Source organism: Myodes glareolus, chromosome 6 (assembly GCF_982192425.1).
Source record: "Myodes glareolus chromosome 6, mMyoGla1.1, whole genome shotgun sequence".
In the NCBI taxonomy this organism is placed as follows: Eukaryota; Metazoa; Chordata; class Mammalia; order Rodentia; family Cricetidae; genus Myodes; species Myodes glareolus.
In genome coordinates this window covers 41042311-41095566 of record NC_142031.1, presented here as the reverse complement: position 1 = coordinate 41095566, position 53256 = coordinate 41042311, and the positions used below count along the sequence as shown (strand labels likewise).

Genomic DNA, 53256 nt, shown 5'->3' with positions numbered 1-53256 from the left:
CCTCTGTGACTTCAAGGTGTGGTAGCACACACCTTTAATCCCAATGCCTAGGAGGCAGAGACAGAAGCATCTCTGAGTTCAAGGTGTGGTAGCACACGCCTTTAATCCCAGCACTTGGGAGGCAGAGACAAGTGGATCTCTGTGAGTTCAAGGACAGCCTGGTCTACAGTGTTATTCCAGGACAAAGATATACAGAGAACCTGTCTCAAAAAGTAAAAGTAAAAATAAAAAAATAGAGGTTAAAGTAAAGCCACACAAAGATGGAAAATACAATGAGAATCTTGATACTGTATGTTATTATGCTCTCTTTGAATTGTTTGATTGTTGAGGAAGGAGAAACAGCTGCTAAAAGACTTTTGTTTATAAATGCTGCTGAACTAACCTAAGATAGGTATTTTGAAAATACCTTGGCTTCAAAATTGAAGTCAAAAGGTATGGTACTTTGGAGAAGAGATTTTGCTTTTGTTTCCACAGAAAATGAGAAGCTGTGGATTCATTCTGAGTTAAGAAAAATCAGGTTCCATCAAGGGAGGCCACCTGAGAAATCTCCAACAGGAACAGATGGCCAAGATGTCTGAGTTCTACATCCAGAACAGATTCAAGACTGCTGCCTGAGATGATCGAGACTCACAGGATACTCCAGTCATGACTTGATTATAACTCTAAATTTTCTTTAGGTCCCCATAAGATTGTCATCGCCCCCAACCAGCAGGAAGTAGCCTGAAATACTACGCCCACATTCCCAACAAATGGACTATGGGTATTTTCCTTTGTTTAAAAAAAAAAGAGGGAAATGGTGCGGGAGAATTGTCTGTATTCTGTCAATCATATTTTAATAAAACGCTGATTGGTCAGGCAGGCAGTATAGGCGGGAAAGCCAGACAGGACGTAGGGGTGGAGCAAAGAGACTGGGAGTATTCTGGGACACAGGAAGCCCTCAGCCACTCCTGCGCAGACCACTGAAGAGGCAGCATGTAACTTGCCCAGCTGAGAAAAGTACGGAGCCATTATGGCTAACATAGATGAGAATAATGGGTTAATATAAGTTATAAGAGTTAATAAGAAGCCTGACCAAATGGGCCAATCAGTTTTATAGCTTATAGAGATCTCTGTGTGATTGATTTTCCTTGGGGCTTGCTGGCTTGTTGGGGTACCGGGCAGGACAGAAACCCCAACAAGCCGGCCCCCTCATGTTACATTGTCTTTCTGTGTCTGGGACACCCTTCAATATAATATTTTCAATGTCATGCATTTATCTTCAAATTTCATGGTTTCATTTTTCTGTGACATTGAATAGAATCCCACTTTGTATATGTAGCACACTTTCTTCATCCATTGATCAGTTAAAGGACATTTGGTGTCTACACATATGTATATATGTGTGTATGTGTATGACAAGAACAAATAAAAACAGTATCATGATACAGGAGTAGTAAGAATGAGAAAATGGAGAGATGGAAATGATATAAATATAATACCATGTGTGAAATTTTCAAAACCTAACAAAAAAGTAATTTAAAAATAAAACAATAAAATGATGTGGCCAAAGAAAACTAAAAAGAACTTCAGTGGCATAATGGGAGCAAAGGCACAAAGTCCATCTTCAACCAATGAAGGACAAGGAAGGGGAAATAGCAGAGATGAAGGGGCCATGAATTCATGGATCCGTATGAGTCACACATATTTTCTAACTCCTATAATATAACTCCTATAATAGGATATAACACACATATATCTAACTCCTATAATAAAAAAGCAATAGAGTGTTTCATAAGAATGATATTACCAGAAATTGTTTTATAAAATGTCTCTTAAAATTTATAAGAAACCAAACTTAATGTAATGCTATATCATATCTGAAAAATTCTAAATGGGGACATTATCATAAAATGAATAAAATTGCAAGTTAAATAAATATAAATTCTGGTCTGTATACATGAACCTATAAGAAATGAGAAAAGGAGCTGGAGAGATGTCTCAATTTTTAAAACCACGTGTGCTCTTTCAGAGCATCCACGTTTAATTCCTAGCACCCACGTGACAGCTCAAACCATCCAGTTCCAGGTGATCCAAAGTTCTGCTCTGACCTTCTTGGGTACCAGACACGTACTCGGTACACATAAATATATTCAGGCAAAACACTCACACACACATGAAATATATCTATTGTTTTCAAATGAAGTAAGAGAATGCATGATTGGACTGTTTTACTATATTTGTGAGTAAGGACATGGTAATATTAGTTGAAATATAAGAGTTGCTTTGGCTAAGACATATAGAAAGAAAAAGATATACATCAGACAATTCGACTTTGCATGTATAAATGTGTGCAGAATGTATAGGTTAAAATGTATCCATTGGAACTTATTAACATATCATTTGAGGCCATCACAATACATACAAGGGAGAGGCCATGACTTGCTCCAATGTAGGTGAGTATCAGACAGTACTCTAAAAATAAAGTGGTAAAGGGGGGCTACAAACTGTGGATAAAGGGGGTATCAATGGATTTTAAATGATTGTAAGGAAACAGAAAGAATAAAGGGAATCCTGACTAAACGAAACGGACTGAACTATTAATGAAAGCAGGCAATGTTGATCAAATGTCATTTGATGTGAGGGATGAGGAGGCTGACTGTATAATGAGAGTGATGTTTTTAGGAAGGAGTGATCAGAAGTCCTTGCCGAACTGACTTTGTAGGGTTCTTTTCTAAAGCTGAGTATTATAAACACATATGGGCCCAGAAAGAAGCTTGATATCCTAGGTAAAATTTGGTCAAATAAATAGCCTGAACCTATCTTTTATTTATCTTTAAAAATTTATCTTTCTATCCTTCAATCTATCTATCTACTTAAACAACACAATATTCATGATTTTTTTACTACAGACAATATAAGTATATACAAGTTACTACAGTTACAAGTTGTTATAGTTACTAAAGGGATTATGTGCCTAATTACCATTGAATAAATATAGGCATATAATTTAATATATACAAAATATGTGTGTATAGTAGTGACTAATTCCTTCAGTCTTGCATGTAGTCAAATTATTTACATAATTTGATTCTTTATTTTCTTATCTGAAATATTAGAAAATTAAACCAAAATTATGTAGTACTTGTGAGTATCAATGGCACAATGTATAGATATATTTCTTATAACTTACTTGTGACATATCATAGACACTCTTAGTGTTTAGATAGACATTAAATAGTCCTGTTGTAAATAGTATTTTAATTGTATAATTGAGATTTGGACTTTATGATCTTCCCATGTGTGCCCAGGTAAATTGTAAAGGTTCTGGGCACAAACTGAGTGAAAGCAAGCTCAAAATTTTTCCAACTAAAATGTTTTGTTTCCCAAAGGAAAGTGCTTCGATGTAGAAAAAGGAGCTGGCCCTGGGGAGTCGTAATTATCTCAATATATTCAAACTAAATTCATTAATCTTAATGAAAAAGTTGAAACTTTGTGTTTGCTGAGAGTGCATTTGGATAATATGTCCCCACGAAAAAGCTATAGAATCTTTCACTCTAATAAGGCCCCTGGAAACTGATTAGCAAGTAAACTGAAGTTATAGTATAGGGAATTCTCTTGGCAACGCGGAGTTTTATAATAGGACCCAAAGAGACAGTTTCATCATCAACACTAAAGCAAACTCTGGTTTCAGTTTCTTTTCCCCGAATGATCAGGAGTTGTTTAATTAGAACCAAGAAATGAAAAACTGCACTTAAAGAAAATGGCACTTTGCTTGCTATCGTAGCTCCTCTGAAGTTTTGAGATCTGACAAGAATTAGAATGACTGAGCTCTCTGTTTTCAGATTTTACAGGATGGCCAACAGCAAGGACCTCCTAAACTCTGTGTTGAGATATTACAGTGCACAGCATAATTAGAGAACATGATCACTCATTAAAACTTTTAAGATTGATAGGGAAACTGCAACTAGTAACCTAATTAAAATGCTTGACATTCACTAAGTATAGAAGTCACTGCTAGACAAAATACATTAAGGAAACTAAGAGTTGCCTGGCCTCTCTTTACTCAACAGAGAAATCCAGGAGTCAATTAATACAGACGCAATTCACTCAAAAGATATTAAATAAAACTCAAATATGCCCATGTACATCTGAACAATGAGCAATGAGATATTCTGTGTGAGCAACTTGAATAACTGTGATAGTCTGCAAGTTGCAATGATTAGATTATTGATTCCTACTTATGCATAATAGCATTTTGAGCTGAGCTTAAATAAGATGCTTGACTATACCTTGATCATTTTCTGAGAACACAACCAGCCAAAACATAACCAGCCTCAAACACCTGTTTTCATAAGTCACCCTGGTTTAGCCCTAGTGACATATACTTGTTTAAATGAGGAGTTTGAAATTTTTTATGTAAGTAAATAGAAATAATTTTATACATGCTTGTTTACAAGGAAAAGCATCACAGAGGATATCTACACGTAGCCACTGAACCTCCTTGAATCTCACAAGAAACATTGAAAGCAGGCATGTTAAAAGTAAGGGAAACCTATGTGCAGTGGGATTTGGATTGAAATGAAACGGAAAATGAAAACACAGAATTAAGTATTGTCTACACAGATGCAATTGATAATATTGTTCAATGTCTGGATAAGACAGAAATACCCTATTGATACTATTGATCAATGATTAGATAAGAGAGAAACACTATATTGGTTTTTAAATTTATTCTATTACACAAATTTGCAAATGTATAACTGAAATTGAAGTTGCATTTTCTTAATATAAACGTGAAGTCAGGAGTCATTTTGAGTTCATTGAATCAACTTGTGAAAAGGCCCCAGAAAAGAGTACCACAGTGTTGTGTACACTGTAGCAGGCGTTCAAATGAGAAATTGTGATTCCATGTCCAACAACGTTCAGGGGTTATCAACAGAAAAGTTATGGTCACAGAGAAAATGGGTATTAAAAATGCAATTGATAGAATTAGATAGTGAAAAATTTAAGTAGACTAATGTGTGTATTTCTTCTATATTCATGTTATAAAGATTATTCTTATAAACTTAGTCTGTTTGAGTTTGTCGGTAAGAGTCAGTAAGTGCATTAAGAACAAAGGAAAAGAGAGGAGATCTGAAGAGATGGCTGAGCACTTTCTGCCCTTGCAGACCTGAATTAGGTTTCCAGCATTCACATAAGGTTGCTCACATAAGGAGATCTTACTCCCACTTCTGACCTCTGTCAATACCTGCACACATATATGTATATGTGTAAACATACACACAGACACAAGCACATACACATACATGAAAATAAAAAATAAAAGTATAAAGAGGAAGAACATTATTCAATGAATTTCTTAAATTTATTTGAGTGTTTATTAGTAATAAACATATATATAGAATTAGGAAGGCAACAATAAGAAAAGAGCATAATTAAGCTTCTGTGTTGTGAATCAATTTTGATTATCATAAAATTATTATCATAAGTGAATGAAATTGAGAAGTAGAAGTTGCTTCTATCATCACAATTTTCTCCATAATCCCTAGTGAAGGTCTTTGGGAGGGCGGCAGGTAACTGGAGGCATAGAGAAGATGCAGAAAGCTAGCAATGATATGAAAGTGAAAAGACTAAATTATTAGCAAAGGGTAGCCACATTCCTATTATTTCTGAAGTTTGTACAAGAAGGGCCAATGAAAACTGCTTAAATAATGATATGATATTATGAAGCCAATTACAAATATGTACATATAGGAACAAATACACCCAGGATTAATTGTTTAGTCATACATCACTATCAACCACAAAATCCTAACTGACTATAACACAGGAAAGAAAGAGCAGGTGCTGGGATGACAGCTGAGTACTTAAAGAGATTGTTGTATAGCTTGAAGACCTAAGTTCAAATCCCAACCTTCACGCTAATGCCAAGTGAGCATGGGGACCCTGAGCTCTCAGACCTGAGTAGACAGAGACAACAGGTACCTGAAGTGTGCTGGCTAGCAAATATACACGAATTTTTGAGTTTGGGGTTTATAGAAAGACTTTACCTTAGTAAATAAAGTGAGGAAAGATCAATGAGGACACTGGGTATCAGCATCTGCCCTTTATACACAAGTGCATAAAATGCTTATGACCGTGAATGGAGCATGTCCACACCATGTGCATATATACATATATAAAAGAATTGCTATAAAGTATAAATACTTGAGGAAGTTCAAGGTGTGACAGTTGAATATTCTTAAATAATAATTTAGCACAGTATGTTTCCTAGAAGGGTACTTCTACTGTTTCAAAGAAGTCAATTCTTCCTTCAAACTAAACTACAAATATGCAATTCAAATCAAATGATCAGTGGCTTTTTGTTTTAAATATATATTCTAACCTTATGTGCACACATATAAATTTATGTACATATGTAATAGTTTCATGGTAAGAGATGGTAGTTCTATAATAATCTTAACAATATGGCCTACTATATTTAATAAGAGTTTTATTAATGGACCAATGCAGAAACTACAGAAATTCACAAAATGTATGCTAGTAATCCAAATTATTTTGACAGCATTCTTTTAATCCTTCCTTATATTTAATTTCAATAAAATGACAAATTCTATTTTAGAGTAGGTTCCTATGCTATCCCTTCTCATACAGTCATAGATTTTCTTCACTATGGAGTATAATTTTGGAAAAGATGCTTCACTGTGCATTTATATCACACTCCTCTATTAGCACATACTGCTTAAAATTGTGGATTTTATCTGCATTTAATCACTACTGTTTCTCAGGACATTGCATACTATTTGGAACTTGTAGTTTCTTGATATTTTAAGCAAATGACATAAGTAAGTTATCATTAAGGAAGGATCCAATAATTAACCAATTGTATGAAGAAAATAAGAATAAAATTTGGAATGTTTGGTTAAACCCACATATTGATGTAAAATTCAGATTTATTAAAGACTACAATGAGCCCTGAAAAAACATTTAGGAAATGTCAATATAAAAATGATTAAAGTAAAGAGTGTCTGAGAAAACACAAATTCATGAGGCTGAGTGAACCTGGTGAGTTTGAGGTTAGGGTAGAGAGAAGAAGGGAAGATTTAGTGCAGGCATCAAGAAACCCAGAAAATCAAGAGGGGAAAGCTGTGTTGTTTATCACGAGCAATGGTGAGAAGTTTGTCTTCTACTCTGCATCAACAAAACAAACATCAGCAATGCGCATTGAGGAAAGTCGTCACTTAATTGTATACTAAAATAATATAAAATACAAATGACTACCAAGGATATTGTGGTTAAAATAAAAATAAAAAAAATCCATTGAAACAGACATCCTAAGTAGAAAATGTTTCTATTAGAAAAGTTGCGGGCTTCAGTAGCGAAGCTGCCAACGCATAGGTGAATGGAGCATACAGAGTGTTTATCATAAGCCAGAAATCCAAAAGAATAGGTGTAAAGGACATCAGAGTTTAGAGAAAGGATTTCTGCCTAACATGGTTTCCTTGCACTATGCATCAGAAAAGAACAAATAGCAACAGTATGTGGAACCTGATAGTCTAGCTTCAGAGGAGGACACTGTGTGAGGAGATGTATCAAAATATTTGTGTATAATACCTACTTGACAAGTAACGAAAATTAAATAAATTTAACAAAAATTATTTTAATAAATTAATTAAGAAATACATAAAATATAGCAAAATAAAATATAATAAGACAAACTAACAGAAAGGAAAGAGACAATGAGAAGGAACAAGAATCAAAGTCCCCTTGTTCACAAACTCAGAAATCCCATAAAAGCACTTAAACTAAATGATTTTTGTCTGCCCTTTGTTTACCAGACGAGAATTATCACTCATTTAAAAGACTAAGAGAGAATCTTATATAAATAAATGTTATATTTATTGCTATTTAAAAGTCAAAATTATTAGTAACCAAAACAAAGTTATCTTCAACTTAATGTACATTTACTATGGGGGGTTAGTGAGCACATATTTTACTCTGTATTATGACTATACACTTACATATACTTTATGCCATGAAATATTTTTTCTTTTACAAAAATAAAAGAAATAGTAAAATATAGTATATCTACTAGTGTTTTTTAAATTCCAAGATTTTTTTTAAACCTCATGTAGAAAATAGTTGATTTTAATTGCTTTTGGAGATCATAATTAAATTCTATAATTTCTCACTTCCCTTTCCTCCCTCCAAACTCTCCCATATACCCTTGCTTGACTTTTGAAAATTCAGGTATTCTCTTATTAATCATTGTTATTTGTATATAAGTATATTATTGATTTTATTAAAATATTTTAATGAAAAAATATTGTTTAAATTCCTATTGTGGATGAATAGTGCAGGTACCTTAAGCTTGCTGACAATACTGCAAATATGGAGAATCCATTTTTTTAAAAAAATAAGTGCTTAAATATATGTACATATTTGCTTTTTTTTGAAAGTAATTTTATTAAATTATAAAAGTTTCCATTTCCGCCCCTCTTCCCAACACCCTCCCACTCCCCCCACTCCCTCTCCTCCTCCTTCTTCGTCCCTTAGGGTAGTCAGGGTTTCCTGCCCTGTGGGAAGTTCAAGTTCCTCCCCTCTCCCTCCAGGTCCAGGAAGGTGAGTATCCAAACAGACTGGATCCCCAAAATCCAGTATATGCAGAGGAAACAAGTCCCAGTGTCATAGTCAATGGCTTTTCAGAAAGACTTCGGGCCAGCCACATTCAGAGAATCCGGCCAAATTCTGAGAATCTGGTTAGATCACGTCCTCGTTCAGTCCCAGTCCAACTGGCCTTGGTAAACTCTCATTAGATCCGTCCCCTTGTATCAGTGGGTGATAGCATCCCTCGCAGTCCTTATTTCCTTTTTCATTTTCTTCGTCCTTCTGCTCCTCATTTGGACTTGGGGGGCTCAGGAGGTAGGAAATAGACAAGAGTCCCAGGTAACCTCGGGTGCATGGGGGGGGGGTTGTTGGAAGGGGAGAGGGTTAGAGAGAAGGGAGTAGGGGAGGAATGGGGAAAGCTCGGTGGACCGGTATGGGGGGGAGGGAGGAAGGATGAATATGGGATCAGGGAAGAATATATTTCAACTAAGGGAGTCATTTTAGGGTTTACAGGAGACTTGATTATATATGGGATCCCAGGTCCAAGGAGAGATCCCCAGATTGTTCTCTGGACAGAGGAGAGGGTGCCTGAACCGGCCTTGGCACATATTTGCATATATATGTATATAGATATAAAAAATTTTAAAATATAAAAATATAAAGTGTAGATTTAGGAGGCAGAGGACACAGGAGAGTTTGATGAGTTTGATGTGGATGAGATAGGTGGACTGATAAATACAGAGTTAATATATGAAGCTCTCAAACACCAATTTTTAGATATTTAAAAATAGGAGTTATGCTTACTTTAAATAAAGATAATTTTTATCATTTTTACTTTTACACTTGCAAAAGAAAAAATGAGATAAACTGTCTAATTAAAACTCTCTAACTCACAGATATAAAACAGAGAATTGGGAGCTGTTAAAACATTCTTCAGACGAAACCCTCTAAGCTGGAAACACAGCAAGAGAGAGAGGAAGGTCAAAAAAGAAAGTAACTATGTTAAAAAGAGATGTGCTGTTTGCATGTAAGCAAATTTTGTTACTTCATTGTAGGTGAGATGATTCTGATTCAAATATGACCTCATGACACCTTTGCCTTCAGAGGCCAGTCATTTTCTCCTTAGAATTTCCAAATGCCAGTTAGACCCAGGAGAGCCAGTGACCTTGGAGACTACCATGTAAGAATACTAGGAACAAACACTGAAAAAGAAACATCACAGAGACATATATACACCAGTGTCACTCTCTAACCTAGAGAAGAGCCTTAAAGATAATGGCAACACTCAGGCCACGACTTCTTCCATAACCAGGTAAGGAGTGACATTCTGCTGATTGTTTGCAGTAGCTCCCTCCCTCAAGTCTTCCATTAATTTTCCTACTCAGAACTTGTCCAGTTGTGCTGAAGATACACAAACACATACAATACTTCAACAATCCCATGCACAAAGTAAATATTCCCTCAAACACTCCTTGTTTCCTGCAAATGCTAGAGAAAATTTAATGAAAAAAATAAACAATTCTTGTGAAAAATGAACATTTGTTTGACTGAGAATTGTCTTTCTCCTAAGAGACATTTTGAATGGTTTGAAAGAAAGTATATGTCAAATACAGATCCATGGTTGGAGGCAATACACTAAAATGAGGACGATCTTTTCAAGAAAATGAGATTTATAAATGTGTTTTGATGGGACTTCATGTGTTTTATAACTTTCCATTTTATTATGGATATATCTGGAAGGAAAATAAGCTTTATCTCGGTGAACTTTTAAAGGAAAGTGTCCTGTGCCGACCAAGTTCCTATTGTTTCCTTCACAGCATCCGAAGAGAGATTTGCCACAGAGGTCTGGAAATGGAAGTGCAATCTCTACATTCCCACATCTGAAATTTGGGCAATACGAACCAGTATTAAACTTTGTCCAATTTTCTATTCCATTTGTTTCCTAAAATGCTGATATGAGAAATTAAAATTATTTTAATTATTCAGGTGAGTTCATCAGTTTTATTCTAACAACCTTCTTTCAAAATGGGCTTTTACTCTACCAATTAGAAACTAGATGGTTGGGACAGAAAATGTCTTATGTCATTCATAGATGGATAGATAGATAGATAGATAGATAGATAGATAGATAGATAGATAGATGATAGATATTTATATTTGTATGTATATAGCAAAATAGTAGTAAATATATATAGTTGATGTCTAGGTTTTAACAAACACATTGGGCAAAACATATAGTTTTAATCTTATACTAAAAAAGAGGAAGTTAAAATAATAAATTTTCAGATCACCCACAACAATCTATTAGAAAAGTTTTCTTATCATCAAATGATTGTGGATGAGAGAGCAGTGTTTTTTCTGTTTAGATGTGATATGCTAGGGAAACAATCAACCATTGAACAATAGCCACAGCCCAGTTGGTTTACTTTATTTTTCTAAAATTTGCATATTTGCTTTGAAAATTAGAAGCCATTGGGAGAGTGTAAAATTGATATATTTGCTGTGCTGCTGTATTGAACAGCATTGTCTCACAAACCATATCACAGAAGAGTGGAATTTGATAGCAATGTCTTTGTCCCCCCCAGCAATTTGTCTTTTTAGTCTTGTTTTGGTTTTGCTTTTCAGCTGTTAACACTTGAAGAAATGCCTAAAAAGAACCACACTGGTGTGACAGAATTCATTCTGTTAGGGTTTGCAGTCCATAGAGAGATAGAAATCATTCTCTTTCTGATCATTCTAGTGGTCTACAGTCTGACTTTGGTGGGAAATGTAGGAATGATTTCATTAATCAGGTTGGATTCTCGACTTCACACCCCCATGTACTTCTTCCTCAGTAATCTGGCATTTGTGGACCTTTGCTATTCCTCTTCAGTAGCCCCTAAGTTCCTGGAGACTTTACTCGCCAATAAAAGGTCTATATCTTTCTATGCTTGTGCAACGCAGCTTGGGTTTTTCTTGAACTTCTTGATTTCAGAGATGTTCCTCCTTGCTGTCATGGCTTACGATCGCTATGTGGCCATTTGTAACCCTCTTCTGTATATGGTGGTTATGTCCCAGAAGGTATGTCTACGGCTTGTAATGGGTCCCTACTTTTACAGCTTTGTGGTTGCTTTGCTCCACACAGTAGTTACTTTCCAACTGATTTATTGTGGTCCTAATGTAATCAATCATTTTTATTGTGATGATGTCCCTTTGATGGCTCTTGCCTGCTCTGACACCAGCCTCAAGGAGATTCTGATATTCATCTTTGCTGGATTCAACATGATCAGTTCTTTGGCTACTGTCCTGATTTCTTACTTATACATTGTGGCTGCCATCTTGAGAATCCAGTCCACAGAAGGCAGGTGCAAAGCCTTCTCGACATGTGCTTCCCATCTCACGGCTGTGACAATATTCTATGGAACACTCATCTTCATGTACCTGCAACCAAAATCAAGCCATTCACTCGACACAGACAAAATGGCCTCAGTGTTTTACACAATTGTCATCCCCATGCTCAATCCCATGATCTACAGCTTAAGGAACCAAGAGGTAAAGAATGCTCTGAGGAAAGTCCTTGAAAAATGCTATGTAGTACCTCTAAGACACCTCAAGAAAGGAATTTCCTGATCAGGACCAATGTAATATACAGACATGTCCTATGTAGCTCTGAAATAAATTCATTTTTATCATACTTCTGAGGAATAAAGTCCTTCCATTTGCTATGTACATGTTAGAGTTCTCAAACATTACAAACACAATAGAAGATCATCAGAAGTAGACAGATTAATGATAGAAGATATACAGATAGAAGATAGATAGATAGATAGATAGATAGATAGATAGATAGATAGATAGATAGTTTTCTCGGATATTATTGAGACAATAAAATACTTTCCATACAAGCATGAGGTCCTGACTTTGAATCTAAAATTCCCACCTAAATTTTAACATGATAATGGACATCTATAGTCTCAGTACTCCTATGGGAAGATTGGAGTCTGGGACAGAAGATCCAAGAAGTTTATAAGCCAACTAACATGATGTGGACAATGATGAAAAGTAGGAAATGTTGTCTCAAACAAGATAGGAGGTGACAGCCAACAACAAAGATTGTTCTCCGACGTCCACAGAGACATAATGGCACAGGTGTGCCTCTGCTAACACAAGAACACACACACACATTAGATTTTTTTTTCAAAAGACACTAATTTAGCTCTGATGTCACTGAAAAGAAAGTTCCTACACAGTTGGTATATCTAGCTTTGGCTTTCTACTTTCTTTTCTGTTCAATACATTTAGTAAAAGATTAGCAGTTAAACCAAAGATGTGATATTTTAGGAAAAACTTTTAAAATTTACTTGTTTTTGCTAGTAAGTATTTTTTCTACTCTTATTTAAGTTTGTCATGTGCATATCTGGTATGTTTAAAAGCTAGAAGACGGTGTCAGATTCCCTAAATCACTAGTTGGCGCTGAGTCTCTAACCAAGTTCCTATGTAAGGGAAGCAAGTATTCCTAACTATTTGAGCTATCTCTCCAAGCCTGTGGATATCTCATGATCCCATGTAACTCCTTGCACTTTATCTGGACCATGTATGCTAGTCACCACTTTTCACTGTATCTTTTACAAACACAATAGTTGTGACTTTCTGAAATTACTTTCTGTCACAGTTAAGGCTATGTGTCAAGAGGACTACACAATGTTGCCAATTCCTTATCTCAAGATGTATCCATGAGGGTGTTTCTAGAAGAGGTTAGCACTTAAAATCAACAGAGAAAGCCATCTCACTAATGTGGCCAGGCATAACCTGATCTGTCTAAGACACAAACAAAACAGAAAATGTAGTGATTGGGTGATTTTCTTCCTTGCTTCTTTGAGCTGAAGTGCCTGTCTCCCCTCAGACACCAGATAATGGTTTTCAAACCTTTAGATCCTGAGACTTATGTCAGCTCATCCTCATCGGGGTCAATTTGCAAGCCTTCAGCCTAAGGCTGGAAGACTTTTGAGTTCACAGGATATTCAGCACATTTTGAATTAAATCATCTACCAATGCATATTTTTCTTTGCAAGTATTTTGGAATATTTAAGCCAACAGTCACATGTGGGAATGCTTACAATCTAGCTGCCTGTCTGTCTGTCTGTCTATCTATCTATCTATCTATCTATCTATCTATCTGTCTGTCTGTCTGTCTGTCTGTCTATCTATCTATCTATCTATCTATCTGTCTGTCTGTCTGTCTATCATCATGTATCATCTTTCATTTTATGCAATCCCTTTAGGTTTATCAGTCTAGCAAAACATTCATGGAACCAGTTGACAAGCTGACATTTTCATTGTGGAAATCAAAAAACCAGTTTCTGGAGACTATTTCTTTCTCTTACCTATCTCAAGAAATACTGAAGACTTATGTCTCAATTACCCAAGCAAAGAGTGATTTCAAAATATTTTTTCAGTTCTTGAAAAAGTGAAGATATTGGAATAGAGTAGATGTAAAATGGAGTCTCTTAAATCTTAGTAGCCAAAATTGTCACTATCAAGAATCTAAGGGTAGAGATCTGTCTGGGAGGAGTCAAAGGAAAGTAGTCCAACACTTCATTAAACACATGATGAGGTAGCTCACATTTGTGAAAATTGAATAATCCCTGCCTTCTAGGAATAATATTATCCACCAAGAAGGGGATCTGTGTAGAAATGATATGTTTAAAATTATACTTTTAATTACTTTTAAAACTAGTAGGTCTTAATAGGCTTGCCCTGCCCATATATATATTAAGTTTTGCTTAATCCACCACTTATCTTCTCCTGTTCCTCACCTCCCTGTCTCCCTTCCCCATAAACATTTAAACACAATATCTCCCTGACCTCTTTCTTTCGTATCTCAAGGACTCTACTATCTCCTCCAAATATATTAAAATTGTGTTTCAAGAGAACAAGCTTTCATAATATATTTTATGTATGTCCTTCATTTTGATTAGCCATCTTTAATTCTGCCTCTTCATTTTCCCATACACTATGCCTGCTTCCATGGTTATCTACTCCCAAAAGTCCCTTTTTTTATTTTCATTTTACCTCTTTTTTATAAGCAGGTATTCTAATGAGTACTGTTTATAGTTTCTTAGTTTTCAAATACGCTCATGTTAAACACACAAAGCAGTAGATTTGAAATTAGAATCCACCCACACGTGAAAGAAAACATGCAGTATTTGCCTTAGTGCATCTGGATTGTGTCTCTCAGTGTCTTAGGTTATGTTTCAAAAGGCATTATGTTAGGTATTCATCGTTGAAAAATGTATGGGCTTAAGTCATTCTAACCATTTGAAAACTTCATTCATTCAAGGAAATAAGTGGTAACTCAAAAGGGACATAAAGCATAACCTGTTTCTCTCCCCCTTGATCCTGCCTCCAACCCTCCTTCTGTACCCACTCCAGCCAACAGGCTCCTTCTAGTTCCCATCCCGCCCTTCCCCCAAACCCTGCCCCAGTTTACCTAGGAGATCTTTTCTACTTTCCATTCCCAAGGAAATCTGTGCATTTCTCTTTAGGCCCTCCTAGTTATCTATCCTGTTTCGGGTCTAGGGAGAAACCTGGTGCCAGGGAAACCTCAGGAACCCAAAAGGATGATTCCCAACTAAGACTCTAGCAATAGTGGAGAAGGTGCCTGAATTGGTCATCAACTGTAAGCACATTGGTGATTTTCCTAATTGCTATCAGATATACTCTATTAGTAACTGATAGAAGCAGAGGCAGAGATCCACAGATAAGCACTGCATTGAGCTCCAAGCATCTTACTGAAGAAATTGTAAAGGAATTATACCAGTTAATTCAGGGTTTGGAATGCAACATATTACTAGCATGAAGGGTTGGAAACAACAACGCAAGGTGTGACATCATCATACTCTACATCTAAAAGTCAGAGGAACATATAACAGAATGTTTCCTTTATTGCCCTTTGGTTTGGTGAAGATAAGAAAGTCTTTTGTACAAGACATTTTGTCATTTAACCGAGAATTCAAACACATGAAAAAGCAAATTACAGAAATACAAACAGCATTAGCTAGGCAAAGTAGATATTGAAGGAGAACCTTAGATTATACTATGATAGTTACAAATTCTCAATGCAGTTTCACTGGTAAAATTTCACTTGTATATGAAAGTTTTGTGATAAACTTTTTGTATCAAGATCATCAGACTTATACACTCCTTGGAAATAAATGAGTTCTGATATTTCTGTTGGAACTATAGGTTTTATAGTGAAGATAAATGAGGTTAACAAAAGCCTTAAGAGGTAACCTTCAACTCCAGTACGGATCCCTCAATCAAAATATCTCTTTCCTTGCTCTCATCTCTGTCCTTCCTCCATCTCAACTATCCTGTTCCATCAAGTTCTCCTCCCTCCTCCCCTTCTCCCTTCTCTTTCCCTTCCCACCCTCTCCTCTCCACCCACCCCAAGAAGGACTTATCCCTACTTCTTGTACTGGTTTCTAGGGAACGTTTTCTCTTTGGACGGATGCTTTGCTCAGCCTAGACATAGTAGGGAGGGACTTTGACCTTCCCCAAAGTAGTGTGCCTTACCCTCTCTGGGGAATGGGGGGGGGGCAATAGTTGGAGGGAATGTGAGAAGGGGAGGAAGAGTGAACTAGGACTCCTGTGTAAAATGAAAAAAAAAGATAGTTTGTTTTCTTTTTAAAAAGAAAAATAAAACAAAAACAACTTGAGTATGGGACTTCCACATTAACATTTCTTAGCAAAACCTATTGGTGATTACCTCCAATAATTGAATTAATACAAGTTCTTAAATAATATATGTTTTCATAACATGGTTGAGTATGTAAGAGAAAACATGCTTATTAAGAGACAATCATGTTGCAAAGTGATATACAGACTCTGGATCTTAGAGTCTATGTAAGGGTTGTTCATTGAAAAGTTTCAACCTAAGGATTTTGTGCTTGATCATACACATTTGTATTACGAAGCCTATAAAATATCTGCTTCTCTGTCATTTTCTCAAGTTTGCCTTGGCGATTGCCTTGCTGACGGCTTCTTTCACATCTTTGTTCCTGAGACTGTATATCATCGGGTTCAGCATGGGAATCACAGTAGTATAAAACACAGCCACCATCTTTCCCTGCTCCACAGACTCCTCTGTGGGTCTTCTGAGATACATGAATATAAGGGTTCCATAAAACATGGAAACAGCTGTCAAGTGTGATCCACAGGTGGAGAACGCCTTTTTCCTGCCGTCAGCAGAGCGCATGCGCAACACCGCGACCACAATGAGCGAATATGATATGAGAACTACTGACAGGGAATACGTGAAGTTAATCCCGGCAATAACAATCATCGTGTACTCTTTAATATACACTCCTCCGCAGGCAATCTTGATAAGAGGAGGATCCGCACAATAGAAGTGGTTGATTTCGAAGTTTTCACAGAAGTATAAACCGTAAGTCCACAGAGTACAAATAAGACTCACTGAGAATCCGTAGACATAAGGCACAGAAATGAGGCGGACACAGACAACCCTGGACATCTTGCTGCTATACAGCAAAGGGTTGCAGATAGCCATGTAGCGATCGAAGGCCATCACAGCCAGGATGTAGACCTCCACGTGGACCAGGGCAATGAAAAAGTAGCACTGGATCAGGCACCCCACGTAAGAAATTGTTTTTCTTTCTGATAATAAGTTTTCCAGCATTTTGGGGGTAACATTGGAAGAGAACAACACATCCACAAAGGACAAATGACTTAGAAAAAAGTACATAGGACTCTGAAGCGGAGGGCTGATGCTGATCAAAATTATCATACCAACGTTGCCCAGCAGCGTGACCATGTAAACCACCAAGAACACCGCAAAAAAGAGTACCTGTAACTCCTGGCGCCTTGTTAAGCCCACAAGAAGGAATTCTGTTACATCTGTAAAATTTGGCATTGCCTTAATATAGAGTCTGTGCTTCCTGCAAAGAAAAACATTTATAAATACATTTTTTATTCTTAAAAGTTTTATTTAAATTTTTCTTATCCTTAGTATACACTTTAAAAAACAGGCAGTTTTTTTCCCCATGTGTCTACTGTTAGAATTAAATAGACTATATGTAAAATGGTTTGCTTGATTGTGTAACAGAAAAGGTTCTAAATTTTCAAATCTGATACGGGGTAGTCTGGTACAAACATCAAGGATTTTATTTAATCTATAGTTAGGAAATTTTATAGGTTATAAATTGTTAAAATAATGGAAGATGCAGAAACTCCAAGATCAAGTTTTCCATAGTGATGATTTATTATGTGATTAGTCCCTAGTTTGCATGTCATCATAAATAATCATTCTTATAATGAAAATTGACGTGTGGTCACTGAAAGTGTAATGAATTTCTGCTAATAAAGTAAATTGTAGTAATTTGAAAATCAGTTTTAATTAATACTGTTCATGTGAAAATCTTTTACAATAGGAGGGAGGGGAAACAAGTCAGGATGTATTTAGTGTGAGATGAATAAATAAAATTAAAAAGAGTTGAATATTACCTCTTAGGATAATTATTATCCAAATCTTTCCTCATTGTAGAATTTGTAAAATCTATAGCTTCAACATAAATAACAAAATCAGAATTTATTTATTTCTACACTCATTTTTAGGAGCATAGAAATTTGATGATTTTGATATTCAAAACATATGGTGGAATGTTCATATACAATTTGTATCGGTGAAAGTGCATTGAGAATATACAAGCATCTTTATAGCCTGAAGTTTTCTCAGTTTATAAAATACAGCTGAAGTCATGGACACTTCTATGTAAAAAACTTGACTTCTTAAAGTAAATAATGCATATTTTCTTATTATACTTTAATTTGCAGTTCTTACAAATGGTATGTCAGTTTTACATATAAAAACATAAACTACAGCATTAAGGCATTTAAGACACATACACTAAAACTAAATCAATTTTTCAGTCATGATCAAATGTGTGCTCTGTCAGTACGTGTAATTACAACTCTGTCTTAACAGGTAACTCTTGATTGTGGAATTCCTTCGACTGCCTAATATATACATATAATTGCAAATACATATGACACAAGACCAGATTTAGAATAATTGTATAATTAGCCAATTATTTTTTCCATGAATAATTCTGTAAAAGGTTTCTGTCTCATTGTCTGTTTTATAAATTGGAAGAAGTTAGAGAGTTAGAAGATCTCCTTGGGTCAAATGCCTACTGTCTGGCAGGATCATGCTGCTAAGCTGTTAATTTGGTACCTTCTTGTGATTTTAATAAGCTCTTTTCAAATGTATTTGATAACTGAGCCTAGCAATATTTTAATGTTAACTGACATTTATTGTTGGTTATTCTCCAAGACAGAAACAAATCAATCAATTTCCAGTTAAGTTTCTATGAATTAATTTGGATTTCTGTAACCCCAGAGATGTCTAGACAAAAAGTCATTACTTCTTTATTCTGTCCTAAATTCTGAGGAACTCTCAAACATATGATCAGGTGACCCGTGACTCATCAATTTATTACATAAATGAATATCATATACCAAAAGAGTAGAATGTGCAATTTACAGACAAGAAAATTTGATTGTACTAACATTGTATTTTCTCAAAAAGATAAACAATAAAATTATACATAAATGGATTAGTTAATCATATCAATTCCCAAATTCATTCATGCATATTTAAAAAAATAAGTAGTCCAATAAATTCCATTGTTAACAAATAATTTAGTGAAAATGGTATTGATTTTTCTTTTAAAGTGGAACGAAGTATTACTATGTTCAGCTATCAATCCACACTGCAACTATCCTAAAACATGCAGACATACCTTGAAGGCAGAAGAGAACAAGAAATGGTCATTTCTCACTATTTATGATATCATTTTGCTCATTAAGAACACTGAGGTAATCTCCCAAAGGTACTTCCAAAATAATTACGAAAGTAATCGTGGCTGAAACACTAGCAACATCTCCTGGGTGGAAGTTGAGTAAACTTGATAAAATAACAGTTCTCAAAACTGAGATCAATATTCTTGACATTGTCTCATTTGTTTCCCACTGGCACAAGGTTCTGCCCACTTTCCTCTGCAAAATGTCAATTCCAGATTCAAATCATATGTGTGAGGAGAGATGATTTCAACAGTGCCTGCTAGATTCTTCTTTGTGTCAATTTCAGATGTCAAAGGGGTCAGGGTTCAAAGTGTAAGCTACTTGTCAGAATTTGGATGGATGGATGGATGGAACTACACAGTAAATTAGGAAATGAACTATAAAGTTCATCTGTAATCAAACTACTGTGTCAATATGCTATGTGAATTTGTGCAAATGTTCCACCTTTGATTGTTTTGTTTATAAAGAATAGAAAAGGTTTTCATAGTGTGAGTGTGGGATCTCAGGTAGCATAGGAGAACCACCTCACTAAACATCAATTGCATATGAAGAATTAAAACGTATATAATTATTTGTGTGATCTAACTTTAACATATTTCAGTATCTGACTTTCTTTATGGGTTTGGGATTAGTGTTAACCTCAGACTGAAGAAAATATGCACATGTAAAATAACTGTGAGGGAATATCTCTAAATCCAGTTCAGACAGCTGACAAGTCCATTAAATCTCAACTGTATTCTTCATCAGTTTTGTTTGCTAAGTTGAAAACAGAACTGTACTCAGGCAAATTCTCCTCTGCATACTTCAACATCAAAGAACCCAGTTGTCCTAAATTTCTTCATACCTATTATGAAGAAAGTTCATGATAGGAACACCTTTGGGCAAGAAATTTATGAATTAATACACAAGAGCTCCAGAAAACAAAGCTGTATCTTTCTATACCAAAACAAAGTTGATTTTCTAAGAATATGAATTTTAATAGAATAAGTTGAAAAATTTCTGCACATCCTTGCTCACAAAAACATATATCTTTATTTGACAGATTCCAATATAACTGATAAAACACAGAGTATTCTGAATAAATTTTCATTCAAATGCAAAAATTAACTAAAATATTATGGTGCCTTATACAAACAAAATAATTTAGAGAAATGCCAGCTTAACTCTATAAGTTAACTCAAGAGAACATATTTTACAGAGGTACATCTCCTTTCAAATTTTCTCTTTGGTCAGTATAAACGTTATTCATATAAGAAACATGAGAACTGAAATATGTGGCCACATGAATATTACAATTGGAAGGATGGGATAAGAGTGAGAAGTCTATTATGTCTAAAAATAAATGTAAAAGTAAATAATTGTAAAATAAAATACAAAGGCCATGTTTTTATTATGAAAATCATAGTAATTTAATGAATTACCCCCTTTACATTCAAAGAAACTATGAAATAAAACTATCAAATAAGCATAAGAAAGAAAGACAGACTCGTGTTCTTAGGCTCATAATTTAAACTTGATATTTCATGTCTCCTACAATCAATTTCTAATTAGATAAAAACACTCTTAGATTACAGCGCTACAGTAATGAAAACAGCCTGGTATTGAGATAAAAACAGAGATGTTGACCAATGGAATCTAATTGAAGACCCAGATCTTAATCCACAAACCTATGAACACCTAATTTTCGACAAAGGAGCTAAAATTATACAATGGAAGAAAGAAAGCATCTTTAACAAATGGTGCTGACATAACTGGATGTCAACCTGTAGAAGAATGAAAGTATATCCCTATCTATCACCATGCACAAAACTCAAGTCCAAATGGTTTAAAGACCTCAATAAAATCTGACCACACTGAACCTGATAGAAGAGAAAGTGGGAAGTAGTCTTCAACACATGGGCACAGGAGACCACTTCCTATGTAGAACCACAGTAGCACAGACAATAAGAGCAACAATGAATAAATGGGACCTCTTGAAACTGAGAAGCTTCTGTAAAGCAAAGGACACTGTCACTAAGACAAAAAGGCATCCTATCGAATGGGAGAAGATCTTCACCAACCCCGCATCAGACAAAGGTCTGATCTCCAAAATATATTAAGAACTCAAGAAACTAGACCTTAAAACTCTAATTAACCCAATTAAAAATGGGGTACTGAACTGAACAGAGAATTCTCAACAGAAGAAGTTCAAATGGCCAAAAGACACTTAAGGTCATGTTCAACCTCCTTAGAGATCAGGGAAATGCAAATCAAAACAACTTTGAGATACCATCTTACATCTGTCAGAATGGCTAAAATCAAAAACACCAATGATAGCCTATGCTGGAGAGGATGTGGAGTAACGGGAACTCTCATCCATTGCCTGTGGGAATGCAAACTTGTGCAACCACTTTGGAAGTTAGTGTGGCGGTTTCTCAGGAAACTGGGAGTCAACCTACCTCAAATTCAGCAATTCCACTCTTGGGAAACATCTAGATAAGAAGAGCTTACTCTAATTCTGGCAGAGCATATTTCCAAGCCTTGTATTTTTCCTTTCTACCCATAAAGAGTATGAAGATACCTGTCCTCATGTTTGAGATAATAACCTGCTTTCCCTGACAAATAATAGAAAACAAAATAAGAGAAGTTTTATTTTATTTTGTTAAGAATTTCCTGCTAATCACTTTGTCCAGGGCTTCCTTGACATCCTTGTTCCTCAGACTGTAGATCATGGGGTTCAACATGGGGATCACTGTGGTATAGAACACAGCCACCATCTTTCCTTGTTCCACTGACTCTTCAGTAGGTCGTTGGAGATACATAAAAATGAGGGTACCATAAAATACACCAACTGCGGTGAGATGAGACCCACAGGTGGAAAATGCCTTGCGCCTGCCTTCTGCTGAGCGCATTCTGAGAATGGCAACGAGAATGAACAAATAGGAGATGATGACAACAATCAAGGAATATGTGAAGTTAATACCAGCCAGAAAAAGCATTGTATACTCCTTTACAAAAGTCCCTGCGCAGGCCATCTTGATGAGAGGGGGGTCGGCACAATAGAAGTGGTTGATCTCAGTTTTCCCACAGAAGTACAAACCGTGAGTCCATAGTGTTGCAGCCAGACTGGTCAGAAATCCATATATGTAGGGGAAAGAAATGAGTCGAATGCAAACCACCCTCGACATTTTGCTACCATAGAGCAGGGGCTTCCCAATTGCCATGTACCTGTCAAAAGCCATCACAGAGAGAATGAAGATTTCCACGTGCACAAGGGCAATGAAGAAGAAGCACTGTGTCAAGCAGCCTGTGTAAGAAATTGTTTTTCTCGTTGACAGCAAGTTTTCCAGCATTTTAGGAGTGACATTGGAAGAAAACCACACATCCACAAATGACAAATGGCTGAGGAAAAAATACATCGGGCTGCTAAGCTGTGGACTGATCTTAATTAATATCATCATGCCGATATTTCCCACCATGGTAACAAGATAGACCACAAGAAAGATAATAAAAAAGGCCACCTGTAGTTCCTTTTGACTGGTTAAGCCCAACAGAATAAATTCAGTCACATCTGTGAAATTGAGCATCTTCTCACGTCTGTCAATATGAGGTATAAGTCTCTGTGGAGCCAAAATGAAATAAATTAGCAAAATATCTTACCATATACTTTGTAAATTTGAAATATATCTGAATATGTAAAATGAAATAAAAAACAGAAAAATGGTTGGCACTCCTTTGAAAACCCAAGAAACCTTCACCCTTTGGTGATTTGAGAATTTACTTATGAGTTTATCAACTGTACTTTTAATAGATATTTTACAATATATTTTCCTAAGAAAACCCTAATACTTTATGTTATGTTAGGCATTATGAAGATAACTTCATAAGTATTCCTCCATCAAACATAAATAAAATTCACAACTCATATGTTCTTCCAGATTCACAGAGATATATGACCTCAAATCTACTAATATGCTATGAGGAATTCTGTGGGAAAAGCTCTAGAATAGCTATTCTTCATACATCACTCAAATTTTTATACATATATACATAGAGAATTATCCATTAAAGACAATTAACGAGAATTTGGAAGGTGTTATATTGGTAACGTGCTCACTTTGCACACATGGAGACCTGAACTGATCCCAGAATCAAGATAAAAATATGGGGAAGGTGATAAATGCACTGAAGAGATGGGGACAAGAGAATTGCGGCAGCTCTCTGTTCATCCAGAATAGTAAAATCACTGACCTTCAGCTTCCCATGTGTACACTATCTCCAAAATAAAAGGTAGCTAGTACATGAAGAACAACAGTAGAAGTTTTCCTTTGGCCAGAACAAGCATACATACACAATTGCACTCACACACACATACAAACATCACATACATACATGCACATGGCAAGAGACACATAAAGAGATTCACCCTCACACAAAAAAATTAGTAGTGAAAGTTCAGTTTCTGTACAACATACAATTCAAGTCTATCTAGAAAGAACTGAAAAATCTCTTTCCTGTTACTCAGAGTTTAAAGGGAATTATTAGCACATCACATCGTGCATGCAACCAGATACAGAAAGCTTTAATATGCTAATTTATGTACAGTTGACTGTGTTACTACGTAAATATCATTAAATTTGCAGCAGCTAAGGTTTTATTTGGAAAGTCTGAGCTGATTATGTGGTACCAAGGATCATCTAACACACTTGAAAAAAGTATAAATAGTGGTACTGTTTATTCCCAAGTTGGTATTCCCCAAAATTAATGTTTTTAAAAATATCACTAGAGATGGTTTCCTAGTTAGAGGATAATAAATTTAAATAGACATATATTCACTCTATTGGTCATATATAAAGCCCCCAAAATATAAACTACAAAGAAAGGAGCCCAATTATCTGTAGCGCATGTAGAAGATTACTTGTGTTCTAAAGTCAAAAATGTGTACATTAGTGTTTCCTTAGCCTATCATTCTATCCCAAGTTAAATAATATATGTAAATATATGTTTCTGAAAATCAAGTATAAAGCAATATTTAATATCCCAGCTAAATATTTCTGTTTCTAATTGTTGCATCTTGGTTGAATCCAGAGCCTAACAACTGTGTTCTGCACACGGACATGCTTGAAACTCACATCATTTGTGTTTGGATTTCTCTGATGTCTAATGTGTGACAACCATGTCCATAGTCTAGCCTTTGCTCTATGTCACATAATATGATGTAATAATAATTATCAAAAATAATGTACATTCACAGATGTGAAAACCTATACAATCTCTTAAAAAGTAATGGGCAATCCCTTAACAAACAATGAGCATGCAGGGAACATTTGTTAATTACTGAATGCATTCTATCAAGAATATATAATAATCAAATATAATCTATATTGAAATTTCTCTTCTTTTGTCCTTATTTCTCACATATACATACACTCTGGAAAAGGGATTATAAAAGTCTTCCTGAAAAGAATACAGTTAGATAAAATACAAGGGACAAGCTTCATCTGATAGACTAATCTTTAAGCCAACCTGAAAATTGCTTTAAAAAGAGAGAGAAATAACACCAGTCAGCACATAGAGGTGAAAAACTGTAAGCTTCAGAGGCAGATGCAAACGTCTTGGTACATACCATAAGCCTGAGAGAACTTGGAGCCGTTCAAGAGAATCCTCCCTTAAATATTTGCAGAAGATGAGAAGGAACAATTACATATTTCCCTCAGGAATGACTTTGGGGAAGTGTATCTCTAGAGCAAAAGCTAAATCATTATTTTTCATTACTTTAACACAGGATTACCCTACTTACAAGGTTCTGCTGTTTTATAAATGGATAAGTGCCTGGGAAATTAATAAATAATAGATGACTGTGTGGATCTTAGTGCTAGAGGTTGCAAGGACCAGGATCACAGAGCTGCATTTAGCTATGGTCCATGAATGAAGAAGAATATCCAGGGAGAAACCAAAAATTTCTTCTACAATTATCACCTCCTAAACCCTCCGAAGTATAATATTTTAATTGTAATATAATTCCATCATTTCCTCCTTTCCCTTTCCTCTCTCCAACCCCTAAGATGTAACCCCTGTTGATCTCCCTCAAATCCATGACCTTTTAAACTATTGTTACATACACACACACTCTCTATCACACACACACACATACATTTATATATTGCAAAATATATTAATATGACCTGCTCTGTTCATATAATACTATTTGCTTATATATAACCTCCAGGCTGACCACTTGATATCAGATAATCATCAGGTTTGCTCTTCCCTAGACAACACCTTTTGTGTCTGAACTAAAGGAGGGTATTTCTGAATGTACTAAAATGAGCAGGTCTGGAGAGGGACTATGTTTGAGTCCTTTGTATAAATTGCTAGACAGCTCAATTAAGACGATCAGTCACACAGGCTGTGGAAATTAATCACACATTTTGTTATATTAATATCACATTTTTTCAAATGCTTAGAGATCATCATGCAATATAACATGCATAACAGTCATAGAGTGCTGGATAATACAATGTGATAACAGTACAAATCCTGGTACCAGTGATATTTGAAAGTGTGACCTTGAACAAGGCACTGGCTCGCTTAAATTGTTTCTCCTCTATAAAACAATGGCACTAACAATTTCTTAGGTTAAAGTTGAACAATTGCCTAAATTAAACTAAATGTACATGTTAAACACTGTATTTACTTCAGTAATCATATTATTATAAATAAAACTATTATTTTTGTTTATATGAGGGTACATGAAACAAACTATTGTTTCCCTACTGTTCTACACAGTATTTTTAGTCACAGAGGATAAGTATTGGTAAATCTTTCAATAGAAAAATCCTGTGTCACAGACTGTAAGTTCTTTTTCTTAATAAAATATGAATACCGTAAGAAACTATCCCAATTTCAAATAAATTATTTCTCCCTGTTTAATTGTTTTTATTGAGCTATACATTTTTTCCAGTCCTCTCTCTTCTTCTATTTTTTTCCTTCTACTATCCCCCATAATCTCCACACTCTCAATTTACTCAGGAGATCTTATATTTTTCACCTTCCAATGTAAATACATGTATGGCTCTATTAGGGTCCTCTTTGTTATCTAGGTTCTCTGGTTTGAGAATTGTAGGCTGGTTTTTCTTTGCTCTATGTCTAAAAGCCAGTTATGAGTGAATACATATATTATTTGTCTTTCTGGGTCTGGGCTATCTCACTCAGTATGTTTTTTTTCTAGACCCATCCATTTGCTTGCAAATTTCAAGATGTCATTTTTTTTATCACTGTGCAGTACTCTATTGTGTAAATGTACCACGTTTTCCTTATCTATTATTTGGTTGAGGGGTATCTAGGTTGTTTCCAGGTCCTGACGGTTACAAATAATGCTGCTATAAACATAGTTAATCACATGTCCTTGTGGTATGATTGAGTGCCTTTTGGGTATACACCCAAATAAGATTCTTTATTACTCAATGGTAATAAAACATATTCACAGCAAACAGAGGAGAAGCACACATCAATGTGAATATTGAAGGCTGAAAAAGTCAGAAATATCTTCTTTCAGAGAACTTGAAGCACAAGGAAATAATATTCTTTTTTTGCTTTATAAATGTATTTATTTATTTTTGTCTCTCAGTAAAGAATCTATTTATATAACTTTTATTTTTGAAATTATAATTATGTAATTATAGTCTCCCTTCTCTCCCTTCAAACACTTAATATTCCCCTCCTTTATCACTCTTAAATTCATATTCTGATTTTTATTAGTAATTTTTTTTATAAAGAACACAAGAAACTGTACATGAAAATTCTAATTAACCCAATTATAAAATGGGGTACTGAACTGAAAAGAGAATTATCAGCAGAGGAAGTTGAAATGGCCAAAAGACACTAAAGTTCATGTTCAAACTCCTTAGTGATCAGGGAAAAGCAAATCAAAACAACTTTGAGATACCATCTTACACCTGTCAGAATGGCTGAAATTAAAAACACCAATGATAGCCTATGCTGGAGAGGATGTGGAGTAAGGGGAACACTCATCCATTGTTGGTGGGAATGCAATCTTGTGCAGCCACTGTGGAAATCAGTGTGGCAGTTTCTCAGGAAACTGGGAGTCAACCTCCCTCAGGACCCAGCAATTCCACTCTTGGGAATATAACCAAGAGATGCCCTATCACACCGCAAAAGCATTTGTTCAACTATGTTCATAGCAGCATTATTTGTAATAACCAGAAACTGGAAACAACCTAGATGCCCCTCAATGAGAGAATGGATAAAGAAAGTGTGGAATACATACACATTAGAGTACTACTCAGCAGTAAAAAATAATGACATTTTGAATTTTGCATGTAAATGGATGGAAATAGAAAACACTATCCTGAGTGAGATAACCCAGACCCCAAAAGATGAATATGGTATGTACTCACTCATTAGTGGATTCTAGCCATAAACATAGGACATTAGGCCTATAGTTGACAAGCCTCGAGAAGCCAAATAACAAGGTCAACCCAAAGATAAACATATATAGATCCTCTTGGAAATTGGAAGCAAACAAGATTGCCGGGCAAAAGTTGGGAGCATGGGGGAAAGAATATTCTTCAAGACTTGTTAGGGTAATCACTTTATTTCAGACACAGCATACACATCCAGAGTGGTATAAGAGTAGACTGATCATTTTGCTTCAAACAATATGATTGTTGAACAGAAAACAATACTAACAAATAGAATTCTGATCATTCAAATGTCCAAGGAGTGTGTTGTGATATTTAACTCCATTTGTATTCAAATATACTTAAATTATAAAAGTCATAAAAACTTCTAACTTTCAAACATTGATTTAGTTTTTATCATCTGAAGTAAGGCTATATCTGAAGAAAGGTAAGCCCTAAGATAATGTAGATAGTTTTTAAATTTATTTATTTATTTATTAAAAATTTCCACCTCCTCCCTGCCTCCCTTTTCCCTCTCCTGCCCCACCCCTCCTACCCTACTTCCCCCTCCCTACCTCCCTCTTCCTCTCTAGTCCTAAGAGCAGTCAGGGTTCCCTGCCCTGTGGGAAGTCCAAGGTCCTCTCCCCTCCATCCAGGTCTATAAAGGTCAATTGGGAGCTGCATTCAGGAAAGGCTTTTCTTTTCCTTTCTTCTGCAGAGTGCATCTTAATGATGACAATAAGAATGAATATTTAAGAGAAATACTGACCTCTGAGAGAAGAGTAGCATCGTCTTCTGATTTGCTCACTGCCAAGATGTGTTGTCTTAAAGAGTCTTAAACACTGCTGGGTCCATCACAGACTGTAATCCTTAAATGTGTAACCAGAATAAACTTTCTGACATTATGAATTGATGACTTCAGATATCGTATGCAGAAACGAAGACAAAACAAGCACATCCATACATGTCAGCTATTTAGGGATTGCCTCACTGTCTCCCAGGCCCAGAGTGATTTTGGACCTCTTACCAGGAGCCTTGAGGTTCTCAGGTCATTCTCTACAGGGCCACCATGCCAACCTCTGCTCTCTCTCTCTGTTGCCCTTGTCAGTATCTGAGATTTTTCTTAACCAGGTTTGCTTCTGTGTCTACCTGTCAGATTTACAAATTCAGCAATGGACTCTTTCTGTTTTGTTCATTGAAGAAATTTGTCATATGCTGCATCAAAATAAATATAAATTGAAGGATGAAATTCTTTTAAATTTCATTTTCATTTAGTTGGATAGTTCCACTATTTCCTTCCCTTCTCCCTCCAAATGCTCCCAGACCTTTCCTAACCCACTCGCAAATTCACGACCTCTTTTTATATAAATGTAATTATTTAATCACTATTGTTACATGTATGCATATATAAATGAATAAATATATAAATACCGGCTGCTGGGCCGGGCGGTGGTGGCGCACGCCTTTAATCCCAGCACTCGGGAGGCAGAGGCAGGCGGATCTCTGTGAGTTCGAGGCCAGCCTGGTCTACAAGAGTTAGTTCCAGGACAGGCACCAAAAACTACAGAGAAACCCTGTCTCAAAAAATCAAAAATAAATAAATAAATAAATAAATAAATAAATAAATACCGGCTGCTGAGTTGATTTAGTGTTGTGTGTTCAGGGTTGATCCTTGGTATTGACAAACCAATTCTGGGCTCATCCTGGGAAATAATTCTACTTTTCTCAGTAGTCACTACAGGAAATTCTTTAGGCCAATAGTAGAAGTCACTTTCTTCAGATTAACAGCTTGACAAAAAGCATATAAAGCATACACCTAAAAGGTGTAAATGACTGATTACCCATTGTGTTGAAATTTGTAATAGAAATTTTATAGTTCAGTGGAAACTTGGGATAAAGTACTTACAAAGATAAAACAACCAACTAAAAACAATTTTTATATTCGTGAGGATCAAATTATACAAGAATTGAAATTTTACATTTGCATTTTAGAAAAGAATGAAACTTGTGCAATCTCTTGTTCCCTATTGTCTTGCCATGCTTTAATCTCCTGTCAGTATTATTTCTTGCAACTTAAAAAAAATACCTAGGAAAACTGCCAAGAGTGCAAACAAAAAATTGGTTCTTTTTCAGAAAAGTGATTTTTTCCTTGACAGTTTTTTGCTTATTGCTTCTTTCACATCTTTGTTCCTAAGGCTGTAAATCATAGGGTTCAACATGGGAATGACTGTGGTATAGAACACAGCGACCATCTTGCCTTGTTCCACAGATTCTTTCAATGTGGGTCTGAGATACATGAAAAAGAGAGTTGCATAGAATATTATAACAGCTGTCAGATGGGAACCGCAAGTGGAGAAAGCTTTGTGCTTGCCTTCTGTCGAGCTGATCCTCAGGATAGCAGGGAAAATATACAGGTAGGAAGTGAGAATGATGAGTAAGGAGAAAGAGAGGTTGAATCCAGCCACAACAAACATAGAGGTTTCTTTGTGGTAGGTGTCCGAGCATGCCAACTTAATCAGTGGTGGGTCAGCACAGTAGAAGTGATTGATTTTGTTGTGGCCACAGAAAGCCAGATTATAAGTCCACATGGTCTCCATCAGACCAGTGAGCGCCCCATACATGTAAGACACTGTGATAAGGGATGTGCATACACTCTGGGACATCTTGCTCCCATAAAGCAGAGGGTTGCAGATGGCCATGTACCGATCAAAGGTCATCAGAGCCAGGATGTAAATCTCAACATGGACCAAGGCAATGAAGAGGTAACACTGGACCAAGCATACAGGGTAGGAAATAGTTGTCTTTTCCAAAAGGAAAATCTGAAGCATTTTAGGAGTCACATTGGAGGAGAAGCACAGATCCACAAAGGATAAATGGCTCAGGAAAAAGTACATGGGAGTGTGAAGCCTGGCATTGGTCTGGATGAGTACAATCATGCCCAGGTTTCCTGCCACCGTGGCCACATACACCACCAGAAACACCACAAAAAAGAGGATCTGAAGCTCCACACGGCTGGTAAGTCCCAAGAGGATAAACTCTGTCACAGAGGTGAAGTTTCTCTTCATGACGGCCTGCAAGGGGAAATGGGAAGTTTGTCAGAATTGACAGGCCATAAAGGGGCAACATTTGAATAGTTCTGCCTCCTGTGCTGACCAACCGCTGACTAAGTCGGCTTGCTCTGAGACTTACTGCACGGAAACCTCCACGTTCCCTGTGGCTGGCTTCATGCTCTCATGCTCACCATCTTGACTTCCTGCCTGCGTGTTTTCCCTCATCTGCTCAGGACCAGCTCCACAGAAATGCCTTCATTGTCCTTTCGCATTTTTCTTCTCTTTGACTATCACCTGCTTTTCCTATCACAGTAGACTCCAAATTATTTTAGACATACATTGACTACTGAGTCTCAATCTGATAGTCTATTCTCTTAATTGCTTTTATTTATCTCTAGATATAAACATTCTTAGTGAAAGTTATAATTCTTACTTAACTCTATTGCTGTGCTTTATATTTTAGCTTTAAATTTTATATCAATTTCTAGCTGCAAGATTTTTCCACTCATTGGAAATAGAAAAATGAATCTTGACATTTATGAAATTTAGTTTTCCAGATAATTTTACTCAAAGTATGAATGACAGTAAGACATTGCCTGATAGCATTGATTCTAGACCAAGACATGTAAAACTTTTATATTGTGTGCATAAAGCTTCCAAATGATAACCTAAAATAATCTTAAGTTTTTATAAAGTGTAAAAAGTCAATATGTTATATTTTCTAATTAGAGAAAATGTTTTTTAAAATAAAAAAATTAATTATAAATCCTACATTAATGTATTGGAAAGCTTTATAGCATTTTTTTTAGTCAATTCAGCAAATAATTCAGGCTAATTATTCAAATATAAGACCTGGATTGGGATATAAATGAGACCTAGTTAAGGATGCTTGTCTACATTTGGGAACACAGATGTCTATCAATTACTCAGATCATAGACTGGAATTTCAGGGTTTGGAATAAACATTCAATTTCACCCCATAGTCATGTACATCTTGCTTAACAAAGTAAAAGCTAATCTTAAAGAATAATTCTTGGGCAAAAGCAAACAAGACTCAAACAAGCAAAATAGAAAATAAGCAAACAGAAAAATCAAATGACAATTCTCTGTTTTTATTTATTCTCAATCTAGATTTACTACTGAGATCCTACTAAAAGGATGAAGCTTGCTGCAAAATTTTAATCCACTCCTCTGTAACACAGGTTAAGATATTTTCCTGCCTTTCTCTGGCTATAATGGAGATATGGTCTTGATTCATCCTCAAATATAAGGCCAAGGGAGACTCTTTAGAGAGGAGAGAAATACAAAATGTCCCCAAATACAGATACACAGAATACTACAAAATGATGGAAAACAGGTGAAATATGTGTATCTTGAGTGTATGGTGTACATATATGTGTGTGCATGTATGTGTGTGTTTATTTGATGCAATAAGAATAAGTGTTTAAACTGAAATACTGGAAACATTATTCTGTAAATCCCCACCTACACATGAACTTCAGAGACTCTTCACTTAATGTTATTTAAAAATAAATACACAGGTTCATCAATCTTCTTATTTCCTCTTATAACTATTTCATTCCTATTTCTTATCTCTACCTATTTTTTTTCTCTGAAATGACTTCTGCAAACTACTGTAATCTTTTCCATAGAATTCTGAGCTGGTCATCTATTCCTAGTTCCTATTCTTGCCTCCAGGCACATTTTTGTTTGAGTACACTTTGACGTTTTAAAACTAAGAAATGTCTACATAATGAAACCATCATCTTTATGACACTAAGTTTTCCCCTCTATCTTTGCCAATTATTCTGAAAACTTACCTGCGCATTGTGTAGTGTATATATGCACACAGATGGAACTTGTAAATATACATGTGTCCACATGTGCAGACACATAACGTACAGGTTTAAATTGTTACACTGTGTTTTCAAGTCTGTTTATGAAGTTTGGAAAGTAGAATGATTTTACAAAGGCTTGTTGGTGTGTTTTGAGACTGCCCAAAACTTTAAACATCATTCTGCTCTAAATATGTGCAGCAGCCACAATTCTCCATTCATCTCACAAACTCAAATCATTTTAGGAATGACAAACATTTTACCAAAGTCATAAGTGTGATATGTAGTATCGGTAAAGTTTGTAACACATTTATAAGAATCTAATTTCCTTCTCTTACATTGTTGTTGAAGGCTTTTAATACTTTACAAAATATTTGAAGTTCTGGTAGTGTGTAAAGTATACAAAACCCTTACAGGGATTTTTTGTTGTTGTTTTCTCTCTCTCTCTCTCTCTCTTTCTCTCTCTTTCTCCTCTCTCTCTATATATATCTCTCTCCTCTCTCTTTTTCTCAAGCTCTAAGAGTAAAAGATTAGAAAGATAAATATAGATATAGAGATAGATAGATAGATAGATAGATAGATAGATAGATAAAAATTTTATTGCTGCATCGATTTTGTTGTTTGCTTTCTTTTTAGAAATGGTCTCTTTATATAATGCAGGCTCGCCTTGAACTTATAATCTTCTCCTTGTCATGTGACTGCTTTTTTAATATTTATAACACACTGTCTCAGATATTTAGTTTTGGTACTATACATACACATAGATAAGCAGAAATAAATATGATTATATAGTAATTATTTAGCCATATATTAGTTCTATGAATAAATCCTTGTATTACATGAAAAACAAAATAATAGCAAAAACTCATGAAGTAGCACTTTGACTATTTTCTAACAACTTACCTGTAAAAACCTATGGAAGTAGGAAAAGCAAAAGAGCCTTCAAGACTAAAATCTGAGGAATATGTTTGCTTATATTTATAAAGTAGAGTTCTTTTCACTACAACATTAAAAATAGAAAAAAACTGAAGTCATTAATCCCTCCAATTAAAAGTCCCAGAAGATAACTCAGGTAGCTTTAACCTGGGGATTAGGAAGAACCAAATCATCTCTTCAGGGATTTCATCTGCCTTGGTTAGGAACTTATGACCCTGTAGGAGCTGGCATTGTATCATCAAACAACCGGCATTAATGCAGGGAGCATGTTACTTTCAAAATTACCATTGTGAGGAAATTTTAGCTTTTTAGTTTTGTTTGCTTATTTTATTCTGCTAAGTGTTTGGAAAAATGTAAGAACAAGGGAATGAAACTGGAGAAATTTGAAACAAGTTCAATTCTTCATGTTTAACTGAGGAAACTTCTTTAACTCATTGTTTTTCTAAACTGTTATATCTGATTCATTATCATTGAATTTCACAGATGTTATGTGTTCTTGACATATATGTCTATTAAAGCAGCTTAATTTCATAATAAGCATACTTAACCTTCGTTCAAGACTAACATTGATACTCATTAAAGGTCTTATATCCATCTTAAAACCATTGACACAAAAGTGCTAAGCTATGGAAAAATATCTATTTCTTTTCTATTGCAAAAGCTAGTAGATGCACTGGGTGGAAAAGAAAAGTCTGCAGGACTATGTTAGTTCATTCCATTTCATAAGTAAATATCCACTAAAATGAATAAAAACATTGCACATTTACCTCAAGATAAATCAAGGAAATAAAGAAAGTGTTTTCACCACTGAGTATTTCTGATTTTCTAAGTCAGTGGTTCTCAGTCATTTGGTTGTGACCCATTTTGGGGTTGAGTGACCCTTCCACAGGTTGACCTAAGACCATTGGCATATCAGATACCTACATTTATAATAGTAACAAAAATCCCGGTTATAAAGTGGCAACGAAAATAATTTTACGGTTGGATGTCATCAGAGCATGGGGAACTGAATTATTGAGCCGTAGCTTTAGGAAGGTTGAAAATGACTGCTCTAAGCTGTACTTCTAGGTTCCCACATTTAAAGTCTAATAATACATATGGTCATAGATTCCTTGAAAGTTTCAGCTCAAAACCACGCAGATATCTATGTCTAGAATGTATGGAAATATTAAGCTGAAGTTATTGGGACTCCTTTGAAAACTTAGTGGAAGGAAAGAACTAGAGATCTTGGAAAAGAATAAAAAATGGATGAGTACTTAGGGTGGGGTTTCATATGCTAGAAGGAAGGTAGTTGATAGCCTGCAGTCATTGCTTCCCTTCCTGGAAACAAAATCTTCTCTCTCTACAGAAGTCTTTGACCAGTCAAGTCTGAAAAAAAAAATCTCAAAAAACATTATCCTCTTATTATTGCTTAGATTAAGATGTGTTTGTGATTTCTCATTTATGCCAAACAAGTCAAGAGAAAATATATACGTGTACTATTCCATGCCCTTCTTATCTCATTCTGCCTTAGTCATGACCCAAGTGAAGACCCTAAGCAATAGAGGAGAGGGTCCCTGAAATAGCCTTGCCCTGTAGTCAGACTAATGAGTATCTTAAATGTCACCATAGAATCTTCATCACAACTGATGGAAACAGACACAGAGACCTGCATATGAGGACTGGACTGAGCTCCCAGAGTCCAGTTGAAGAGTCAGAGGAGTGAGAATGAGCACAAAGAGAAAAATCATTTCTCTAGGGAGGGTATCACAAATCGTAGGATTCTCATGCTCCAGCGGATCTCTTGACCCACGCACATATGGGCATCTCTAGCTGAACTTAGTACTAATAAAAATAAGTGGAGATGTAAGGGAATAAGTTTTTCAGAAAACATGAAAGAAATTAGAGTTGTAATATAGATATAGAAATGATCATATGTGGTTGTTCACATTATGAAAATTTTCAAAAATAAAGAACAATATTAGAAGGATTCATTTTTTTCTCTTGAAAATTTTTTTCTCAAGAAATAAAAATTATTTCAGTTTTTTCCGTTATTCTTGCTTCAACAGTGAGAAAGAAAGCCACTGTGTAGATTCTGCCCGCTGCTAAAGATATTGTACCTGTTACACTCTTGCTGTTGTGATCAATTCCCAAGAAATGTACCAAAAGTCTATTACTTCACTTAATGTTTCAGAAAATGCAGTTCACTGTGGCTTTCAGCAGATGCTGTGCAGCAAAGCACGGGCACCAGGAGTTTGAAGCAGCTGGAAACAGCACAATGAAATCTGACGGTCAGATTACTTTCTCCTTTCTTTCACTCTGGGATACCAGCACAGGGAATGATGCTATGCACATTTAGAGTTGGTTTCCCCTCCTCAGTTAACCCAATCTAAACATAAAATTAAGCATCACATTCGGTTTTGTAATGACACTCTTTTCCTTTCTATTTATTTGGCAGCTTGAAAATGGCAAAATACATAAAAACAGTCTTGGTAACGATCCCCTCATTAAGATTACATTATTTTCTAATATTTATTCAGTAGGATTAAACAACCAGCAGGTTTTCTGGCCTACAGAGCAGAAGGAACCCTGTTTATGATAAAGTATGTCCCTGGGAATTTTCTGTACTTCTCGGCTTCTCTACACTTCCCCGTACTCCAGGATGACATGGTCTGTGTTATAATCCGGTTGTGTTTGGTGGCAAAACACAATGATTCCTTCCACTACTGACTCTCAAGACAACAATGATGATATTTAATAATTCATTCTGCAAAACACATATTGGCAATAGCAGGCAGATTCATATGAATCACTTTGGAAGGCAAATGAACAGGTGAGTGATTCAACAGGACTATTAAGAAGAAACCAACTATTGCAAGTTGTCCCCTTGACACAAATAAATAGATGTAATGAATTTTTAAATGAATGCTGTTTTTCATCTTCATGTGCACATGTATGAATATGTTCAAATGTTTTTGTACATACATTAGTTCCATGAAAATATCTGACATATAAAGTAAGTTAAGCTTATAATTCTATATATACCATTATTAGTGAACATTTATTTGGGCCTTTACAAGATAAGTGTAGAGGCATGCATAGACTCTGAGTTCTGAGAAAATATGAATACTGAAGGGACTGGTTTTACTAAGTAAAAAACCTACTTAAATCACCATGTGTATACATTTTTAAGGAGAATACAAGAAACTAGCAAATATTTAAAATGTGTGTGCTTTAGAAGAATATATAAACAATATTACATTCAAAGTAAAATATTCATATTATATCATTGAGGATAAATAATTGTGTAGCTTAATATAAAAATGATAATCTAAAAATGTCATTTTTTGTGTAACATTGAGTCAAAATAAACTCTTGGGTATAAACCAACTTTGAAAAGCAATGCTGCTGAGAGAAATAAGTATGGCTCTCTCTTTTCCATTTATATCCAAATCAGCAAAGGCAGTTCCAAATTGATGCTCCAAATCCTGCTGGGTAGTGAATCATAAGAAGCTTGTGTCTTAGTCACAGAGCTGGCTTCAGTGCACTGAGAAGAAACTGGCACGTCTTGGACAGCAAATGAACTTCAACAGTCTCGAATAATAGCACCCAGAAAATTATGTTGTCTGTTTTTGTTTTTCTTATAAGGCTACAATCTACAAAAATAAACTACCTGAAGACTCTTCACAAACCTCTCGACACTAGGAGCAATTCATCCCTTATGAAGATATTTAGTAAACACTGGTTATCTTTGCTCAGACAACAGATGAGAAAAGTTACCAAAAATACACCATAAAATTGATTTCTTTAGCATGAGAACACTTACCAAAATATACTTCCTTTTTTTTTTAAAGAAAGAAGTTTCATTCTAAAATTACAAGTCATTGTACTCGTAGCATAGAACACCAGTGGATGATATTTCAACTATGACACAATCATCAAATACTTTGGCCAGCCTGAAAAAGATGGATTAATAAAGAAGAAATGAGGAAAGGTGTGAAAGATACTTGCCTCAAGAAATGTGACATGTCACTGGTTAGATCAACCAAGAAGATGTTCATAAGGACACAAGATACCCATAGTTCTTTCTGTAAACCCTTTTATTCCTGCCTCCAGACAATAAATAGGATCTGGAAAGATGACTCACTAGATAAAATCACATATTGGTCTTACAGAGGGCCTGAGGTAAGTTCTCAGCACTTACAAGGTGTCTAACAACCAACTGTATCACTAGATAAAGGAAATCTAATGTTCTCTTCAAGTCTTCACTGTATTTGTGTGTGTGTGTGTGTGTGTGTGTGTGTTCCTCTACAATTGAGAGAAGAAACCGAGAAGAGAAATGTTGCAATTAAGTTATAATTTCAAGATAAATAAATCTCTGGGTATGGAGAGATGGCACAGCAGTTAAGAGCACTGGGTGCTCTTCCAGAGGATCCAGTTTGATTCCCAGAACCTGCATGGCAACTCAAAGCTGCCTGTCGTTCCTAAGGATTTGATACCCTCTTCTGCTCTTGAAGAGCTTCAGGCAAACATGTTGTACACAGATAAAGACACACACTCACTCATAACACACACACACACACAAATAGAGACATGTATAAGTATAAAATAAACAGACAAATTTTTAAGAAAATAAGCTAATATCTAAAGACAGAACTATATGGAAGTACTGGGCTTTTACTTGGACATGGAAAATTTTTTTGCTGGGTTTCTTTTGTTGTTATTTCATTTGTTTCCTTGTTTGTTTTTGTTGTTTCGGGGGGTTGTTTTCTTCTCTTGGTTTTGAAAGTGATTCTTACAAGTAGAATGAAGTAAGTGAATGTCAGGGTAGAACTGAAGGTAACAAGTAGGCGTCACCAGCACACCTCCTGACAGTCCTGTGATATGCTATAATGCAACTCCTGCATAGTTACAGCTCTGCTCTTCAATATGTGCTTTGTCAATTCTGTGCCTATCTGTACAAAATATAATTACATGCTTGTTTGTAAATGCATACATCCTTTTTCTAAAAGCCTTTAAAACTACAAATAGTCATTCTAGGAATTACTACTAGAAGATGGAGATGGAGGACACAAAGAGCTCACTCGTTTACTTTGACATTAATATTAGGAGTGGATATTTTACGGCATCAAATACATAATTTTCATAATGTGAAAGTATTATATAAAGTCATGAATATAAACTTGCAAAACAGGAGAATAAAACTTCCCACATTTATACATGCATTGCACTTGCACGTAGCATGTAAACTGTTCATCTTTAGAAACTGTGTATTATACATTTTATTGTAAGAATATAGTTTTCCAACTTCTCTATAAAATTAAATTTCTGCAATAAACTTAGATGTCATTCTCATAAACAGAACTTTTATTTGATTTATAAAGGTAAACTGATTTTACTTTAAAAGCACATTTCTTTTGACCAGCTTCCAAAAAGCTTGTTTCACATCCTTATTCCTCAGACTGTAAATGATGGGGTTAAACATGAGGCTTACAAAGGTATAGAACACGGCAATGATTTTGGATTGTTCGACCGACTTGTCTGTGGGAGGTCCAACATACATGCAGAACAGAGTCCCATAAAACACAGTCACTGCCACCAGATGAGACCCACAGGTGGAAAAGGCTTTGCGCCTCCCTTCAGCAGACTGCATCCTCAGGATGGCAATGAGAATGAACAGGTAGGAGATGAGGATTATAGGCAGGGAATTGGAGAGGTTAAATCCTGCTACCACAAACATAGATGTTTTCTTAATGAAAGTGTCAGAGCAGGAAAGTCTGATGAGAGGAGGGTCAGCACAGTAGAAGTGGCTGATGAGATTGGAGCCACAGAAGATCAAGCGATATTTCTACATGGTTTCCACCAGGCTACTAAGAAAGCTATAGATATAAGGACCAGCAATCAGACGCACACATACCCCTTTGGACATCTTGCTGCTGTAAAGCAAAGGGTTACAGATGGCCATGTACCTGTCATAGGTCATCACAGCTAGCATGTAATATTCAGTAATAACCATAGCAAAGAAAAAATAACACGGAACTAAGCAGGCAGCATAAGAAATGGTTTTCTTCTCCGATAAGAAGTTCACCAGCATCTTGGGAGTCACATTGGTAGATAGCACAGATCCAGACAGGACAAGCTGGCAAGAAAGTAGTACATAGGAGTATGCAGGCGTGAATTTACCCTGATCAATACGACCATGCCAAGATTCCCTCCAACAGTGATCAGATAGATCGCCAAGAAGGCCGTAGCTCTGGACGGTCTGTTAATCCCAAAAAAACAAATTCAGTCACCAAGGAGTGACCATTTTCTTAGGTGCCAGCATGATCACTTAGATGGATTAGGGAAAGGTAAATGAGACATTTGTTAGTTTATCTTTTTTCTCCTATTTCCCTACCTCCCTCTTATTATTTACCCTAAAAACTGTTACAAAGATCTTAGAATGCCAGAGATACTACACTGGATGTTCAAATCCTTAAAAAATAAATAATGGAACTCTTTCTTTGTGGTGTGCATGTGTGTGTGCGCGCGATTGTCTACATGCACTCCTAAGTGAGTGATGGTATGTGCATGCTACAATGTGCACTTACTAATATAATATTAGTGAACAATAAAAATGAACAATGAAAACTGCAAAGGTATAGTCAATTCTTTCACTAGATATGTATGAAATAAGTATTGCTAATAATGGGTAGCAAGGATAGGCACCTATTCACTTCTTCACGAAGTCCCAGGATAAGTAAGGTCAACAAGGAAAGACTAAGAAATGAGACTAATAAATTTAATGGAATAGGGACAATTTTCCTTACAGAGGAAAGATGAAAATATTAAAGAATCTATAAAATAAATAAACATACTAGTCACTAAGAGAGACTAAGTAATCATCAGGACAAAAGCAGAAGCTTATATTTAAATGTACCTACCACATAGTCTTGTAACAAACAAACAAGGAAAAAGCAATATGACATAAGATATCACATGACCTTATAGTCCTGAATTATGTTTTAGTACTGACTTGCATCTATATTCTTATCTTGAAAAACTGAGAATTTAACATTTGGATATATTTGATATAATAATCAAATATAAATATTTAAATAATGTGTCATATATATTTATTATATGTTATATATTATATTTAAAATATATTATAATTGTAATTTATATTATATTCTATCATTATATATTACATAATATACAATATTTGAATCTAAACATTTATATTTAATAATAAAAATGTTTGTAACAAATTATATATTTCCTTAGATATTTTTATGGGTCTATATAAATTATTAAGTGCCAAGGTGCTTCTAAATAAATATTCACAACAAAGCATGCAATAATCTTAGCATATAATTGCTTAGTATGCAACTGCAAAAAATATGTGAATATGCAGTTTTATCTTAATTGTAATGGTGAAATGGAGCTTACAACATATCCAGCCTGTGAGATGACCTGTATTGCTCCTCAAGTTCATCCTCCTAACACTGAACCTGAAGCTTTCAGATTTTGTACTGCCAAAGAAATTTCTTTATTTGTTTACAGAAAAATCCCATGAGTTACAAAAATAAACCAAACTTTCTATCCTGAGTGTAATTGGGAAGAAAAGGACCAGTCAACGCAAAGGGATCACTCTCTGCAATGGCTTACTGCTGGCTTAGTTTCCATGTCTGTCCTTTATGACTTGATCTTTACTCTGCAGTTAACCTTCTCTGAACTATCAGACGAAGATGAAAACAAAAGTGACATGCCAGATCGTAATCCTGGTAGGTAGTAGGCTGACAAAAAAGAGACCTGGACCAGCAGTCTTACATCTACAAAATCATAATTCATCAGGTTCCTGCTACTCGTATGACTCCTTCTCAAGCACATCAGTAAGAAACAGAAAAGCACCATCATGATCCATTTCCTCATTTTCACTAGTAAGTAGGAGAGTACAGATGTGCCATTGTTTCTCAAGTGTCCTTCATCAGAAAGTCTGATGGGTCTGTCTGTCGGTGAGATAAATAACTGAGAGCATATTTATCCTGTTAACACTTGTAAACCACAAGTGCCCGTAGTGATGCAGGCAGACCACTTGGCATTGCACTGAGAGGCTTCCACTTAGAATAGCACTTATCCAAATCTGCTGTGCATATCAGTTTGGAGATGTGGATTTGAACGGGCGGATATGAGGTGGATCATGATTCACCATTCCCATCTGCTGCAGGGATAACTGTGTTACTAGTTTGGGTCATCTGATGTGTTTTTTGCTGAGAGAAAATGTCTGACAGGAGCAACTAAAGAGAAGAGGAATTTACTCGGGCTCATTATGTAAGAAGACGACAAGATATCCTGAGTAATTGAGGAGACATGGGGACCTTGGAAGAGGATTGAAGGGGTGGGGAGAGGCAGGGAGGGGAACAGAGAAAAATGTAGAGCTCAATAAAAATCAATAAAAAATAGTTTAAGGAGATGTGTGGCTATCATGAAAGGAAAGCAGAGAGACAGGAGAGAGGTGGCTCAGTCACAGTGTGTTCACACTCAAAAGGCTGTGTTCATTCACACTGAATGGCTGTGTTCTTTTATATTCAGCCTATGTCCCCAGAAAAGGGGATGATGCTGTGAGTTTTCAACGTGAATATTTTACCTCAGGTTATCCACTGTAGAAGTACCTCCACAGGCAGAGGAAGAGATGTGTCTCCTAAGTGATCATCAACCTAATCAAACTAACTGTGAACATTGACTATCATTGATGCATCAAATACAGAGGGCAAAACAGGTCTGAAAATAAGGCCAGGAGATTTACCTCAAAACATGTAACTTTTAGCTGGATCACGAAAAATATGGCCACAGAGAATACTAAAAAGTCATCTAAATACAACTTTATTCATGCTAAATTATAGTTTCAGCTTATTGAAAAACTGAGGCATCACTGCTGTCCTGATAACTTTTTGTCTGGAAATTTTTTTCAAGGCCTGCTTTACATCTTTATTCCTCAGACTGTAGATCAAGGGATTCAGCATTGGATTTACAAATGTGTAGAAGACAGCGATTATTTTGGATTCCTCAACAGTCTTGTCAGTGGGTGGTCTTATATACATGCAGAAAAGAGTCCCGTAAAATAACGTGACAGCCATTATGTGGGAACCACAAGTCGAAAATGCCTTGCGCCTTCCTTCAGCTGACCTGATCCTTAGGATGGCAGCAATAATGAAAATATAAGACAGCAGAATGATTGTGAGGGAACTGGAGAGGTTGAAACCAGCTGATATTAACATGGCATGTTCTTTTATATAAGTATCAGAGCACGACAGCTTAATGAGTGGAGGGTCAGCACAGTAGAAGTGGTTGATGACATTGGATTTACAGAAGGTCATTCTGAAGGTCAGGATGGTTTGGAACAGCCCATCTGAGAAGCCATAGACATAAGGGCATACGGCCAAGGAAATGCAGACTCGCCTGGACATTTTCACACCATAATGCAGAGGATTGCATATGGCCACATAGCGGTCGTAGGCCATGGCTGCCAGTATGTAAAACTCTGTGAGGAGAAGGGCAATGAACAGGTAGCACTGGATAAAGCAGCCAACGAAGGAAATTGTCTTCTTGTCTGATAAGAAATTAGTCAACATCTGCGGGGTGGCCGTTGACGTATAACACAGATCCACAAACGCCAGGTTACTGAGGAAGAAGTACATGGGCATGTGAAGGCAGGAGTCCAGGCTGATCAGGGCTACCAGGCCCATGTTACCCAAGGCAGTGACAAGGTAAACCAGCAGAAACAGCACGAAGAGGAGAGGCTGGATTTCTGGGCAATCTGTGAGCCCCAGCAAAATGAATTCTGTAATTTCAGTGCTGTTTGTGAGGGCCATTTCCTGAGAGATGGGTTTTGGACTCATGCTGTGAAAAAAAAGTTAGAAATGAAGATGTCATATAGTCCAGGAGATTTCAGCCCTGTTCTCAGAACTATTAGCACCTATGGAATGCTAAGGAGGGAGAAATTGTCTTTACCCTCAGTAGAGCACATCAATTGCTTATCTATGACCAAACCTTAAGCCCTGGAATCATACATACAACATTGTGTTACAGACTGAGGAAGTTATACTTATGTATGTAGCAAAACACACAGAGACACACACAGAGTAGACACACACACACGCATCCACATATGCATGCACATACAAATGTGTGCTTCATCAACTAATAATAAAAGAGTCCATGAATTTGCAACAGATCAATGAGAGATGCATGAGAGTGTTATTATGGAAAAGAAGGAAGAGGGAAAAGGTATAAATATTATAATCTCAAAAATTAAAGAGATAATTTCTGTAAATAAATATTTTTAAAAGAAAATTTTAATGAGAGTTGAAAATGTTTTTCTAAAAATTATACCATCTGAAATATATTGTATTATGGTCTTTTTAGCATTCTTACTAAGTCCATGTTTCATTTGATGTTGTATTTTGTTGGCATTTTGTTCCAAACTACATATATATTCTAATTTATACATCTGTAAATAAATCATTGCTACATCTGTCCCGTCTCTCTGCATTTCTTTTTTCTTGACTGTATGCCTATTCTGCAAGGCTAAGCAGGTTAAAGGAGTTTTATGAAGTATTTCTTACATACATCCTTCATATATAAATAACCCAATCTCTTTATGTTCTGTATTTCCAACACAAACTCCCATCTAGAATTTAGCCTTAGAATACTTACATCACACTTTAAGTGATTGAAGGATATGAATTATGTCTTGCTAATTATCATACCATATGTATTCTGAATATATGCATCCAAAATATGTGTTTGTATGTATGTATGTATATATACATATATAAATATATACGCCAAATTATGAAAAATAAAAGCTCAAAGGCTTTAAGGGAGAATGAACTATTGATAATGCAAAAACACAGAGAGTTTGCAGTGTTATTTACTGTAAAAATACTACTGCACTTGGATACATTATTTGTACAAAGGACTTACCTAGAAAGCTTAATGTTCAGCTAAGTGTACCCACCATTTCAAAATACATTATTAGAATATTGGACTGATGAAGAAATTTTATTTTATTTTGTCATATATATGTGTGGTTGTGTGTGTGTGTGTGTGTGTGTGTGTGTGTGTGTGTGAAGGTAATCATGTCTTTCAAAGAAAAGTAGTTTAAACTAAAGATTACATGTTAAGCAAAATGAGCCAAATGATGCAAAAATTGTATCAGGTTTTCTCTCATATTTGCAAACTTAAAATGATGGCTTGAAAATAGAGGGTCAACTTTTTGTGAAGAGAAAATTGAAGGGAAGAAAGAGAGGAAGGGTAAGACAGCATCATAAGTCTAGTATATGTAGTAAAAAAAAACACACACACACACACAATGTAAACACCCTAGTGAAATCCTTCAAATCAAAAAAGAACATGATTCAAGATACAAAACAAAAATACCCAGAAAACCCAAGAGCAAATTTTTGCATAACTTACCTATTAAAGACAAAATCCTGGTGTCAAAACTCAGCTAAAATTAGCTCATCAATAGAATACTTGTGTAGCATATATGATATGTATGATGCCCCAACTGTAATCCCCAACACTTACATTCTGCCATGGATATGTGTATGTATACATGTATAATATATATGCATACAATATATCAACTGAATTAATAAGTAACTATCTAATGTATGAATTGTAGCATAATATCTTTAAGATAATTACAAGAACAGTAACTAATACTTACATAAAGGGGAAATTACACTTTGTTCTGCAGCTAATATTTAAGAAGTTGAGAGATCAGGTCCACGCAAATTTATTTTAAATTTCTCCTCTCTTTACAATCAACTAACCCTGAATTTTCTCTTCATTATACCTTCATACTCAAAATACTTTCATATTACATTTCTTAGTTGCTTTTTTTGTGAGGATGTGTAGTGGGCATGTATTTAAACACAAGTGAAGGTCAGAGGATAACTCTTCCTCTCCTTCCACCATGTGAACCCAAAGGATGGAACTCAGGTCACCAATCTTGGCAGAAATTCCCCTTACCCTTTGAGCCACCTTTCAGCTCCCATAGTTAAAATCTTTTATTGAACTATGTTCACAAATCATGTTTCATCATAAAATGAGTGACCTCAATTACTTCACTATTTAATTTAGAAAGTTGATAATCAACTAAGCCTTCTGTTCCTTACCCCAAAGTTCATGTTCTTAAAAGGTGTTGTTTGGATGGATTAGTGTTACTAATAATGCTCCCATGGTCTTTAACCCCACACCAATTAATAATTTTAAGCTATTGCTCTGCCTGTGATCACAGTTCTCACACCCACAAAACTCTTCTGGGTAAATACAAATATGATTCTTTTGTTGTCTTAAGAAAATTGAAGTAACTGGGAGATATCAACCTGAGAGTGGCTGTGGGCTGTGATGTATGAACCCAAAATTATCTTGGTTTTTCTTTTGCTTTTGGTTTCTGGTTTTTTGAGACAGGATTTCTCTTTAGCTCTGAAGCCTCTCCTGGAAGAAGTTCTTGTAAACCAGGGTGGCCTCAAACTTATGGAGATCCTCCTGATTCTGCCTAACAAGTGCTGGGATTAAAGGCATGCACCACCACCGCCTGGCAAAATTATCTTGTTTTTAAATCTCTGTTATCAGATATTGTTCTGTTACCTGGACCACATTATGAAACTCTCTGAGATACATGATGTGATATCCAGGATATCCAAGTGTAAATCTTTGCAAAGGACAGGAACAACCATAGCATTCTTTTGTAGTACCAGGAAAGAATTGTGGGGCAACTTCCTTTAAGCACAAACATGCTTGATCATGGGACTACTTTATGCCCTTCATTAATCTGGAAATAATGTATCTGTTGTCATTTTAAATCCAAACCAAACTGGGACTTCGGCCAGAACTCCTGCTGCATCCTTGCTCCCCACAGACACAGGCATCCAATTGAGACTCTGTGAGTACCCAGTTAAGAATTCCCTTTGCTATATTTCTCACTTGGAGAAGTGAGTTTACAGCAAAGAGAATATGATGATCACATTTTCTGTTTCTCAACCACTACCCTGGTTCAGATTGTGTTACAAATTTCTTCATTTCATCAGAGAGCTATAGAAAGAGATCAGGACTTCAGTCCAATATGGGCTAAATTTGTCTTATACATGTTCCTCTTTTGTTCTGGAGACTAAACTCTCTTCGGAGCCTCCAGCTATGTCCTTCTTTATGCCCATGCAATTAAAAGTCATCTAATAAACTTCTTACCCGCAAATAATCATTCTTACTGTTCCTGTTAAATGTGTATCCCAAATTTTCATATTATATTAAAGGTAGAGAATATAACTGTTTTGGACATTGGAGTGTGTGAGAATCTGCTCAAAATTTTGTTTCTTATATCTAAAGGAAACATAGTTGGGTGAGTCACAATTATCTCCCAAACTTCAGGTTATTAATGTTGCACAGAAAAAGGGGGCCATGGGAAGGAAGCTGAGAGAAAAGCAACTCTCAAAAGAGCCTTATTTTAAAACGTTTAGGCTCAAGGTCATAAACACCCATGATAAAATGCTGAAGCGTCGAGCATTAGGAGAAATAGATGCCATGCTTAACATTATGGGATCCTTGAAAGCAAAAGCCCTCGATTCACTAAATATTGTTCCTGCTTCTTGCAGATTTGGAGGGTTTCAGGAGCTGCTTTCACTCCCCCCATGTGACTGGCCTAAGTGCTAGACGTTGGAAAGCACATGACTGGGGGGAGAAGTTTAAATGAGAGGCGTAAGGTTATAGCAGCTCCCAGTACTTGGCATTGAGAATGAGACTACTGGAGTCTGTGTCTTGTATTTGGATGAAGACCAGCAGCTAGGGAATCAATCCCTTCAATAAGAAGACTCATTATGGACATTAGAACTGAAACAAACATCACTTTAAAAGTTACTGCCCATTTACAGTCTTCCTAGTAAAGAGAAATTGATAAGATTCTGAATAAATGAATGTTCCTTCATTAGCCAATAAGAAGTTTAAGAAAACAGATATCGTTTAAAGTCAGACTAAAGTAGGAGGCAAGACGATACCTTTAGAAGAGATTCCAAGTAAGGAGGAAAAATCTCAGAAATGTGGTTTACTCTCATTGGAAATGTTATTGTTGATATCATACTTCGGTTTTCAGCCTTTACACAAACCACTTCATGTTCAACTGCTTATCTGCCATAAGTCAACTTAAGAAGTCAAAATAAGTACCATTTACCAAAGTTAAATCAAGACCAGGTGAACAATCTAATAGAAGAAATTGAAGCTGTTATCAAAAACCTCACTACCAAAAAAAGCCCAGGACCAGATGGTTTCAATGCAGAATTCTACCAGAACTTCCAAGAAGAGCTAATACCTATACTTCTTAATGTATTTCACAATATAGAAACAGGAGAGCCATTGCCAAATTCTTTTTATGAAACCACAGTTACAGTGATACCAAAACCACACAAAGACACAACCAACAAAGAGAATACAGGCCAATCTCACTCATGAACATCGACACAAAAATCCTCAACAAAATACTGGCAAACCGAATCCAAGAACACATTAGAAAAATTATCCATTATGATCAAGTAGGCTTCATCCCAGAGATGCAGGGCTGGTTCACATACAACCTCTATCAATGTAATCCATCATATAAATAAACTGAAAGAAAAAAACCATATGATCATCTCATTAGATGCTGAAAAAGCATTTGACAAAATTCAACACCCCTTTATGATAAAGGTATTGGAGAGATTGGGGATACAAGGATCATACCTAAATATAATAAGAGCTATTTACAGCAAGCCGACAGCTAACATCAAATTGAATGGAGAGAAACTCAAAGCCATTCCACCAAAATCAGGAACACGACAAGGCTGTCCACTCTCACCATACCTCTTCAATATAGTGCTTGAAGTTCTAGCAATAGCAATACGACAACATAAGAGGATCAAGGGGATTCAAATTGGAAAGGAAGAAGTTAAACTCTCGTTATTTGCAGATGATATGATAGTGTACATAAGTGACCCCAAAAACTCTACCAAAGAATTCCTACAGCTGATCAACACCTTTGGTAATGTGGCAGGGTAAAAGATCAACTCCAAAAAATCAGTTGCCCTCCTATACACAAAGGAAAAAAAAGCAGGGAGGGAAAATAGAGAATCTTCACCTTTCACGATAGCCACAAATAGCATAAAATATCTCAGGATAACTCTATCCAAGGAAACGAAAGACCTATTTGACAAGAACTTTAAGTCCTTGAAGAAAGAAATTGAGGAGGATAACAGAAAATGGAAAGACCTCCCCTGCTCTTGGATTGGGAGAATCAACATAATAAAAATGGCAATTCTACCAAAAGCAATCTATAGATTCAATGCAATCCCCATCAAAATCCCATCAAACTTCTTCACAGACCTTGAGAGAACAATAATCAACTTTATATGGAAAAACAAAAAACCCAGGATAGCCAAAACAATCTTATACAATAAAGGAATTTCTGGAGGCATTACCATCCCTGACTTCAAACTCTATTACAGAGCTACAGTATTGAAAACAGCTTGGTATTGGCATAAGAACAGAGAAGTAAACCTATGGAATCAAATAGAAGACCCGGATATTAACCCACAAACCTATGAACACCTAATTTTCAACAAGGGAACTAAAGGTATGCAATGGAAGAAGGAAAGCATCTTTAACAAATGGTGCTGGCATTACTGGATGTCAACCTGTAGAAGAATGAAAGTAGATCCATATCTATCACCATGCACAAAACTCAAGTCCAAATGGATTAAAGACATCAAAATTAATCTGACCACTTTGAACCTGATAGAAGAGAAAGTGGGAAGTAGTCTACAAGACATAGGCACAGGGGACCACTTCCTAGGTAGAACCCTAGTAGCACAGACAATAAGAGAATCAATTAATAAATGGGACCTCCTGAAACTGAGAAGCTTCTGTAAAGCAAAGGACACTGTCAGTAAGACAAAAAGGCTACCTTCCGACTGGGAGAAGATCTTCACCAACCCCTCATCAGACAAAGGTCTGATCTCCAAAATATACGAAGAACTCAAGAAACTAGACACTAAAACTCTAATTAACTCAATTAAAAAATGGGGGTACTGAACTGAACAGATAATTCTCAACAGAAGATCTTTGAATGGCCAAAAGACACTTAAGGTCATGCTCAACCTCCTTAGAGATCAGGGAAATATAAATCAAAACAACTTTGAGATATCATCTTACACCTGTGAGAATAGCTAAATTCAAAAACACCAATGATAGCCTATGCTGGAGAGGATGTGGAGTGAGGGGACCACTCATCTATTATTGGTGGAAAAGCAAACTTGTGTAGCCACTGTGAAAATCAGTGTGGCAGTTTCTCAGAAAACTGGAAGTCAACCTCCCTCAGAACCCAGCAATTCCACTCTTGGGAATATACCCAAGAGATGCCTATCATATCACAAAAGCATTTGTTTCACACCCTTTTTAACCGTTCTTCTATTGAGGGGCACCTAGGTTGTTTCCAGGTTCTGGCTATTACAAATAGTGCAGCTATGAACATAGTTGAACATAGTTGATCTAATGAGAGTTCACTAAGGCCAGTTGGACTGGGACTGAACGAGCACGTGATCCAACCAGATTCTCTGAATGTGGCCGGATTCTCTGAAGGTGGCTGGCACGAGGTCTTTCTGAAAAGCCATTGACAATGACACTGGGACTTGTTTCCTCTGCATATACTGGATTTTTGGGATCCAGTCTGTTTGGATGCTCACCTTCCTGGTCCTGGAGGGAGCGGGGAGGAACTTGAACTTCCCACAGGGTAGGAAACCCTGACTGCTCTTAGGGATGGAGAGGGAGGAGGAGAGGGAGTGGGGGGATTGGGAGGATGTTGGGAGGAGGTGTGGAAATGGAAACTTTTATAAATTAATAAACTTTTATAAATAATAAAAAAGGTGTGGAACATATACACATTAGAGTTTTACTCAGCAGTAAAAAACAATGACATCTTGAATTTTTCATGCAAATGGATGGAAATAGAAAACACTTTGCTGAGTGAGGTAACCCAGACCCAAAAAGAGGAATATGGTATGTACTCACTCATAAGTGGATTCTAGCCATAGTTAAGGGTCTTTGAGCCTACAATTCGTGATCCTAGAGAAGCTAAATAAGAAGGTGAACCTGAAGAAAATCATATAGTTATCCTTTTGGATATTGGAAGTAGACAAGATTGCCAGGCAAAACTTGGGTGCACGGGGGTGGGGTGTGGAAGTAAGGGGAGATGGTTAGAGAGAATGGAGAAGGGGAGGATGGGGGATAGCTTGGGGGAATGGGATGGGGGGAGGAAGGATGGATATGGGAGCAGGGAAGTATATATCTCAACTAAGGGAGCCATTTTAGGGTTTGCAAGAGACTTGATTCTAGAGAGGTTCCCAGGTCCAAGGAGAGGTCCCCAGATTTTTCCCTGGGCAGCAGTGGAGTGGGTACCTGAACTGGCCTTGGCCCATAACCATACTGATGAATATTTTGCATATCACCATAGAACCTTCATCCGGTGATGGATGGGGATAGAGACAGAGACCCACATTGGAACACAGGACTTAAGTCCCTAGGTCCAAATGAGAAGCAGAAGGAGGGAGAATGTGAGCAAGGAAGTCAGGATCAGACGAAACCTTCATCTGACGATGGATGGAGATTGAGACAGGGACCCACACTGAAGCATTGAACTGAGCCCTCAAGGTCCAAATGAGGAGCAGAAGGTGGGAGAACATGAACAAGGAAGCCAGGACCGCGAGGGTGGCAATCACTCACTGATACAAGGGGACTGACCTAATGAGAGCTCACCAAGGCCAGCTGGACTGGGACTGAACGAGCATGTGATCAAACCGGATTCTCTGAATGTGGCTGACATGGGGGCCGTCTGAGAAGCCATTGATAATGCCACTGGGACTGCTTTCGTCTGCACGTACTGGCTTTTTGGGATCCTAGTCTGTTTGGATGCTCACCTTCCTAGACCTGGCTGGAGAGGGGAGGAACTTGAACTTCCCACAGGGCAGGAAACACTGACTGCTCTTAGCACTGGAGAGGGAGGAGGAGAGGGAGTGGGGGGAGTGGGAGGGTATTGGGAGGAGAGGAGGAAGTGGAAATTTTTATAAATTATTAATAATAAAAAAAGAAAAAAAAGATAAAATAAAATACACGCTCCCCCAAAATAAAAGAAGTCAAAATAAGAGTAGAAAAAGGAAATGAACATTCATTCAATACAGCCACATTGAGAAGAGGAAGAAGGAGATACAACCAACACCTTCAATTTAGGGGGGAGTCCTGAAATACTATTAAAAGTTTAAACAAATGGCCAAGGATGTGCACACCTGAACAATCCTGGTTAAGATGTGGTCCCTCCTACCATTGCCTCATCATTATCTGCTCTGTCTGGGCTTCATTCTCATCCTATAAGATAGTCTGATAAGCTGTAGTAACTGTGTGAGTTCCTTTACTAGAGACAAGTGCCCCTCAGGTTGGGAAAATTTTTCTTCTCCCAGAATTAGATTCTTGGAGAAAATTCCCATTTCTTTTTGGTCCTTTGTTTCAATATTCTGAGAGCCAGATCGAGAGACACATATGTCTCTTTAGAACATCTCACTTTCTCCCAGTTAGAATATGAGTTTTGATTGCATGAAGGCAGAAGAAGAAAATGCAAGCTGGATGTTTCCAGGAAGCAAAAGCACTTTTTCCCTGAAGACTGACGCTTGTCAGTAAATATACTAAACTTCAGTATCTGCCAAGAAAGCTGCCGAATGGCCTGAATATGTTATTAGAAGACAGTTCAGCAGGGGAAAATACAACTGTGTCATTCTGTGCTTGTAAAAGAGGAGTTACACAACTATGTTTCAGATGAACAGAAGAAACATAACTAGCTCTTCTTGAACAATCATTGTTAAGGTTACCTAAAGCCTGAATAGTCAGTACATACTAACTGCTGTTAGGAGCACAGTTTATACTGCTCAGAGCTGACCTCCTTTATAGACTTCTTTAGTGGCTCTTAATCACAGGAAATACCAAGATTCCTGTTTACCACTGATTTAATAATTAAAGAAAATCCTACCTGTCTAGGAATTAAAGTTAAGCATCTCTAAACCAGGCCAAATTAATTACTTGGCCTGATTTAGAAACCAGTTATTTATACCTGAATACAGAGAGGGAGTAAAACCACAAGACCTACTTACAGCTCTGACATGCACCACTCTTCTCAGTCTCCTTAGAATTCTCTTGATGCTCTATAAACTATAAAAATATACCCCTATTTATATTTGCATGAGGGAAGTGGGCCAAACTAAGCCAATCTGCAGAGGGAATGAAGCACAAAAAGGTGAGCCTCACAGCAGGGACCACTTTCTTAGCTTTAATAGGAGCATTTGGGGATCCAGAAACTAATTAACTACTTCAGTTGTCTTATATTCCACACTTCCATATTTAAAAATATCTTCAATCTGAGCTCTGCAGAGGACATAGTTTGTTTGATTGTCTATTTAATATACTAAAAATAAATTAGGCAAACTCAGTCACTTTTGTCTATTGTTCTCTAAGAAATTATAAAATCCTATGATTTGATGATTTCAGGTAAAC

The 53256-nt window shown here is 36.2% G+C and overlaps 5 protein-coding genes and 1 pseudogene across 5 annotated transcripts; 1 reads left to right on the top strand and 5 right to left on the bottom strand.

Annotated features, from left to right (window-relative positions):
• The first annotated feature begins 11229 nt into the window (after nt 1-11229).
• LOC125406193 (olfactory receptor 8U3-like) lies at nt 11230-12195 on the top strand. The gene has a single exon (XM_048443089.3). The coding sequence runs from the start codon at nt 11230-11232 to the stop codon at nt 12193-12195; it is 966 nt and encodes a 321-aa protein (XP_048299046.3).
• Nucleotides 12196-16564: 4369 nt separating this feature from the next.
• Nucleotides 16565-17497, bottom strand: LOC125406125 (olfactory receptor 5M9). The gene has a single exon (XM_048442981.3). It carries the CDS (start codon nt 17495-17497, stop codon nt 16565-16567), a length of 933 nt encoding a protein of 310 aa, XP_048298938.2.
• Nucleotides 17498-22079: 4582 nt separating this feature from the next.
• On the bottom strand, nt 22080-23024 carry LOC146894200 (olfactory receptor 5M3). Its single transcript, XM_085690071.2, has one exon. It carries the CDS (start codon nt 23010-23012, stop codon nt 22080-22082), a length of 933 nt encoding a protein of 310 aa, XP_085546197.2. The 5' UTR covers nt 23013-23024.
• A 6953-nt stretch (nt 23025-29977) lies between these two features.
• LOC125406051 (olfactory receptor 5M8-like) lies at nt 29978-30913 on the bottom strand. Its single transcript, XM_048442861.3, has one exon. It carries the CDS (start codon nt 30911-30913, stop codon nt 29978-29980), a length of 936 nt encoding a protein of 311 aa, XP_048298818.3.
• An 8130-nt stretch (nt 30914-39043) lies between these two features.
• LOC125405972 (olfactory receptor 5M5-like) lies at nt 39044-39973 on the bottom strand (annotated as a pseudogene).
• Nucleotides 39974-42527: 2554 nt separating this feature from the next.
• On the bottom strand, nt 42528-43502 carry LOC125403468 (olfactory receptor 5M11-like). The gene has a single exon (XM_048438869.3). The coding sequence runs from the start codon at nt 43500-43502 to the stop codon at nt 42528-42530; it is 975 nt and encodes a 324-aa protein (XP_048294826.3).
• Between the last annotated feature and the right edge of the window lie 9754 nt (nt 43503-53256).

Excerpts from the sequence above, each read along its gene's own strand:
- LOC125403468 (XM_048438869.3), bottom strand. The coding sequence starts at position 43,502 with ATGGCCCTCACAAACAGCACTGAAATTACAGAATTCATTTTGCTGGGG.
- LOC125406051 (XM_048442861.3), bottom strand. The coding sequence starts at position 30,913 with ATGAAGAGAAACTTCACCTCTGTGACAGAGTTTATCCTCTTGGGACTT.
- LOC125406193 (XM_048443089.3), top strand. The coding sequence starts at position 11,230 with ATGCCTAAAAAGAACCACACTGGTGTGACAGAATTCATTCTGTTAGGG.
- LOC146894200 (XM_085690071.2), bottom strand. The coding sequence starts at position 23,012 with ATGCTCAATTTCACAGATGTGACTGAATTTATTCTGTTGGGCTTAACC.
- LOC125406125 (XM_048442981.3), bottom strand. The coding sequence starts at position 17,497 with ATGCCAAATTTTACAGATGTAACAGAATTCCTTCTTGTGGGCTTAACA.